Here is a 52,807-nt window from a genome sequence, read left to right on the forward strand (position 1 = left end):
CTCCAGGGTGACGCGGCCCCCGGAGCCAGGAAGCAGCAGCACCCTGGCGAGCGCGCCGCACGGGGGCTCGGGCGGGTGCAGAGGGCCGCGGAGCCCGGGAGCGCGCAGGCCTGCAGCCGCGGCAGGACGGGTCCGGGGCGGCGCCGCCCGGCTCGCAGCACTGCCCGCGGCAGCCAGCGACCGCCCGCTCCCTTTAAGAAGACCAGGCGCCAGGCAAAGTGGGCCCGCCTGTAACCCCAGCGGCTGGGGAGGCTGAGGCAGGAGGATCTCGAGTTCCAGGCCAGCCTCGGCAGCAGGTTCAACCTCTAGTACCGAAGGAAAAAAAAGACACGTGTGCGCAGACACTCCACAGGGATCCTGGAACGCCCGAGCGGGGAGCAGCCCACCGGGCAGCTCCCAGCGTGCACTCCTGTGGGACCTGGGCCCGCGTCCTCGCCGACTGCGCACGCGCGCCATTGCCCTGCCCAGTGCGCGCACTCTGCGGCTCCACCCCGCAGGCTCGGCGAATCGAGCGCCGAACGGTGGATCGCGCGGGGTCCCCAGAGGCTTGGTCCCCAACGGTCGGCCTCCTAGGAGGTTCCGAGGCGTGACCCGGCGTCGGGAGCGCTCTGCCGGGCTCCGAGAAACCCGAGTACGTTTGGGGACGCGAGCCCAGCCGGAACTCGGAGTCCGTCAGTGCGGGGCACTCCGGGCCGGGGCGTCGGGGTCCTGGCGGCGCAGGGGCCGCGCAGCCTCGCGGGGACAGGAGCGCCGGGCCGCGGAGCTGGGAGGAGGCGGCCTGGGGAGAAAGGGGCTCGCAGGGCAGGGAGGGCAGGCCATCGGGTGCACGCAGCTGGCACCGGAGCTGCCAGTCAGGGGAGGGCCCGAGGGCCACCCCAGGCCACGTCCTTGAAGTGGCCCCGCCCCCAGCAGGTGCCTGTGAAGCGGGTGGTTGAAGTGAAATTCCTGAGCGCCCGCCAGGTGTGCCGCCCTTCTGCATCCCAGCAGGTGCCCCGCGGGCCCCCTGGGCCTCCCTGCTCGACCCCGCCGCTCGCGGTTCCTCCTGGTGCCCCAGGAAGCCAGTCTCCAGCCCTTCGCCCTTCGCCCGGCCTCCCGCTGGTTGATGGCGGCTCGTCCCTTCTTTGCCCAGGTGTCCTCCAAGCCTGCTCTCCTGCACCATGTTGGGAGTTCTGAAGCGCCCTATAGTGGTGACGGCTGACGTCAACCTGAATGTGGTGGCTCTGACTGGAATGGGACTTCTGAGCCGACTGTGGCAGCTCTCCTACCCGCGCGCTGTGGTGTAAGCAGACAACTGCGTGGGAGGGGTGTCCAGGAAGAACTGTCATGTACACATGCTGGGGAAGATCTGCCACTTGGCTACACCCCCAGCCCCCGTTAAATGGTTGCAGTAGAGGGAAATGTGCTACCAGCCATAGATTTTCCGTTTTAAAATCGGAGGGTAGAGGATTGATGGATTTGGAAGTGAGTCTTCCTTGTTTAGGGTTCTCAGAGCCTGGCTGTGATCATAATGGGAAGTGGTTGCTTTTGTTGTTGAAGGGCTGCTTATTAACACACATGTTCTTTTTTAACTTTTTGTTATGGAGAACATCAAATATATACAAAGTAGGAAGAACCGTATAATGGTCTCCACCCATATGTTCATTACCCAGCTTCAGCTGTCATCAGCTCATAGGCAGCCCCCGCTCTGCAGTGGATTAGTTTGAATTGAACCCTAGATGTGTTTCATAAATAATTCAGTATATATCTTTAAAACGTGAAGATTCTGGGCTGGGGTTGTGGCTCAGCAGTAGAGCACTAACCTAGCACGTGTGAGGCCCTGAGTTCAATCCTCAGCACCACATAAAAAAATAAATAAATAAAATAAATGTATTGTGTCCAACTACAACTGAAAAATAAAATATTTTTTTTGAGAGAGAGAGAGAGAGGGAATTTATTTAATTATTTATTTAGTTTTTTCGGCAGACACAACATCTTTGTTTGTATGTGGTGCTGAGGATCGAACCCGGGCCGCACCCATGCCAGGCGAGCTCGCTACCGCTTGAGCCACGTCCCCAGCCCAAAAATAAAATATTTTTAAAAAATAAAAAATGAAGATTCTTTTTGGGGAAGGGATAGAAGATGAAAATTCTTTAAAAGTCATGTAACTATGATCATTATCACACTTAAGAAATTGATAGCATTTCCTTGGTATCATCAGCTTTCCCCCAATTGTATGACAAAATTTTATTGCAGTTGGTTCCCAAATGTCTTCCTTTCACTCTGGCAGCTGTTTTGTTGAGTCATCAGGTCTGATTCCAAGTCACAGTCTTAGCAGGTGCTGGCACCAGGAAGAGCTGGAGTGGGATTCCCCTCAGGCCTATGAGGTCTTTCAGTAGGTTGGCCAGCAGTACGCACCTGTGTCGGAAACAGGAGCTAGGATCTGTCTGAGTGCCATCTTATGTTGGTGAATTTTTCCACCCACTTCCCTGTGGATGGATGATGTTGTATATGGCTTAGTATTTGGGGATGGGGTACAGTTGGAGCAGCAGATCTGACTGACACTGCTGATGACTTACCTAGAGTCATTTGGAAGCACAAAGGCATTCATCCACTCTTTTCTTGGTTACAATTCAGATTTCTAGTTGAATGCAATGTTTTGTTTGTTTTCAGTTTTGATGAAGTGTATTATGGGCAATACATCTCTTTTTACATGAAACGGATCTTCTTTTTGGATGACAGTGGACCACCATTTGGCCACATGCTGCTGGCCTTGGGAGGTAAGATTCATTAGTAGCCATTGCCTTTTGGGCTCTCAGTGAAACTTATCAGTGAAATTTCTTGAGGGCAGAAACTGTCTTTTGTTTATTTATTTTGTTTCCTTATTGCCTGCCACAGTACTCCAGGAAATTAATTTTCTATTTTAGGTTACTTAGGAGGATTTGATGGTAACTTTTTGTGGAACCGAATTGGAGCAGGTAAGAAAAAAAAATAGCTTTGATTTTGCTTCTTAATGTGTGCATAATAGGAAGGGGAAATAATGGTTTTCATAGGAATTAACAATTGCCCTTTATTCATCTGAGTTCAGGGTATGATTTTCATATAGGTGAAAAACTTTTGAAAAGTCTGATAAAAGTTTAGTGTTTTGTTACTGTAATTATTTCATTCCTAGTTTTTGGTACATGTATCCTGTGGCATAATTTTGTAGTTTTGGAACTAGATGGGATACATATAAATGAACATTAACTTCAGAATCTTTAGTCTGCATTCTGTGCTTAGTGAGAACTGCTTCCTAGACTGCATAAAGCTCATTTCAGAGCAATTGGGCCTATTGGTGATATCAGTATACCTAGCTACTTGGGAGGCTGAGGCAGGAGGATGATTGAGGACAAGAAGCCAAGGCCAGCTTAGGTAACATAGCAAAACTCTGTCTCTAAACAACAAAACAAAAATTCAAAGCTAGTTTCAAAGTCTTTACCCATAGTCTGCACACTCAGTTATTAATATCATCCCCATTTTATGAACTTACATCTTAGAATCTAACCTGCAGTAGGTGCAGATGGCATGCCCACAGTTCTCAGCTCCTCTCTGTTGTTCCCTTTGCAGAATACACCAGCAATGTGCCTGTGTGGTCCTTGCGCCTGCTGCCGGCACTTGCTGGGGCACTCTCCATCCCCATGGCCTACCAGATAGTGACTGAGCTCCACTTTTCTCACTCTGCTGCCATGGGAGCTGCCCTGTTGATGCTTATGGGTAAGCCCCGGACCCTGCCTGCTCCTGGTGCCACGAAGGGAAGAACGGTGCTGGCTATGCTGACGTTTCAGCAGGCGGTGAGGGGAGCTCACGTGCTTCCTGGCATCCCACACTAAGAAGCACATCCAGCTCATGAGTTTTGATTTTAACACCCGACCCCAGGCTGTCCCTTGGCTGTGGGAGTGCTGGACTGTGTGATTGATCCTTGTCAGTAGTGGAGGTGTGGCTGTATGAAGAGAGGCCTGCCAGACACTGCTCCAAGGCACCTGTGTCTTCACTTGGTTGTTACTGATAATCCTCCTCTACCCGCTCCCAGGCTTTGGCCAGTTAAGATGGACTCATGAGCTAGTTTATCCTCTTTCAGCTTTGTTTATGAACAGATGGAATTAAATCAGCTAGACTGGTTCAGTTAGAAAAGTTAAACTACAGAATAAAAGAGATACCAGTATGGGTGATGACTCTCTCTGAGGTCCTGTGCCTATATAATGTTTTTATGTTCACAGCGCTCTGCAAAGCTGGTATTCTGCAAATAAGAAAAAGGCTCAGAGAAGTTAAGTGACTTGTCTACTCACAAGTTATCGGTAGATGTGATTCAGACTCTTATTCTTACCTGCCTCCATGGCTCTGGGGCATGTCCTCTGCTAGCCACCCCACTTCTGAACTTTCCACCTTCAGATTTTGTGGCACTGTGGCAGGTTGTCTTTGTGTTAGTGAAGTACAGCCAGCATCTGTATCTTAGTGTTCTGCATCTGCAGACTCAACCAACTACGGATCAGAAATTAATAAAAAAAAAAAATTACACCTGTACCAAACATGTGTATTTATTTTTTCTAAACAAGACAGTAGAATGACTATTTCCATATTATTTACATTGTGCCAAGTGTCTTAAGTAATCTACAGATGATTTCCAGGGAGGATGTGTAGGTGTATGCAAGTACTCTGCCTTTCTTGTAAAGGACATGAGCATCTGTACCCAAGGATTCCTTGGGGGCCGTCCTGGAGCCAGTTCCCCTAGGGGGACAGAGTGCGTCCTCTGTCTCCAGTGTGAATGTGCTTGTCTCCGCATTTGCACGTGCCACCTTAATACTCACATAATTTCCTTTCTGTAACAGAGAACGCCCTGATCACTCAGTCCAGGCTTATGCTTTTGGAGTCGTTGTTAATATTTTTTAATCTATTGGCTGTGTTATCCTACTTGAAGTTCTTCAACTCCCAAAAACACAGGTATGGAAAGTGGGGCTGTCTTTCCTAATTTCTCAGAAAAAAGATTCTAGATGGGCTCTAAGACCTTTTATTTTGAATATTTTTCAATCATCTAATGTTTGGGGGGGTTGGCCATTGGCACATGACTTCATAAATATATCCTCATTTTTCTTTAACTTGCTGGAAATTTTTCCTTAGGAAAAAAAAAAGCATTCTGTTGGGACTGTAACTCTGGGAGATAGTGTGTGATAGAACCAGCCAACCCAGAGACTTCTCAGGGAAGTGTGTGCCTTCTCTGGCCTCTGTTCTGTAGTGTGTGACCTGTCCCTGACCTTCTGTTTTTTTATCAGCCCTTTCTCTCTGCAATGGTGGTTCTGGCTGGTGCTAACTGGGGTCGCTTGTGCCTGCGCCATTGGGTGAGTGAGCGCCCCCTGTCTTGGGCAGGGCTCTCCCCTCCTGTGTGGCCACGTCCCATCGTGGCCTTATTCAGTTCTGTCTTTGCAGCATCAAATACATGGGTGTTTTCACCTACTTTCTTGTGCTTGGTGTCGCTGCCGTCCATGCCTGGCACCTGATTGGAGACCAGACCTTGTCAAATGTAAGTATTGACGTCAGTGCTGCATTAGGCCGGCCTGTGGGAATGACAGGTCCCAGGGAGTGTTGGGTGCAAAGACCTCAGTGCTCAAAGCTTCATGTGCAGACAAGCCAGGCAGCCTGGCCTTTTAGCTGTGAGGGCACCTGTGTGTGGGAGGGCGAGTTTCTCCTGCTGACTTTTTCTAAGCCTAGCATCTGGACGTGGACATATCTTGCCGTGGAGTAGGAACTGACTTTTTCTTGCATCTTCTGGCAGGTCTGTGTGTTTTTTCACTTGCTTGCCAGAGTGGTGGCCTTATTGGGCATCCCGGTCATCCTGTACTTACTCTTCTTCTATGTCCACTTGATGCTGGTCTACCGCTCTGGGCCCCATGACCAGATCATGTCTAGTGCCTTCCAAGCCAGCTTGGAGGTAAGGAAGATGTATTAATATTGTCAAGTGAGCATTATAGGAATTCAGTCAAGAATGTATCAGCCACATCAGTAAAGGAATCCTGAATACAGTAATGCTATGGAATAAATGAAGAGGCTGACTCGCTTTAATTCTCTGAATGACTCTGGGCATTTTGAAATGCCTTACAGGATAGACTCGGGTCTGGTGTTCATTTATATTAACTGCAAATACAGTATAAGATGAGTGTCCCTATCCTAAAAATCTTGAAATCCAAAATGCTCCAAAATCCCTAACTTTCCAAGTGCCAGCGTGAATGCTTAACAATTTCAGATTTTAGAACATTTCTGATTCAGATTTTCAGATTAGGGATGATCACCTGTTAAGGTCTGTTCAGATATTCCAAAATGCAAAAAAAATCCAAAGTCTGAAACACTGTTGCTCCAAGCATTTTGCATAAGAGATGCTCAGCCTGTAGGATGGACCAAGTGACATGGGTAGGAGTCAGTCTCTGAGCCCATTGGGCCGTCTCTGAGCCCCACTCTGAGTTTTCTCATCTCTCTCTCTCTGGTGTTACTGAGGAATGAAGGCAGGACCTCGTGCTGCTGGGCAAGTACTGTCACCCTGAGGCCCACTGCAGCCCAAGACATCCCATAAGCTGTGTCTCACAGGAATTTTATGGGAACTAAATGCGGGTACAAGCGGAAAACTTAGCCGAGTGCCTGATCCAGGGGCAGCACTCTCTCCAGGAGCTCTAATTGTAATTCTTAGTGAATAGGACACAACTGCACGAGTTAATTATAACCAACTAGATAACAGCAGTTCCCACTACCCCCGCCAGGGAGGCTGTTTTAGGATCTCGCTCCCACACTCACCTTCCTCCGTTTCCATTTGTCTAGGGAGGGCTGGCCCGCATTACCCAAGGCCAGCCACTGGAGGTGGCCTTCGGTTCCCAGGTCACCCTGAGGAGCGTCTTTGGCAAACCCCTGCCCTGCTGGCTCCACTCTCACCAAAGCACCTACCCCATGATGTAAGGAAAGTGAAGATCATGGACTGTTCTGTCTTCTCACAGCTCTGCCGACGTGGGCGGCTCTCACTCTCCAAGAGCAGAGGCGCTGTGCTCTGGAGCCACCCACAAGTGCTGTGGCATATGTGAAAGCCTAGAGCTGGGGGCATGGTACAGCACACTGGCTCCTCCTGTGTCCTCCAAGGATCTGTCTGACACTAGTGCTGCTCTCTCCGTATCCTCAGCCTCATTTTCCCCCACACCTCACTAGGTGGTATTTGCTGAAGTCTGTTTCCCTCTGTGGAACCTGTGGGAGAACAGCCATGGGTCCTTGGCTGACCACTCTGTTGACTTTCTCACGCAGATATGAGAATGGCCGGGGCAGCTCCCACCAGCAGCAGGTGACCTGTTACCCCTTCAAGGATGTCAACAACTGGTGGATCGTGAAGGATCCTGGGAGGTGAGTACAGGCCCAGCACTCCACAGCAGAACTTAGCAGGCCTGGCTGGACCAGGTCTTTGGGCTCTAACTGGGTCCCCCCACCCAGCACCCTTCATTGAGCCTGGGAGGCTGGAATGCCCATGCAGGGCCTCCTCTTAGAAGTGTCACAGGCATGATCCAAACTCCCCTCTTCCAGTGCCCTTCACCACCACTACCACTCCTCTCAGAAAAATAGAATCTTGCTGGGCATGGCTTCACATGCTATAATCAATCCCAGGACCAGGAGGCGAGGCGGGAGGATTGTAAGTTAAAGGCAGCCTCAGCAACTTAGTGAGGCCCCAAGCCACTTAGCGAGACTCTGTCTCAAAAAAAATGGCTAGAGATGTAGCTCGGTGGTTAAATGCCACTGGGTTCAATCCTCAGTGCCAAAAAAAAAAAAGAAAGATGAAAGCAGCATCACCTTCCTCAGGCCTCTGCTCACTCCCCATGCCTAGGCTCTGGCCTCTGCCTGCAAATTAGATCTCAAACCTTCCAGGTCCTGTTTCCACCACCTGCCTGTCTCCACTGCCTGCCCTGTCTGCTGGTGGCCAGATTCCTATTCCTATGTACCCCAGTGTTTCAGTCAGCTTTCTCCCTGCTGTGACTAAAAGACCAACCACAATAATCATAGAAGAGGAAAAGTTTATTTAGGAGCTCATTGTGTTCATAGATAGCAGGCTCCATTCCTCGGGACTCGAGGTGAGGCAGGACATCATGGTGGGAGAGTGTGGCAGAGGGAAGCAGCTCACATGATGATCAAGGAGCAGAGAGAGACTCCACTTGCCAGATTCAAATATATACCCGGCACCACGCCCCCAGTGCCCACCCCCTCCAGCCACAGCCCACCTGCTTTCAGTCACCACTCAGTTAATCCTGTCAGGTGATTATTTCACTGATTGGGTAAAGGCTCTCATAACCCAGTGTGAGGGAACACCTCACATCCAACCATAACACCCACTCCAGCATCAGCTGCCATGGAGGGGTCCTCATTACCAGGCACTCTTCTGCTCAAAACTCCCCTGAGCTTCTGATGCCCTTAGAATTCATCCCCTGCATGAGGTGCTCTTGTCCCAGCCTCTGGTCTCCAGCCTTGCCTACATGCTCAGCTCTCAGGCACCTCTGTGTCCAGAGCAGGGCACAGAGGTGGCTGAGAGCCCACCTGGCTGGACCTTCTTATTAGGAATGTGAAGGCCGGGTCCTTGGGAGGCTTCCTGGTTACCCTGTACAGCCTCCGCACCCCCCTGCTATCACCATCACCCCTGCCTTCTGTGTCCACTGCATGCAGCTGCTGATGTGATCTGCATGTTCATTTGCTCCTTATCAGTTTTGCTCACTGCAGTGATGTGAGGGCAGCTGGCCACCACCTGGCTTGTCCAGCCACTTGTCAGCATGTGGCCCAGTGTCTGGCATTTAACTGGTTCTTACTTTGGTGGTTATGAACAGAAGATCCTCGCTTTAAAAGGGAGTGTTGGCAGACGTTCAGCATTTGTCACTGTAGCATTTGCAGACAAGCATGACAGTGGCAGACAATCCCACATGGCCATTTGGAAAGTGACCTTAAGCTTTAGAAAGCGGTTAAGTGAAACCATGCCATGGTTCCACACAGCATTGCCTCTGAGGTGTGGGTGGGTGGGCAGCTGCGGACCCCACGGTCTCTGCTGGCAGTCTGGAGCCCTGGCACCTCCTGGAGAGCTGTTGGTTTCGGGGTACCCAACCCAACAGCACCACATCTTCCCCAGGCATCAGCTGGTGGTGAACAGCCCTCTGCGGCCTGTGCGGCACGGGGACGTGGTGCAGCTGGTGCACGGCATGACCACCCGCCTCCTCAACACGTGAGTACCTGCCCCCTCACCATGGCGCACTTGTTGCTTTTGGATGTCCTCTGCTGCCACTGTCCAGCAGGACACAACTGCTGCCCGGCACTTGTATGTGCCTTAGGGGTCAGCAGGGGACCCGGGGACACAGCTGACGAAAGGGCTTTAAAGGAAACACCTGGTGCAGGTAAGGTGGCAGGCCCGGTGCGTACCAGAGTGTGAGGCGCAGTCAGAGCCATACCACAGAGGGTGCTCCGGTGCTTTCCACATAGACGGAGTTCGGGTGCTCCTCTGTAAAGCAGCACACGTTTAAAATGAATTTCAGACAGACCTCCCCATGTCGCCAACCCAGTCAGGACTGAGTCCTCTTGCTGACTTGCCTTCTCTACAGTGGCCACTGCTTCTCCTGCTTGGGAGCCACTCTCCAGCTTCTCCCTCCCACCTCCTCTGGGTCATGCTGCCAGCCGGCTGGTCCTCACCCTCGTGCCCTGTGCACCTTCACGTGCCAGGACCCCACTTCATAGGTTGTCTCACCTTGTCCGGCGTAACTGACCCCCGGTCCGTGCCCTACCTCCAGCCTCCCCAGGAACGCCCACATCCCGCTTGGCTGCACAGGGGGCTCGTGGTACCCGGCTCTGGCTTAGCTGCTCCTACAGAGCCCGGATCCTGTCAGGCGTCACCTTGACTCTTCTCTGTCCACTCCTACTCACCCTACAGAGGGTTGTTTGCTTCTCCCCTGAACCCCGCATCCAAGTCCAGACCTCCTGACTCCCCTGGCCCCCGCCACGCTCAGGCCCAGGCCACACCTTGAGAAGGTGTAGTGCGCTGGCATTGCTCCTCTGTCCACAGCCCTCTGGCGACTTCCCATCACCCTCATTCTGTCCCGGTTGAGGCCCTTCGTGTCCTAACATGCATCACCCCATCGCCTGACCTCCCTCCTAGTCCCAAGTGGCCGAGCATCGCACTTGGGGCTTTTACCGCACCCCCTCTCTGCATTGTGCTTGGACTCAGTCCCCAGGTCCCACCCAGGCTGTTCACCACCAGGTCACCTCATGGGAAGGCGTTTCTGGGAGCGGCCCGGTCTGGTTCCCTCAGGGCAGATCTGGTCCAGCTGGGCCACCTGCACTCCCTGTCCACAGTGTGGGGAGCTATCTTTTAGAGGCCACAGAGGTTCCTGCTGCCCCTGTGTCTGCAGCACCTAGCAGGGCTGGCGCAGGGGTGATGGGTCACAGGTGAGTCAGGAGGACCTGGTGCTCCTGGCCAGTGCAGCTGGTCTCATGGCAGGCTGCCCCCCACCACTGCCCTGCTTGGCCCTGGTCAGCTGGGGGCTGGCCAACAGCTCTGCTGCCAAGCTCTGCATGGCAGTGCTGGGGGCTCTGGCTCTCAGACACGGAACCCCCAGGCCCGTGATGGCCTTGCCTTTCTCTGATTCACGGTTCCCTGGTCCAAAAAGCGGGGTGGAGACACCACCCAGTTATGTCACAGCTACCCTGGGAAGACCATCTGTGTGCTCCCTGAGAAGGGGCAGCCGTGGGGGTCCTATTCAGCATCTCACTGCCAGCTCCAGGGGGCGTGTCCTCAGGCAGTGACCACTAGCAGGGACCCAGGTTGTCCTTTAAGCCAGCTGCCTCTTTCCCTTAAAGAAGAGTAGCTTGTAGGCAGTTTCTGCAGCTGCTCCATCTGCTTGGCTTCCAGGCATGATGTCGCGGCCCCACTGAGCCCCCACGCCCAGGAGGTCTCCTGCTACATCGACTACAACATCTCCATGCCCGCCCAGAATCTCTGGAGGGTGGTGAGTCCACGCAGAGTGCCGTGTGGGGCACTAGACCATCAGGAGCCAGGGTGAACAGGGCGCACTTTCCAGTTCGGAATGCCCCGCTATGATTTCAGGTCATTCTGATGCAACTGCAAAGTGGGGTCTTTGGTTTTATTCACAAAGAAGGTCATGAAGTTTTCGCTGGGAGTAGATTCCTGCTCCTCTGTGGAGAGCCTTCGAGCTCCTGGACCTGGCTGGATGTTTTGGGTCTGTTCCAGGCAGGGCTGCCTGCTCGTACGTCTCCCCAACCTGCCACTGTTCACCCGCACAACCTGGTCCTCACTTGGGACCTGAGCTCCGGCCACCCTGTGACCCAGGGGAAGTGCCTCTCAGCCTGACAGGTCCTGCTTCTCATGCTCCCATAGAACAGCAGCCTGCAGCTGTCTTTCCCCCAGCCACCACTCGGCTCCCCCAGGAAAGGCAGCGTGCAGGAGGAGTGCAGTTGCTGGGCCTCTTGCCCCTGAGTGCAGGGACCCGGATGCTCAGCACAGCGAAGTCCGGTCATCCACCACGAGAGTCAAGCTTGCTCTTCAGCTACCACTGGTGCCCACGGCCTCCTTTGGATCTCAATAGGGTGACCACACACCAGCCTTGGCGCCGCCCCTGGTGGCTCCCTCCATAACGCCAGTGGTCTGCGGAGGCTGGCTGTGTACTTAGCCTGCTTCTGCCCTTCTGCCTTCTCTACTGCGCACACTTGTACCCTGCTACCCCACCTCCTCTGAGTGGGCCTTTGTGATGGGAGGTCTCCCAGCGGAAGTCCCACTCAGGGTTACCTGTTCCTGAGTGCTGTACCTCCCTCTCGGCCATCTTTTTGCCAGAGGCTCCATTGCTGGTCCTGCTCCTCCACCTCCCTTCTGGTGGCACCACATGCCCACATGTCAGCTGGAGTTGACAGGATGAGGAAGGAGGGTGTGCCCCAGGAGCAGCTGCCTGGCCCCAGAGTGACCAGCTGGATGTCTGGGCATTTGCTCCTGTTCAGCCTCGTGGGTTCCCTGGTTCTTGTCAATAAAATGGGGTTCTCATGAGGCCCCACTGCATCAGGCTGTGTCAGGACAAAGTACTCTTCATGTCCCAGAATGAGGAATCCCTCCCTGGGGACCATCTAAGCTTCATATGAACCAACTTCATAGTCACCAGACAGGGACTAAGGAGTGCCTGCCTCTGGCCACCACGCTCTACCCCCAGGTGACCATGCAGGGTAGAGAGGATAGAAAATCTTCAGTCTTTTCAGTCTCTGAGGGATCCTGTCTTGTGTGGCCTTTGGCAGGGACGGTGTGCCTTCCCATGGGCTGGACCAGAGTTGTGTCCGGGGCACTATCCAGGATAAGCCCCTCGCAGCCCCCTTGCTTATGAGCTTCCCCCCTTTGTTCAGAGCCATGTTAATGTCATTGCTTGGTGCATTTAAGGAAATTTGAAAAAGAATGGAACAATTGTCAAGATCCATTTTTGGTGCTGGGTTTGCTTTTTTTTAAAAAAATTTCTTTTTGTAGATGGACATAATACCTTTATTTTCTCTATTTTTATGTGGGGCTGAGGATCGAACCCCGTGTTTCACATGTGCTAGGCAAGCACTGTACCGCTGAGCCATAACCCCAGTCCTGGTGTTGGGTTTTTTGCAGTGCTAGGGATCAAACCCAGACCCTTGTGTACACGCAACAGTACTCTACCTCTGAGCCATGCACCCAGCCTGACAGAGTCTGCTTTTGCAGGACATTGTGAACAGAGAGTCAGATAGAGAAGTCTGGAAGACCATCTTGTCAGAGGTGCGCTTTGTGCACGTGAACACGTCCGCCATATTGAAGGTAGGAAGTGCCACTGGCTGGCTTGGTTATGGAAGCCTTGACTCTCATAGTCTGTTCCCTGAACTCCAGGCCAGAGCCTTCTACAGGAGGAGTACTAAAGTCACTGCCCTGTGTATTTATTGTACATCGAGGAAGGGAGTTTTTATAACTGCTCAGGGCAGAACCCTAGGGGGACGTCCACAGTGGAGCCATCAGGTGGGCGGCCCGGACTGCCTTCAGGCACGCCCTTTATCTTATTTGGTTTTGCCAGCTGAGCGGGGCACACCTCCCCGACTGGGGGTTCCAGCAGCTGGAGGTCGTAGGGGAGAAGCTGTCACGGGGTCACCATGGGAGCATGATGTGGAACGTGGAGGAGCACCGGTATGGCAAAAGTGAGTCCTCCTGCTGTCCCCTATGACTCCCACCATCTCCAACACTCAGCACCTGAGAAGACACTGACAGATGTGGGTTTGGCAGGAGCTGAGCACTCCCCACCTCAGTGGCCATCCCAGCCCTTTGTCCCGCCATGAGGACAACATAGGGCTTTTCCCAAGGGCCACAGGGAGAAGCTAGCGCACCCCCTGCAGGCAGAGAATTCTGAGTGGAGGAAGGCCCTTGTGAATGGGGGTGTGGGGGGTGGGCAAACTCGGGATGGTGCAGCACGATGAGGCGTCAGGTGGGCTGTTGGCAATGCAGGGAGGTGAGTTTTTTGCCAAGCTGGTGGCTTCCGTGTCAGCTCCCTGGCTTTACTCTGCTCCTATCTTTGGTGTCCTATTGTGTTCTGTCAGGCCAGGAGCAAAGGGAGAGGGAGCTGGAACTGCACTCCCCTACTGAGGTCGACATCAGCAGGAACCTCAGCTTTATGGCCAAATTCTCGGAACTGCAGGTGACAGGTGGCGGGAGGGAGCTGGCTTCAGCTGTGTGGGCTGAGCTCTGCAGTTCCCAGCGTTCATCTTGGACCTGGGACCTCAGACTCAGAAGGCGTGTCTCCCCTCCAGTCTGAGTGATGTGCGGAACGCTGGGGCCCTGGGCCCTGGGCCCTTGCAGTCAGGAACAAGGAGGTCCAGACCAAGTGTGAAATTACAGCCTTGCTACAGCATCCTAAGGTCACCCAACAAGTCCAAAGGGGCCACTGTCAACTAGCAGAGGCCTAGAGGAGTAAGTCAGGAACTCAGAGGGCCTGGACCTGAACATGAGCCCAGTGGGCACTGAGTCCAGGCCCCCAGTCACAGAGGATGTGCTGGGTTAGAGTTCAAGGCCCCTGACCAGAAGCACTCATTCTGCCTGCCCTGCTGCTTCTGTTGCACAATCCAAATGAACTTGAGGTTGGATAGTTCACAGGCAAGGGGCACAGTTGACAAACACCTTTGACAAAACCTGTGTGACCTGGAGCACCTGTCATCCTAACAGCTGAGGCCCATGCTTTGTTGCAGTGGAGGATGCTGACGCTGCGCAGCGAGGACTCTGAGCACAGGTACAGCTCCACGCCGCTGCAGTGGGTCGCCCTGGACACCAGCATCGCCTACTGGCTGCACCCCACAACCAGTGTAAGAAGCGCTTGTGACAGCTGGCCGGGGCTTTGTCCCGTCCTTGGGAATTCCCTCTGGCATTAAGAGCAGCCAGCATGTCCTGGGTTTCTGCCAAGCCTGTTCTAGCAGCAGACCAGGACTTGGTTTTCTCGGGACGCTGGGTAGCGTGGGCCAATACTCTATCAGATGCTGAGAGTAAGCCTCACGCTTGCCTGTCTAAGAAAGCCTCAGCTTTGTTGCTGTTGTGGGAGAGTGCTGTCGCCCTTTTCCTGACGGAAGTGGTTTGTAAGATGTCGTCCGCATAGCGCCTGGTAGGCAAGCTCACCAGGGCTCTGTTTATGTGCGTCTTGTCTTCACACCGCAGAGTGGAGGCAGCGTCGGCTGCAGTGGGTGCTCGGAATACTCCCTGAAAGGGCAGGTGGTAAAACACTCCCTTCTCACTCAGTTGGAGGAGAGCAGCCCTTGTGAAAAGAAAGTACCAGGAGCAGGTCCCAGGGCTTACCCAGCATATGTGCAGAAGCGGGGACTACCTACCATTCCATGAACAGCTTTCTCGTTAAAAAATGAATCTTGCCGGGCACCACGGCACACACCTGTAATCCCAGTGATTTGGGGGTCTGAGGCAGCAGAGTCACTAGATTGTGGCCAGTCTCAACAGCTTACTGATATCTTGTCTCAAAAAGAGAAAGAAAATCTTAGGAATGAGGGTAAATCTAGTGTCATGTCATACACAGGCTCTGGGTTCACCCCCCCAGTGTGTCCCCTGCCCAAAAATAGAAAAAAAAAAAAAAACTCATTTACTCCTAGTTTTCAGTTTTAGTTTACAAAATCAAGAACCCTAGCATTTTCCTAGAAGGATTCTCCTTGAGAACAGGTCTCTCCAGGTTAGGGTGAGACTGGAGGATACCAGAATGAACCTGTGTGGTTTTTGTTTGGCTTTTGATACTATGGGTTGAACCCAGGGCCTCAAACATGTTAGGCAAACATTCTACCACCAAGTCACATCCCGCCCTTTATTTTATTTTGAGATGGGGTGGGGGGGTGGTCTCCAGAACATGCTACACTGGCCTTGAACTTGCAACCTTCCGACTTCAGCCTCCCGATTAGCCAGGATTCTAGGTGTATGCCCTGCACTTGGCTGCCTCTGCTTTTTCGCCCTTCACTGTAGTAGAGTAGGCGTGTGGTTTTCTTTAACCCGGCAGTTTCCCTCTGCACAGAGGGCAGGTGCCTGAGAGTGACTCCCATATGCTTTCAGGCTCAGATCCACCTGCTTGGAAACATTGTGATCTGGGCCTCTGCCAGCCTCGCCACAGCGGCCTACACCGTGCTCTTCTTCTGGTACCTGCTCAGACGGCGAAGGAGTATCTGTGACCTCCCTGAGGGTTGGTGCAGCTCCCCAGCTCCTTTTACTGCCTCTCCTTTTCACTGTGATGAGATTTCTCTCGCTTAAGTGACAGCCCAACTGTACTGGGAACCTACGCCCTAAAGCGTAGGTAGGCAAATTTCCCTCAGATAGGGAAATACTTTATTTTCGACTCCCTAGCTGGTGGCAGTTAGGTTTCCTGGTGTTGTTTCTGGCTTCTCCAGCAGGAAGGGTCATGGCCAGTAGTGCTCTCTGGCCTTCGCTTAAGTTGGCTGCATGTACTATGCTGGGAAAAGAGCAGCCGACAGGCGCACCTAGGGCTGATGATTGTCTGCAGCTAACAGAAATGCACTTGAGACCATCTTGAAACAGAGAAGCGAAAACTACCAGTGTGGGGTGGGTGTCTCCAGGGCCTGGCCCAGGTCCAAAAACTACTGGAGCTGCATAGCACCTTTGCCCCACTCTATCTCTGCTCATCTTTCAGTGCGTGACCCTTCTCTCTGTTGACTTTCCATGTAACTCTGGGCTGGTGGACAAGTGCAGCCCCACCTCCATAAATCCCAGAAGAAATGCCCAGATGAGAGCAGGTGGCCCAGCTGGACCACATCTGCCCTGTGCGGCCAGCCCAGGCTTCAGGGGCCCAGTGATTAACACACAGCAAGGCCTGCCCTCCCACGGGGCTGGGCCATCACAAGACAGTGGTGGTTATGTCCAGGCAGGAGGCTACAAATTCTCATGACTCTCCTGTCCACTCTTCCTCCTGAGAGTGGGAAGGTTGGGAGCGAGAGGTCAGGCACCAAGGTTGTAAGCCTGGGATTTAAGGGTGAGCCCAGGGACACGACCCCTGTGGCAGTGCTGCTCTGACATGTGCCCTCCTGCAGATGCCTGGCGGCAGTGGGCTTTAACCGGGGCCCTGTGTGTTGGCGGCTGGGCACTGAACTACCTGCCCTTCTTCCTGATGGAGAAGACACTCTTCCTCTACCACTACCTGCCTGCACTCACCTTCCAGATCCTTCTGCTCCCAGTTGTCCTGCAGCACGTCAGTGATCACCTGTGCAGGTTGGCAGCAGGGCTGAGGGTCATGCAGGCTGCTTTCGGTGCAACGTGGGCTGGGAGAGGCACAGCCAGCCAGGTGCAGTGGCCACGTCTGTAGTTATAGCTACTGAGGAGGGGGAGGCAGGAGGATGGCAAGTCCCAGGCCCTCTCTCAAAAAGTAAAATGGTTGGATGTAGCTCAGTGGTAGAGTACCAAGGATCAGGGGGAAAAAAGTCCACAGGCCTTGGCAGGTGACCATGTAGACTATGGATTCCAAGAGAATGGCTAAGCAGGGTCACTGTGGAGCAACAATCAGGCGTCCTCACAGTGCTTTGCACTGCTGCCCACAGGTCCCAGGTGCAGAGAAGCCTTTTCAGTGCCCTGGTCATAGCCTGGTATTCCACTGCATGCCACGTGTCAAACATGCTGCGCCCACTGACCTACGGGGACAGGTCACTCTCACCCAGTGAACTCCAGGCCCTTCGCTGGAAAGATAGCTGGGACATCCTGATCCGAAAACACTAGCAGAACAAGCACAGCAAGAATCGTCTGGGCTGGGGTAGGACAGGGTCTCTTCTAACCATTTTTATCTTTGACAAGCAGAGGGCTGTCAGCCTGCAGCCTGGTGGGCTCACAAAGTCGCCCTGGAACTTAATTGCTTAATTGTGGTTTCATTCTTAAAGCAGTCCTCTGAAGAGCACATTATTTGGAGGTTTTATTTTTCTGAATAGTGAAGAACATGCTCCCTCCACGCCCTCCCACCCATGAGGCCCCTTAAGCTCAGACATGTGAGTTTCAGTGGCCAACACAGGAGCGACATGTGAAGGCAGGCCAGTGACCTGCGAGCCAGGACCTGCCCAAGAGGCCCTCACGGTGTGGGCTTGGTGTTTGATTTGATGGACTCACTCAACTGAGCAGGCTGTCCCTGTCCTCAGCAAGGCCCTGCAGGCCACCCTGGACAGCCGTCTGGTGGTGTGGACATCTTTTTGAGGCCTACAGCAAATGCTGTTTAAAGACTGACTCCTCAGGTTGCTTTTTAAAAACCCCTTCTGAGATTTTAGTCGAGGTTGGGCCACCTGTACATTTCTCTGCCCTCCCTTTGCCTTCTTTTCTAGTGGAAATAAAAGAGACGAACTGACATTTGTATCTGATATTATTTATTGAGTCTCCCTCTAAAGGAACACAAGCTTTAACACAACTGTTAAGACTCAACAGAAGGCCCTGGCGCTGCACGCAGCTCAGGAACGTCGTGGCTGGTAACTACGAGTTGTGCTCAACAGGAAGAAAGGGAAAGAACCTGTGCCTAGCTTGTGGCAATGGCAAAGGACACTTTTTTCCAGAAAGGGTGGTCACATGGGAGGGAAGACAAACTTGGGACAACGGACAGGACCATTTGTGAGGCCCTGAGTCTAGCCTTGCGTGAGGGAGCCACCTGAACACCTGCAGGCCAGCACATGCTGTGGCTGGAGGCTGCTGCCCTGGACACAGCTGAGCTACACCAGGGACAGCCATCCAGACAGCCCCGGTAAGGTGGAAGCACCTGGCCCTGTGGGACTGTGTGCAGACTCTGTTCCAGCCAGAGCAGACCCAACAGCCCACTGCCTGCTGCCCCAGGATGCAGGAGCCATGCAGGCACCTGGGGTCTGGACCCCTTGCCCTCTGTGGTGCTGGTTAGAGAGATGGTGGCTGATGCCAAGGTTCCTGCCTCTTCTCTGTCACTGAGGCACAGGCAAGAGGGAAGGAAATGCCTCGGAGGAGGCACCTTAGACCAGCACTCACCACATTGGACCACAGCCCAGTGGTGGGTCAGGAAAGGTTTCGAGGGCACCACGAGCCTTGGGGTATGGAACAGAATGAGGGAGAGGAAGCAATGGGCCCTGCTGGACAGTCCACCGGGGTGAATAGCGCCTCTTAAAGCCTGTTTCAGTGATGCTCGAGTAAACCAAGCCCTACTGGGAAATTCTCACCGGTCAGACACACCAGGCCCACAGTGCCCAGGCTGCTTCCTCAGGTTTCCCAACGCAGACTGGCATTCCTCCTGGGGACAAGCACAGGCTAACCATGAGCCAGGGCACTTCAGTGACCCCCAGAGAAGTTAAAACCTCCCTAAACGAGAGGAAGCCCTGTCTTTACCTACCAAAGTGAGCTTCCCCCCAAGAGCACAGGAGCCTTGGCCCTGACACCACCTTAGGACAAGCCAGGGAGAAGCACTGCTGCCTTTTAAGGGCAAGAGGTGCCCCATGCCCGTCCCGAAACTCGGGTCTGTGGGGATCCCTGCTGGCAGACTGGGGGACAGCATGTAATGGCCCTCAGTGGGGTCTGCTGCTGGACTCCAGGTGCGACCGTCTGCCAGAGGCCAGCACCCTGGGGTGGTCTCCTGGCTCAGAGAAGGTCCTCTTGTAGCTCCGCCCGTTGGCTCCCCCTCGGTGCCGCTTACAGAGGTCGCCATTCAAGATGTCCTGGATGTGCTGCACAATCAGGTTGATGGCAACTGCAGACAGACAGTGGGTGCTCAGCTGTCCTCCCTGCTGCGCCATAGGACTCCTGCTGGTGTGGGGCCTCCCCCTCCCCAGGGGCCACACTCAGCCTGGAAGGAAGGCCACTAGCCAGGTCCTCACAAGCCACCACACATTTTAGGAGACAGAAACCACAAGACAGGATGTGAGACAGTAAAACTCAGCAGCTCAGTTTGCTGCGGGAGCCTAGGCTGCTTGGGAGCCTGGTTAAAGCCCTGCCCTGTCTGTGCTGAACTCGCGCCGCAGATAGACACTGGTGGGCCTTGTGCACTTGGGAATCCTCAACAGCAGAGGCATGAGACAGCAGTCCTGTGTGGTGGCTCTGGGAGGACCTGGCCGGGCAGTTTCTTACCCATATTGTCAACCCCTCGAGGGATGATGACGTCAGCATACTTCTTTGTCTGCGAGACACAAAGGGGTTCTCATAAGATTTCTCCTCCCCAGGACTGTGTAAGAGTGGGGGACCAAGGTGGGGTGCCCTAGGATGCTGGTGTTATCAGCAGGTGGGGAACAGGGCACAAGTGTGAGAGAAATGGGTTTTCAGACAGATGAAAGGCGGTACCGGAAGGCAGAACTCCTCGAAGGCGGGCTTGACGAAGGTGGTGTACTGGGTCAGGATCTGCTCTAGGTCCCTCCCGCGGTGCACATCCCGGAGAACTGCGGTGACAGGAAGGAGGCACCACGGTCAGCCCTCCCTCAGGACTCACAGCCACCGCAGCCAGGGCTCAGAATCCCCAGATGCACTACCTCTCCGAGAGAGCCTGACGTCAGAGTCCGTGTCCACGAAGAGGCGCAGGTGGAACATGTCCCGAATCTCCTGGCTATAGAACACCAAGATGCCTTCGAACAGAACCACGTCTGCAGGATAGACCACAGTGGTTTCCGGCAACCTACCAGGCACAGAGGAAGCAATGGGCCCTGCTGGACAGTCCACCATAACACCAAGGAGAATGACTCTGGGGAGAGGACAGATGTAGGCAGTGATTCACAGAAATGTGGCAGGTCCTGCCACGGGGCAGTCTTTGTAGGAACCCAAAGGGGACTCCCTAACCAGCTCTCTTTTTGGACCTCCTGGAAGCCACCTGCTTACCTTGAGTGGGTCACAAAATCGTAGGTTGGGACTTCAACAGTTTTGCCCTCCACAATGTTTTTCAGAGTCCTGTGCATCAAATCATTATCAAAAGCATCTGCAGAGATGAAGCAAAGGGCAAGACAACCCAGCTGCCCTTGTGCCACGGACAGGAGGGCACCAGGGATACTGAGGACCCTACAGGACATTCAGACTAGAAGCTGCCCCTGCAGTTTCTATTTGTTAGTGACAGAGTCCACTGCAGTTTTACAGACCACACAGGACAAAGTTGCCCAGACTGCCTTCAGGCAGTGCACGGCCCAAGCTGTCCCACGAGGAAGCTGCAGCACACTGGCCAGCAATGGAAACCAGGGAGTCGGGCCTCCCTCCTCTCTCTTGCTGGGAATAATCAGTGGGAATGCTGCTTTGCAGGCCTTCTTCCTCCATATCGCTGGGCACACTCTGTCCCAGAGATAGCAAGCACCTTCCAGATCGGGGAAGGGCTGCAGGGCCCTGGGCCCTAGATCACCCACTGCTTCCCACAGCTGGCTTCCCTGAGGACTTTGCCCCTGGGCAGGTGGGTAAGGGAAAGGCCACTCTAGACAATGGGGTGTGCAAAAGACCTTATCAGCAGCAAGCTGGAGGAGGGAAGGCAAGGGGATTTCAAATGGACTGAGCAGTGGTCTCCAAGGCCCCTCCTGCCCAGGTTTCCTGACTGGCTCCAACCAAACTCCTGCAGGGCACCCAGGCCCAGAGAGCTGGTCCAATCCTCCTGACTTGACTTGCAGGAACCCAGAGGGGAGGCCCTCTGCAGGACATGTGGATAACTTCCCTGACCCCACTGGGGCTGATCCCTGCACAACCCAGGCCCTGGCAGCCTGCCTGGGCAAGCTCTCTGGGTGTACCTGGGTGGTCGAAATTGTACTGTCCCTTCAAGGCCTTAGCCTTCTGCTCCGCGGTCAGGACCTTATAGAACCGGTCCTGGCTCAGGATGACCAGCTTGCGCTGCCGGTGGTCCACCTCGTTCTGTCCCAGTAGCTCCATGATCTTCTCACACACCGTGGACTGGGGACACATAAACAGCATCCCCCGCTGGCACGGCGGGCGACTCCGCCCGCAGGGGGCTTCCGCCCACCAGCAACAGGTGGCGCGGGGTGAAGGCGGCAGGGACCTGCGGCCCGGGCGGAGAGGGAGCCCGGGGTCGCCGCCCCCGCCCCGCCCCGCCCCGCCCGCCGGCCGCCCGCTCACCTTCCCGCTCGCCGTGCCGCCGCTCACGCCGATCAGGAAGGGCCGCGGCTGCGGGCGGTCAGCCTCGGGCCCGGCGGCCCCGCAGTCGCCACCTCCCGCCGAAGCCATGTCGGCCCCGCTGCGCCACAGCGCCCGCCGCTTCCGGGGCCCGCGGCGCATGTGCGCGGGGGCGTGGCCGCGCTCGGGGCGGAGCCTCGGCGCGCTCCGTGGGGGCCTCGCGCCCCGCCCGCGCCGCCTGCCGCACGTGCGCGTCCTGCGCGGCCTCCGCGGCGTCGCGGGCAGGTGTCCTCGAGCGCGCAGACCCGCGCTGGGCCGGCAGCGCGAAGGGCGGCGGAGGCTCGCGGGTGGGCTCCCCCGCGCCCGGCTTCTCCCTCCCGAGGGAGGCGAGGCGGCGACGGGCGGGCGGGCGGCCCCAGGCGCCTGGCGCACCTCGGATGCAGGGGCTGGAGAAACCCGCGGACGCCGGGGCCACTGCCGCGTCACGTCGGGGTGATCGCCAGCTCAGGAGCGCTGTGGGCCCTCCGGCGGCCAGCGCGAGGGAACTCTTGACCTCTGCAAGCCTGCGGAGGACGACGTGGGGCCTCGGGCCCGGCCGGGTCCCGCTGGCCTCTGGCGGGCGCCCGGGATGGCGCGGGGAGGTTCCGCCAGGAAAACGGACGGGGACACCCGCCCCCGGCACCTCCTGCGCCCGTGTGTGCGGTTCTGGACGGCCTGTTGGGGACCCCGCCGGCACAGGCCGGTTACACTGACCGCATTTTATGTATTTTATTTCCTATGTTTTTTTTCCTTAGTATTTTTATTGCAACGTCATGTGACTTAGAGGACTGTTTACAAATGCAGTGCTCGGCCTTTGAGACAATTAAAAAACTTTTAAGAACTAGAATTTTAGGGCTGGGCTGGGGCTGGGGCTGGGGCTGGGGCTCAGCGGTAGAACGCTCACCTAGCATGTGGGAGGCTCCGGATTGATCCTCAGCACCACCTAAAAATAAATAAAATAAAGGTATTGTGTTCAGCTACGACTAAAAAATATTTTTAAAAAAGAACTAGAATTTACATAGTGGTTTGTTTGACTTGTTACTATAGTGAAAACTGAGGGAAGAAATTTTGAAGCAGAAATACAATGATTTTCACACAAAGAGAGACTTATATTCCTCCCTTACATCATACAAAGGGAGGTAAAGGGGCTGGGGTTGTGGCTCAGTGGTAGAGTGCTTACCTAGCACATGTGAAGCACTGGATTTGATCCTCTGCTCCACATAAAAATAAATATAATGAAAGGGAAGAAGAAAGAAAAGAAAAGGAAAAAGAGGAAAAACGACAGAGGATAAAAAATGTGGCATAGGGCTGGGGATGTGGCTCAAGCGGTAGCGCGCTCGCCTGGCATGCGTGCGGCCCCGGTTCGATCCTCAGCACCACATACCAACAAAGATGTTGTGTCCGCCGAACACTAAGAAATAAAATGTTAAAAATTCTCTCTCTCTCTCTCTCTCTCTCTCTCTCTCTCTCTCTCTCTCTCTCCTCTCTCACTCTCTCTTTAAAAAAAAAATGTGGCATATACACAATGGAATATTACTCAGCAATAAAAGAATAAAATCATGGCATTTGCAGGTAAATGGATAGAGTTAGAGAAGATAATGCTGAGTGAAGTTAACCAATCCCTCAAAACCAAATGGCTAATGTTTTCTTTGATCTAAGGAGGCTGGCTCATAGTGGGGTAGGGAGGGGGAGCATGGGAGGAATAGATGAATTCTAGATAGGGCAGAGGGGTGGGAGGGGAAGGGAGGGGGCCGGCGGTTATTAGTGATAGTGGTATATGATGATCATTATTATCCAAAGTACATGTATGAAGGCATTAATTGGTGTGAATATACTTTGTATACAAAAATGCATTACGATTCCTTTTACACATATAGAGCACAATTTTTCATATAATGCTGTTAGCCAATCCCAGAAAAACAAATGGCGAAAATTGATATGAAAAATTGTGCTCTATATGTGTAATAGGAATTGTAATGCATTTTGCTGTCATATATATATATATATATATATATATATATATTCATAATATATTCATATATATATGTGTGTGTGTGTGTGTAAGGAAAAATCTTTTTTTTCCCTTGTTTGCAGAAAGGAGGGAAGCTCTAGGTCTCAGCAAATATGGAACCAACCAGGTCAGTTAAGGGCTCAGCATCTTCTCTTCAGATGTTTGAATCCTGTCTTGCCTTTCCCTTTCCTTGTTGCCAGCAGCACCCCAGGGAAATGGCCTCATGGTTGGCTGAAGTCCTGCCACCCACATGACAAAGAACTAACTCTTGGATCATCATTTGGGCCCCTGTTGGTTCAATTTTGGTGTCTGTGATGGGCTCCCATTCTTGGACTCGTCACCACCTTGGAGAAGTCCTTTGACACTTCCCATCTATTCTTACCCCCTGTGCAATCTTGATAATTCGGGTCAAAGCTCCTTGAGCATCTCTCTTCTCCTCCTGTCTTCTGATTCCTCTTGGTTGCTCACTGGAAACCTTGGCGCCATTGGCACCGTCTGGTTTGGGCCCAGCATACTGTCTGTTACTGTCATTAATTGCTTCAGCCTTGCCCTTGACTCCTGTTCATTTCCTTTACTCATAAAATATGTTTCAAAATCAGGGATCATTCCCAAAATCCGACTCAACTGGCCCATTTTCATGGCATATGTCTTGCAATGAAACTGACTGTATTTCAGCTTCTCTAGAAGTGCTTCAGAATCATCCAGCTTCAGCTTGTTAACGTCACTGTCACCCACACCCAGAAGTTTGCTGAGGAAAGGCTGTTTTGAAAGGTTCCAATCCATCTCCATGTTCCCCTACGTTGATGAAAATCACTGGATTTTTTTTGTGGCAGCAACTGCTGAGTCCCCCACCTCCTTTTGCATGACCACCAAGTTTTGTCACTGTTACCGAGGCCACTTTATCTTTAAAAGCCTTAGCCTGGGTTTCAGACGCCTGCCCAGTGTAGGTGTCTGTCACCTGAACAGTGTCATCAGGTTCTACAGCGTGAGCAGCTTGAAACCTTTCTTCAGAGAGTCCTCTTGCTTGTGGTGGCCACTTATATCAACAATAATAATCTCAAATTTTTCATTTTTAAAATATTTATTTATTTTAATTTTTTTAGTTGCAGATAGACACAATACCTTCATTTATTTATTTTTATGTGGTGCTGAGGATTGAACCCAGTGACTTCCACATGCGAGGTGAGCCCTCTACCACTGAGCTACAACCCCAGCCCTTTAAATATTTATTTTTTAGTTGTAGGTGGACTCAATATCTTTATTTCATTGTTATGTGGTGCTGAGGTTTGAACCCAGTGCCTCGCATGTGCTAGGTGAGCGCTCTGCTACTGAGCCATAGCCCCGCCCCTCAGATTTCTCATTTTTGGATTTCTCCACTCTTTCAGGAGCAATGGAGCAGTTCTGTGTAGCTTCCCAGAGTGGAACTCTCACCTGGGTGGCATCAGGCTTTGCCTGGGCAGAAGCCCGTTGGGACATGCGGTCGTTCCAGCCTCCCTGGCAATCCGGCAAGCATGGTCACATTCCGTTTTTCCTTTGATGGGTGTCCTTCTTAAACTCCAGGGTCTGCAGCTCCCAGGGTCTTTAAAGCCAGCATGCTGACTCGCCTTTTCTTAAGACCAGAGCAGTAGCAGACGCGGTGTGTTCTCTAGTCCTCCTCCAGTGTGACATTGGCATCCCCTTCCAGAAATGCCGCCTGTGCTTCTTTTGGCACAGCTTTTAATACTTCCTCCTTGATAAGGGTGGCGCTGCTCAGCGAACGTACCACTGATGCTGGTATTCCAAGATCCGCTAGAACCATCCGGAAGGGTCTAAGCGGTGCCTATAAGGAGTTCTGCTGCAGTGTGAAGGACTGGAGAGAACACGGGCTTCGGGGTCCGAGGTTACATACTGGCTGTGTTACTTTGGGCAAATTACTTAATCTCTCTGAGCCTCTCTTTCCTCACCTTCCATTCAGCTGATGAGATGAGGAGACGGCATCACTCCGTGTAGTCCAACCTTTCTGGAAGAGGATGCACTTCTGCTTCCCGGCTCGGGGCTGCTTTTCTTCAGCTCACCTCCCATAAGGATTCCTGGGGTGTTTTGGTGTTTTGTTGTTTTTTTTGGCTTTAGTCTTCTACCTTTGAATAACTGCAGCAGCAAAGTTAGTGGCAAACTAGGTCCTCTCGGGGCACAGTCAAGGGAAGAGAGTCAGATCTCAAAGTCTGGCATTTGGGGACCTACACCCCAGGGAGGACTCCCTCCCAGCTCTGGCAGCTCCCTAGAGACAGCAGGGGTTTGGGGTGGGGGTACATTCTTTATGCACCAATCAGCCAAACCAAGCCTCCTTCAAAGGCTCTCACACCCCTAGTCAGGATTTCTCCTGCACTAAATCACCCCAGGCTCAGGTGCCAGGCAGCTAGAGACAGCCCAGAGCCCTCTGGGACCACTCAACTGGGAAGCCTAGCCTGTTGCCCCTGCCTGCCTCCTTCCCCCCCAAAGCCTCAAGGAAGGCTCTGACCCAGCCTCTCTCCGCCTTGCTGCCCTGCCTCCTGACCCAGCCTGGGCTCCTCGGGTGGCCCTGTGTGGCCCCAGAGGTCGCTTCCCTAGGAGATGGAGTAAATCTTCCAGGGGCTTTGTCCTCCCCCTGGGGCTGCTCAGCCACACCTCTGCACGTGAAGTCCAGGCACAGAGCAGCCCCCGGAACACAGTGCGTCCTCGCCATTGGTGGGCAGAGGTGCCCAGGAGCGGCTGGTGCCCCAAATCAGCCAGTTGTTTGTATGGAGGAACGAGGTTTCCTCCCCGTTCTTCCCTGACAAACCGCTGAGGCAAGGGCGGGAAGCAGAGGGCAGAGCGTGAGCAGGGCCGTCTGTGATGGAGCAGCAACTCCTTCCTTAGATGTTTCTGTTTCCGCTTTATCTCGGGTCCTAGCTGCAACCTGCTAGTTTCTGCTTCTGTAATCTCGCTTGCTCAGCAGCTGGGGCAGGAACCAGAGCTGCCTGGGAAGAGGAAAAGGTGTTACCGCTGTTGGCCAGTGACAAGTCCTTGCTTCCCCGATGTTGAAGAATAACACCAGAAAAGCACGCGCCGAGGCAAGGCCAGAGTAGAGATTAGAAGTTTATTAAAGGACAGCAGAAAAGACTTCTCCCGGAGGAAGAAGGGGACTCAAGAGGTGGAATCCAGTTGGCGGGCAAATGTGTTCCCCTTTTTATAGGTTTGGTGATGGAATGTAGGTTGGAGGGCCCGAGGGGTGGGACACAGGTGGGCCAAAAGGGCAGGAAGGACTTTGGGGATGGGCTTATCACTTCTCTGGGATGGGCTATCTCCAAATCTGTTGGGGGCTGTTCATTAACACTTCTTTGAGGTGGACTTTGGCCTAGGGCCTTTTCGGGACTTCATTAACATTCCATGAGTCCTCCTGTGTTTTCCCTGAGTCATTCTCAGCATGGCCTCCATTTTAGATTTCACTCCATGTTAGACCCGATTTACCTAACTACACTGTCTACCTAACTTTAAATCTGGCCTCAAAGGGATCAAGGCCACTTGCTTGAGAAAGTCCTACAACCCAGAAGCCTGTGCCGGTAGAGGGTGGGGCTCAGCTGTTGGAGGAGCCCCCAGAGCCCCCACCCTTACCCTACTGAGTAAGCCCTTGCTCTTTTGCACCTCCCAGGACCCCTTGTCTCTTTCCTTTGTCATAATTTTTTCATATTTTCCTGTATTTTCGGTAACAGTGACACTGCTGGCGTCTGTCCCATGTGCCTCCTTGAGCCTCCCAGGGGACTGGCAGACCCTGTAAGAGCCAGCCAGGCTGCTGGCTAGTTGTCCTCCCAGGGTGAAGAGACACTGAGGTGTGGTGAGCCCCTGGGGCAGGCCCAGTGCCAAGAAGCCATCAAGTCCTGGGTCCACCTGCTCAGGCCTCTGGACTGCAGTGGCCACCACCACGCAGATACCCAGCCCCTGCTCTCTAGCCCGTCTGGGCACCCCCCACCCCCACATCTTGTGAAGCACAAGGTTCAGGAGGAAATCCTGGTTCGCTCCATTATTTGTCCCACATTTATGAACTTGTACTGTGGTCTGCCTCTTCCCCCACCCAACCCCAAAGCACCTCTGGACCAGCAGCTGGACAGGCCCTTGGAATGAAGAAAGGCCTGGCAGGGGGTTTGCAGCAGGGGCCCACATTTAAGCTTTCCAGAATGGCCTCCTGCACTTGGTAATATGCATTCAAGGTTCTTTACCGCTGAGCCCCAGCCCCAGCCCCTAGAGGGTTTTTTTTTTTTTTAATCTTTTAAATTCTTATCTATTTATTTATTTTTGAGACAGGGTCTTTCTAAGTTGCCCAGACAGGCCATAAACTCATACTCCTGCCTCAGTCTCTTAAGTAGCTGGGATGACAGGTGGGTGCCATTACTGAAGCAAAAATTTTATTTTTAAGAAAGACGTGGCTGGGCGTGGCACTCTGGGCTGACAGTGGTTCCTTCCGTCCTTCACCCTGAGCCCTCACTCACTGCTGCCTGGCTGGCCTCGGGCGAGGTGGCCCCACCCACTTGCAGCAGGGATGTGGGATGCGCAGGGCGGGTCTTCTGGGCTGTGTGCCTGCCCGGATCTGTGCAACTTGGAGGCTGATGTTAATTCTGGCGGGTTCTCTGGGGTTGCCCCTCTGGGCCCCCCCTGCAGCCTTCATCTCTGGGCAGTATTTCTAAGCCTTCTCTCCTGTAGCCTGGGCCCAGGCTTCCTCCCTCTTTCTTTCTTCCTCGTTGGGGTGATGCTTCCTGAGAAAGGCAACGGGAGGTGGAACTTTTGAGATCCTGAATATTCTACCTTTATTTTGTGCTCTGTTGATCTTTTTGCTTGGCTATGGAATTCCAGTGGGTTTTCTGATTCTCTGTTGTTACAAAACAAAGCACTCCAATACTTAATGGCTTAAGATGCCACTTGTTCTCTCTCGTGGTTCTGGCATTGATTGGCATGGCTGTGGCTCTCTGGGGGCCGCTCCATTGGTGGCAGCCAGATGGATGTGGGCCTGGGGTGACCTGTGGCTCCCCTGCACTGGCATGCCCGTGCTGGCTCATTTGCATGGCTGGCTCGTGATGTCTCTTATGAATTCAGCTGGGGCTGTCACCAGGCTACCCACAGTGGCCATCACCCCAAACGCTCACAGTGTCCTCTCCTACAACTTGGGCTCCTCGCAGCCTGGCAGCTCAGGTCCAAAGGGCATGTCAGGTCTTCCACCGCCCTTTCCCCGAAGAGGGCCTAGGGCTCTCTAACCCTCTGCACTACTAGACGCTGAGCCACCCCCAGCTGTGATGGCACAGGGAGGCCCAAGCACAGCTCCTGCTAGCTGCCCCTGCACCAGCCACCAGCTGTGCTGGCAGATGCCAGGCACACCCTTACTGGGGGCTTCAGTGGAGGAAGTCACGCTGAGCCCCAAGGTCTGGCGTCACCACCAGGAACCTCAGGGAACCCAGCTTGTCTACCAGCCCCAGTGGCTATTTGTCCTTCACTGCCCCCCACCAGGGTGACCAGCAAAATCTGAAACACTGCAGATTTGCACATGGATCTGACCAACCCAGGAGTGCAAATGGAGCCAATGGAAAATGAGCCATCAAGGTCAAGTCCATTCCACATAAACACTTAACCAACAGTGAAAGTATAAATATGAAACCACCAGTCCAGCCTGGCTGCTGCCCTGAGCGGCTTCCTGACTTGAGAATCACAGTAGAAGTGTCCTGTCTAGAATGTCTTCCAGGGTGTGGGGTTTGGGATTGGGCAGTGTTTGGGTAGCATCCTTAAACCAACTGCTATGGCGCTGTTATGAACTAATTAGAATATGGTTGGAGAAAGAGGGGACTCCCTAGAGTGAGAGTACACGGCTTTTAAAAACATTTGTTTTAATTGTAGATGGGCACAATACCTTAATTTTATTTATTTTCATCTGGGGCTGAGGATGGAACCCAGGGCCTCATGCGAGGTAAGCGCTCTGCCACTGAGCCCCAGCCCAGCCTGAGCCCATTGCATCTATACTGGACCACAGAAGTCATCTGGGGTCATTTCTGCCATATTCAAAAGGAACTGGCCACTGCAATTAGAAATTCATTCTCCTCAGAATTTTGAAGCATTCGTCTGTTGTTCTTTTATTTTCAAAGTTCCTATTGAGAAATTCAGTGTCATTCTGATTCTTTCTTGATCCAGTGTATGAAACTCACTTTTTTTAACATTTATTTTTTAGTTGTAGGTGGACACAATACCTTTTTATTTTATTTTTTTAAGTGGTGCTGAGGATCAAACCCAGTGCCTCAAGCATGCTAGACAAGAGCTCTACCCCAAGCCACAACCCCAGCACTTGAAACTTACTTTTTTAAAAATATTTTTTAGTTGTTAATGGACCTTTATTTTATTTATGTGTATGTGGTGCTGAGAATTAAACCCAGTCACAACTCCAGTGCCTGAAACTTACTTTTTTCCAATGAAAATTTATAAAAATTTTCTTTGTTCCTTATATTCTAGAATTTCACAATCATATCCCTTTGGAGTGGCCAATTTCCTGTGTGCTGGACCCTTAGTGAGCTCTGTCCATCTGAAGATTCAGTCCTGGAAAATTTTCTTGGACTCTTCATTTGATGTTTTCTTCCCCTTTGTGATTCCTTATTCTTTGTGGAACTCATATTTCTCGGAGATGAGTTGTCCTGGGCTGTCTCTGGAATGTTTCCCCTTACTTTTATATTTTTCCTCTGGCAGACTTTCTCTATCTCTACCTCCCAACTTTCTATTGAGTTTTGTGTTTCATTTTTGCTGTGAAATTCTTAATTCTCAAGAACTTTTTGTTTTATGAATTTTTTTTACAGCATTCTATTCTTGTTTCATGAGTGCCTTCTCTAATCTCTGGATCTTTTTTTCTTGGCAGCACTAGGGACTGAACCAGGAGTGCTTTACTCCTGAGTTACATTCCATTCCCCCTACATCTTGCTCAGTGGTCTGAGTTAGCCTTGAACTTAGGATCTTCTTCAGTCTCCCAAGTAGCCACAGCATGTGCCACCTACTTGGCTTTTTCTTGGGATATTTAACAGTCCTTTTTTAAAATATTATTTTCCCTGACTCTTCTTTATTTTTTATTCCCTCTAAGCTTCTCTTCCCCCATTTGTTTGTGTCTCCTCCAGGTGAGCTGCTTCTTCAGATCTGTGGTAAGTGGTCCCTGATGTTCCAGGACTAGAAAGGTGGTGGGGCTTCTGCGAGCAGGTGGGAGGTTATTTGGCTGGGGATTTTCACTGAGGAAACACCGATAGGTAGTTTTACATCTTGCTCTTCTCCCCTGGGGGATGTTCGTGGGAGAGGACTCTCCTAGTCTGCCAGGAATGTGGAAGCCTGTCCACAGGATTTCTGGGAGCTGCAGTAACCACAGGAATCATTCAGAACAAGATTCTTTTCAGGGTGGAGAATTTTGCCACTGGCATTATTTAGAATTATTGTCACATAGTTAAGACCAGAGCCACTTTTAGTCATCTACTCTTGTCTTTGAATTCTTTTCCAAGGTTGCCCACTTGTTGCCAGCCCCTAGGGTGGACCTCACCCACCTTGTGCCCTGAGTGTATTGCTCTGTCACATCAACTTTGTCTTCATGCTAAATCTCCTCTGATTAACTTTGCCTCTTCTGTTGTCTGTAAAGCCAGCTCCCTACAGTGAATAACTTTGTGTTAAACACTCCACGTGGGTTCTGTTTTTCCTGGTCAGATCCTGACTCACCCAGAGTTGAATCTTGCAGTGCTGATCTGTTGTCTCTCCCTCATGGTGGGCTGTTCCCTGTGGGTTCTGCCATTGGGGACTGTGAACTCACCTCTGAGTGCTTTTCCCATGGGAAATCTCCCCAGCTTCAATGGGGCTGTGTCCTGCTTGAGGAGTTTTGCATTTGCTTTGAGTAAGTCCCACAGCTCTTTCCTGGATTCCCACCTTCAGGCCTTTTTTATTTTGTGATGCTGGAGATGGAACTCTGGGCCCTGCCTGTGCTGAGCAAGGGCTCTATCCTGATCTACACCCCTGGGCCTGCTTTTTAACAATGTTTTTTCATCTAGAAGTTTCTAGGCTGCCTGAGGGCAGGCTGAGTGTGAACACAGTGCACGGGTGCAACCCCGGACATTTTATGTCTTCATCCAGACCCAGCTTCCCTGTCACCTCTCTTGGTCCTATCGCTCAGTCTCACTGACCCGGAGTTCCATCTCCAGTCCACTCCTGGGGTAAGCCGCAAGCCCTGGACCTCTGAGACCGCTGAGACACGCAATGGCTTCCGGGCCCATCTTTGCTGACTCTGCATTCTCGGCTCCTGGGGAATCTTCCTCGATACCTACACATTCAGCTATGGATGCAAAAAACTGGCGCGAGAGTTGTTTATTTGTGTTTCCAGATGATTGGACTGGGATCTGCTTCAGGTGCCCAGTCGGTTACATTTCGAGGGGAAGTCTCCTGCACGATGTTCTAAGTCTCCAATTTCACATGAAAATCCACCTTTCTACCTTCTTCTGGCTGGCTGGGTGGGCTGGGGAGCCCCGACGTCCCTCTCCTGGGGGCCTCCCCCAGTCCTCAAGGGGGCAATCGCCTGGGCCGCTGGCCTCCCCAGCACCCCCGCCCCCCACTCCGAAAAGCGCTGCGCAGTCCCGGCGCAGACAGGTCCGCTGCGGCGGGCCTCGAGGCAGGTTGGGGCCGAGCGCCGGGTGCGGGGTGCAAGGAGCCAAGTGTTGACACAGCCGTCGGCAAACAAAGGCGGTCAATTATTAACCGGCCGCGCTGCCGGCACCAGGAAACCCGAGCCGGCGCCGCAAGCCGAGCCGGCCCGACGGGAGGCGCCGGGCGGGGAGCAGCGCATCCCGCGCGCACCGGACGCGGCTCGCGCCATGGACGCAGGTGAGGGCCGCGGCGGGCGCGGGGCGCCCGGTGGGTGCGGGAGGGCGCAGGAGGGGGCTCACGGAACCCCTGCCCAGGGCCTGGCGGGGGGCACCAGGATGCTCCGTGGAAAGTTCGGGAACTCTGGCCTGGCCTCCCCCCCCCCCGCACGTCGGGCGCGTTCCCCACCCGCCCCAGCGTCCCCTGTTCGTCCTGCATCTGGGGACCCTGTTCACGCCTCTGGCCAGGCTGAAGTCCTGGAGCAGGGGAATGGGACCCCGAAAAGGGGGACAGAGAGAGAGGGAGGAAGATGGGGGTGAAGAGCCCGCGGGCGAGTTGCTGCAGAGACCGAGAGAGGCGGGAGGCGGGATGGGAGGCCCGGAGAAGACGGGCAGAGGAAGGTGGCACACTCGCAGGGCTCCGCCTCGGCCAGCACAGAAGGGGCCCAGCCGGGAAACAAGACCCCTGCCCTCGGTGGTGGCGGGACGGTGCGGAGCCCTGATGCCCTCCACTGCCACCTCCGGCCCCGCTGACCTGCAGAAGCTGGGATGACCGCACCCAGATCCTATCTGCCACCTGAGCCAGGGGATGCTGCCGGGAGGGTGGCAGCGAAGGCTGGCGGTCTCTCCAAGACCCTAACTTCATCCCCGTTTTGCAGCCCAGGCTGTAGCCCAGGCCTCCCTTCCTGGCTGGGATGTCCCAGGCTCAGGTGTCCAAAACCTGAGAACCCCAGACCAGGCCCAGCCGCCTGCAGATTTATTTACTTTGCGGCCCTATCTCGGTGCCATCGGGCCAGGTATTTGCCCTGGCGGGATCCAAGGAAACTGTGGTTTCTGTTATGATAACTGGGGCAGGGTCTCGACATTCCTGTGACAACACCCCAGAAGGGATCTTGCTGGCTGAGGCTCTTGCTAGGAGCCTGAGCTCCCCGCTGTGAAATGCCATCATAAAAACAGAAGCGCTCACAGGTGAGGACAGCGGAGAGGAGCTCTGGGAGCAGCCTGGTCTGTGTTTGCTGTTATTTTGGTTGTCTTGGTGCTGGGGATGGAGCCCAGGGCCTCACACATGCGGGGCCACCCTCTACCACTGAGCCCCCGCCCCAGCCCCACTGATAGTATTTAAAATTACTATTAATGTTATCCTTACTTTACAGATGGGGACACGAGGGCTCAGAGCATTTCACTCCTGTGCCACACCTGCTTGTCAGGGCTAGCTCACCTGGGCAGGTGGTCTGGGGATGGCCAGGGGATCCTCTGAGGTATCTCATCCTTACAGCTGATCCTCGGGGTACCTTATCCTCCCTGGCCCCGCTGGAAGGCTGCTGTGGTGCAGATTCCCAGCAACACAAGATGTCAAGCCCCAGTGTGCAAGCATTTTGTTTTTATTTTTATTTTGTGGTTTTGAGGATGAAATCCAGGGCTTCATACACACTAGGCAAGTGCCCTATTACTGAGCCACATCCCCAGAACCCATCTTTTAACAATATTTTTTTAGTTGTCAATGGATCTTTATTTTATTTATTTGTATGCAGTGCTAAGGATCAAACCCAAGACCTCACACATGCCAGGGAAATGCTCTACCACTGAGCCACAACCCAGCCCTTCCCAGACTTCTTTATTTTTATTTTGAGACAGGATTTCACTAAGTTGCTGAGGCTGGCCTCAAATTTGCCATCCTCCTGCCTCAGTCTCCTGAGTAGTTGGGACTACAGGCTTGCAGGTCTGTGCCCGTGGCTGGATTCACTACTTGACATAATGATTTGGAGATAGACCCACGTTGTGTCAAGGGTTCATTTCCATTTGATTGCTAAGAAGTTGTATCAGTAAGCTGTTGTTGCATAACAAGTTACTCCCAAATTTGAAGCTTAAAACAATAAGCAGTGTTTACTGGAGAGTTTCTACAGGTGAGGATCTGGCTACAGTTGAGCTAGCTACCTGGCCTCTGAGTTCCTCACCAGCTACTGGTGCTCATCTGAAGACTCAGGAGGAGCTGAAAGCTTTGCTTCCAAACTCCTTCATCTGAGTGTTGGCAGGTTTGGTTCCTCCTGAGCTGTGGAGTAAGGGCCCATGCAAAATGGGCCTCTGCGTGGGGCTTCTCACAGAGCCTTGCTTCCTCTTGGAGTTACCAGAAACAGAAAGAGAGGGAACACCAAGCAGGAGCGGAGAGCAAGTGAGGAGAAGCCACAGGCTTTTAAAATCCTACTGGTAGATGGGTGCAGTGGTGCAGGCCTGTAATCTCAGTGGCTCAGGAGTCTGAGGCAGGAGGATGGAGAGTTCAAAGCCAGCCTCAGCAAAAGCAAGGTGCTAAGCAACTCAGTGAGACCCTGTCTCTAAATAATATGCAAAACAGGATTGGGGATGTGGCTCAGTGGTCGAGTGCCCCTGAGTTCAATCCCTAGTACCAAAAACAAAAACAAAACAAAACAAAGACCCCTACCCTTAGCAGGGATATCCTGTGTCTCAGCTGTGTCCTCTTCATGAGCAAGTCATGCGTGCAGCCCCTATTCCAGGGGAGGATTCCCCAAGAGCACCAGTTCCATGAAACAGGAATCACTGGGGTCCATTTCAGATGTATGAAGACAGCACAAATGACTTACCCATGCATTTTTATGTGTGTTGGATATGTGTGTTGTTTCCAGTTTGGAGACACTACCAAGAGAGGTGATACAAACATTCATGAGCAAATCTGTGTGGTCATATGTTTTTCTTGGATAAATATCTTGAGTGGAATAGCTGGATCATATGGTAGAGGTATGTTTAACATTTGAAGGAAGTGTCAAGTTTTTTCCAAAGTGGTGATACTGTTTCACTTACCCACCAGCAGTTGTGTATGAGCTCCAGTTATCTTACTCCCTTCCCAACATACGCTAAGGTCAGTTTTGTTGTGTTAAAAATTTAACTGGGGGCTGGAGATGTGGCTCAGTGGTAGCACGCTCGCCTGGCATGCGTGCGGCCCGGGTTCGATCCCCAGCACCACATACCAACAAAGATGTTGTGTCCGCCGAGAACTGAAAAATAAATATTAAAAAAAAAAATTCTCTCTCTCTCTCTCTCTCTCTCTCTCCCCTCTCTCACTCTCTCTTTAAAAAAAAAAAATTTAACTGGGATTGGGCATGGGAGTGAAAGCCTGTATTTCCAGCTACTTGGAGGCTGAGACAGGAGGATCAGTTGATCCCAGGCGTTCAAGGCCAGCCTGGGCAACAAAGACCCCATATAATGTCTCTATTCTAAAGGGCATGTGGTGATGTCTTCTTATAGTATTTCCTTAATGACAATGACATCTTTTTATATGCTTATTGACCATTCAAATATCTTCTTTGGTGAAGGGTTTACATGTATTTCACCTACTTTCTTATTGAGATCTTTGAATCATAGAGTGGTAAGACTTCTTTATACATTTTTTTTCTTGCTTTCTTGCTATGGTCAAGACACCAGAATAAGTTAAATAGAAGTCAGAAAATGGTGATCCTTACCTTGTTTCTGATCTTGGGGAGGATGGAGGAACTCAGTCTTTTACCTTTAATGGTTTTCTTTCATGGATGCCCCTTATCAATTTGAGTATGTTCTTACTATTCTTATTGCTAAAAATTCATGTGAGTATCTTTGCTAATGGGCATTGGATTTTGCCAAATGCTTTTTTTCTCATCCATTGAAATGATTCTATATTTTTTCTCTTTATTCTTCTAATATACTGACTGATTTTCAAATGTCAAACCTATTTTGCATGGTCCTGTTTGTTTGTGATTTTGGGAGGGAGTTGATGGTGGGGATCACACCCAGGGCCTCACACATGCCAGCCAAACACCTGGCTACAGAGCCACATTCTCAGCCCATGTATTCCTTTTAATATTTGACATGCAACTATTTAATTAAGGATTTTTTTCTTTTTATTCATGAAGGATATTGGTCTGTGTTTTTGTTTGTTTGATGGTACCAGGGCCTTGTGCATGCTAGGCAAGTGCTCTGCCACCAAGCTACACCTCAAGCCCTTTTTACTTTTGAGGCAGGGTCTCACAAAGTTGCCCAGTCTGGCCTTGAATCTGCTATCCTCCCATCTCAGCCTCCCTAGCAGCTGGGGTTACAAGCGTCCACCACCACACCTGGCTCTTTCTTTTATGGCAAGTCTCTTAGTTTTCTTTCATCTGAGAATGGTCTTTGTTTTACTTGCAGTAGGCAGGATTCCAAAGATGATCCCCCAAGATTCCCACCCCCTGGTTAAATAAAACACTAATCTCATATCAGTATTGTTTAACTACTATTTTTGTGGTGATGTATTTATTATGCAACAGAAAGCTCAAGCATTCCTTTTCCTGGAGAGTGTTAAATCAAACACTAATCTCAGTATCTACAAAGGGATTTGACAGATGTTATGGGAGGCTCAAGTCAGTTAACCTTAAAACAGATTTTTCTGGGTGCTCCTGACCCACTGAATTGGAGAAGGGATGGGTACACAGCTCAGTGGTAGGGTACTTGCCTCGTGTGCGCAAGGCCCTCTGTTTGATCCCAGCTACACAAAGAAGAACAGAAGGGGGAAAAAAAAACAGAGACATGTTTCCAACTGGTAGCAGAAGGGGAAGACAGAATTTCAAAGTATGAAAAGGATTTATGTGCCCTTCCTGGCTTTGAAGAGATGGAGGGAGTCATGGGAGAAGAACGAGAGTATCCCCTGGTTACAGAATGAGCCCCGGATGATAGCCAGGAGGGACACAGGAGCCTCACGCACACAGAACTGGATTTTTGCTAACAACCCAAATGAACTTGGAAATGGATTCTTTCCTAGACTGACCGATAAGAGCCTAGTCTGCCTTATATCATAATCTTGGCCTTGTGACACTCCAAGTTGAGGGGGCCTGACGGACAGAACGGTGGGCATTATAATAAGTATCGTTTATTTGTGGTGATGTATTTATTATGCAACAGAAAGCTCAAGCGTTCCTTTTCCTGGAGAGTGTTTTCTTTCTTTTGGTACTGGAGATTGAACTCAGGGGCACTCAACCACCAACCCCTGAGCCACACCCCAGCCCTGTTTTGTATTTTATTTAGAGACAGGGTCTCACTGAGTTGCTTAGGACCTCACTTTTGCTGAGGCTGGCTTTGAACTTGCGATCCTCCTGCGTCAGCCTCCTGTGCTGCTGGAATTGCAGGCGTGTGCCACCGCGCCCAGTTTTTCTTTAGCTATCAGGTTCTGTGTTGGCGGCTCTTTCCTTTCAGCACAGGTTGACCCACTGTCTTCTGACCCCTGTGGTCTCCTGGAGATGTGTGCAGGGCTCTCCCGTTCTTCCTCTGCCTTCGATCTGGCATCCTCTGCCTTTTTTCATAGCTTTGTTATTATCGTTAATTCTGAGAAATTTAATGATGATGGAGCTAACATAATTTCCCCATGGAGTCCCTTTTTGGATTTCCTGAATCTTTATATTTATCTATCACCAAATTTGGGGATTTTGCAGCCATTATTTCTTCAAAAATATTTACCCTAAAATGTCTTCTGGAACTTTTCCCCAGGCACACCAGCCCTGGTGGGTATTACCACACAGTCCCCAAGTCTTTGTTAATTCTTTTTTCAGTTTTCCCCCCCATTCTTCTGATTGGTCTGTCTTGAAGTTCATTGACTCCGTTTGTTTCTTCAGGGCTTCTATTGATGTCCAGTCATTGCACTTTTTTTAAAAAAAAATATTTATTTAGGTGTAGGTGGACGCAGTATCTTTATTTATTCATTTTTTATGTGGTGTTGAGGATGGAACCCAGGGCCTCACACGTACAAGGCAGGTGCTCTACCACGGAGCTACAGCCCCAGCCCTAGTCAATGCATTTTTAATTTCAGAAATTATGAATTTTAGTTCAAAATTTCCATTTAGTTCTTTAAACAACAACAACAACACAGAACTCGAATTTTCTGCTGAGAACTTATCCCAGATGGATATATATTGGACACTAGGTCCTGGTGTCCAATCTCTGGTCATCTCAGAATTGGCGTCTATTGACGATCTTTGCCTTGAGGATCAGTCATATTTTCCTAATTCTATTTTATATGGAAATAACCGTGGATCTGCCCTGGATGTGGTGAATATTACACTGGCAGGTTCTTGGTGCCTTTAGAATGCTCTGGAAATGATGGCTTCTTGGTTGCCACGGTCACCTGGTTGGCTCACTCCACAGCCTGTTTTGCTCCTGGGTTTCTAGTCATTATGTAGATCTGGGTTCCTCCCCTGCACCGGAGCCAGGGTGAGCCCAGGTTGGGGAGCTTCCTTCTGGAGTGACGAGGATCCCACTTTGCCCAGAATCAGGAGTTCCCAGGTAAATCTAAGAAAGTCCTGAGCAAAAAGGTTGGTTGCCCAGCTCCACACAGGAGTAGGAGATGCCCTTTTCTGGCTCTTTCCATCTGCAAGGGCCCTCCCTGTCTCCTCTGGCTGGAATGACAGGTCATCTGTTGAAGTTTCAGTCACCCCTTCTGCTGCATGTCCCATCCTGTGACTCTGGGGCTGGAGCTCAGAGCTTGGAAGGAAAGAGTTGGAAAACTGAAACTCTGCTCTTGAAGCTGCTTCTGAGCGTGGACTCCACAATCTGCCTGTAGTTGTTCACTTTCCAGTGCCCTCAGGTGGTGGTTTTGTATTTTGTGTGGAGCTTTTCTTTGTAGCCAGCTGGAGAGATTTACCACCTTCCCCATTTCTAAATGCACAGAGAGGGCCCGTAAGCACATTCCCGATGTTGCGCGGCCATCCCACCCCTCCCCAGGTTTTCATCCTCCTGGATGCTCCACTACCAAGGTCCCATGCCTCCCCATCCCTCCCTTGGTCGTCTGGAGATGCGGTTTACAGGTCCTGATTGCAAGCTGTCAATGTCCCATTGCCCGCAGACGCCACGTGGCCAAGCCCAGACTCCAGAGGTGGTGCGCAGGGGGGTGTGGGTGTCTTGGAGCCGAGGCCCTGGCTGATCCTGGCAGCTGGGACAGGGCTCAGGGGCTCCTTGCCCTTGGAGTAAAGAACTTGCCGGCGAGAACCGGGCGCTTGGCACATCCACGGTGGGGCAGGGTCTGCTTCGTCCCGCCGGAGGGACTGCGTTTTGGGGGCGTGAGGGGCAGAGTCCCAAGTGGCCCGGTGGCCTCTTGGGGCTCACAGCCTCCTTTCTTTCCAGGTCCCGATGTGAAAGGGGGCGATAGCCCCGCAGACCCGGAGGACCCGCGGGGCCCCGCGCCCCCAGCCCCGGAGGAGCCCCGGAGCCCGGCGCCCCCTGAGCGCCCTGCGCTCCCGCAGCTCCCGCGCCGCCCGCAGCTGCTGGCCGAGGACGGCGGGCCCGGCGAGGGCGCGGCGGCGGCGGGGAGCGGGCCGGGCCCCGGGGATGCCCAGGTCGCGCCCGCAGCCCCCGCGCAGCCCGAGCGCCCTGCCGGCCCGGGACCCACGGCGGCCGGCGGCGGGGCACCCATCGGCTTCGAGGCCGAGCCCCCGCCCTACGCGCCGCCCGAGCCCAAGGCCGCGCCACCGCTCTACCCGCCCTTCCCGCAGGTGCCCCTGCTGCTCCAGCCCGCGCCCGCCGCGCTCTACCCGCCGCCCGCCGCCGCCTACCCCTTCCCCGTGGTGAGCCGCCCGCGCCGCCCGCGCTCAGCCCCCCGCGGCCCCTCCACCCGGGCGCCGGGCCAGGGTGAGGCCCCCGCGCCAGGGAGCCCCCGCGCTGGGCTCTGAGGGGTGCATAGGAGTCTCCGGGAGGAAGGGCCAGGTGCAGGCCCACGCTGGCGCGACCCGTGGGGGCCGCTTGGCTCCGAGGGCCGGGAAGGGAAGAAAGCGGCGCCCGCAGTGAGCGCCCAGGGGCTCGGCTCAGGGGCCCACCCGGGAGGTTCCCCTAAAGAAAAGCCCAGCCACAGCTGCCAGTGAGAGAGCTGGGGCTGCCGTGGGGGCATGTGGCCGCGGCCCCAGCCTGGACCAGGAGTGTGTGAAGGGGAGCCCAGAGGACTCCCTGGGGCTGAGCGGCCAGGGTGCAGGAAGGAGAGGCACCCCTCAGGGACCCGTCCTCGGTGGAGGGGAGGCTGGGACCATGTCTGGGGCTTGGTGGCCTCCCTTACCACTGTGGCCCTGCTTCCACAGTACCACAGCCCTCTGGCTGCTGTGCCAGCACCCCCCTCAGTGGAGCACAGGCCTCTGCCCAAGGACTACATGATGGAGTCGGTGCTGGTGACCCTCTTCTGCTGCTTTCTCACTGGGCTGATCGCTGTCGTGTACTCCCACGAGGTAGGTGGGTGGGCCCAGCCCTTCCCTGCATGCAGCCTGCAGTCAGTGCCCTTGGAGGTCTGCAGGCCCCTCTCCCAGCAACAGGGCCTCTGGTGTATCTCTCAGGAGGGGTGGGAATTGGGAATCTCTGTGTGGGGACCTCCTCCCCTGTCCTGTCTGTGCCCCCCACTGCTCAAGATCTACTCTGGAAAATTCTGCTAAAACAATTCAAAAGCCAGGCATGGTGGCACATGCCTATAATCCCAACAGCTTCCGAGGCTGAGGGAGGAGGATCACAAATTTGAAGCCAGTTTCAGCAACTTGACGAGACCCTGTCTTGAAACAAAGAATAAAAATCGCAACGGAGGTGTGAATGACTGATAAGGCCCAAGGTGTTCCCCCAGTGGTGGCTTGTGTTTTAACAGGTGGTGAAGTCCACTCTTCTGTCCATCCACCTCCATCTATCCTTCTATCGGGCTGCCCAGTTTACCCACCATGACCTGCTAACACCCATCCATCCACCCATCCATCCATCCGTCAGTCCATCCACACACCCTCTGCACCCACCAGCCCCATTTCTCCCCCCACCACCACCTTTCCTCTGGGCTGCGGTCCATCACCTTGCCCCTCCGCCCTCCATCTCCCTGTCTTCCCTCCTTCCTGGTGACATTGCTGACCATATGTCCTGCAAAGAGGCCCTGGGGAGTCAGTGATGCCAACGCTGGGACATTCCAATACAGACAAGCCCCTGGGGGCCAGTGCTCCAGGCTGACCTGGTCACAGCCCTGGCCTTGCTCTGCTGTCTGGCCCCAGGCATCAGCGAGCCAGGACTGCAGGGAGGGCACAGCTGTCAGGACAGCTTGGAGGCGGAACCCCGAGGCACTGGCCTGCCCGATTCTGGCTCCACCCCAGCAGTGAAGGCCCTGTGCGTCACTTTGCCACCCAGAGCCTTTCCTCATGCGCAGGGTGGCGGCATGAGGACCCCACCTGGGTGGCTGGGAGGTGGCTGGAGATGAAGCTGAGGGCTGCTGAGTGGCAGGGACCGGGCTATCTCTGCAGGCTTGTGGTCCCTGAGCTCCCTGGGGTGTCTGTTTTCAGTCTGTGGAACAGGCCTGTCCCCAGGGGTGCGGGAAGGCCTGGGGCTCCGGCTCGCTCACCCCGCGCTGGTCCTGTCTTGCAGACCCGTGCAGCCCTGGGCAGGGGCGATCTCGTCCAGGCTGCGGAGGCCTCGCGGAAGGCCCGCTCGCTCGTGCTCTTCAGCTTGCTGTTTGGGGTCTTCGTGTCCACCAGCTGGGTCATCTATGTTGTGGTGGCCCTCTACCTCCCCTGAGGCTGCAGCTCCTGCGGGGACACCAGGAGTCCCAAGGATAAGGGGCCCGGCTGCCCTGCTTCTGTGGACACTGCTCCTTGCCTGTGGCCAGCTGTCGCCCACAGAGGACAAAGAAGAGGTGGGCTCTGCAGCCCTCCAGACTGTGGCTGGGCCTCAGCCCTCATCAGTGCCCACTGAGGCTCAGGCAGTGTCCTAACCTAAGGTGGCCTCAGAGCCCAGACCTACCCTGGGACAGGACCTGCCAGAGCCTGTCTCCCTGTGTCTCCTCCTGGGGCCTCCTGGCACTCTTGTCTCACCCCTGTCCCTAGGAGACCATCAAAGGGACCAATGTTGTCTTCAGAGCCATCTGGAAGGATGCTGCACCTCCAGCCACCCCTACCTCCATCCAGCTGGGTGATGGAGCTGCCAGTGTGGACTCCCCGGGGAGAGTGGGGAGAGCCAGTGTGGACTCCCCGGCTGGCTGGGCCCTCCTCCCTGCACCGTGCCAGGAGACAGGGCCTGCCACGCCGAGCCCATGCCCAGAAATTTAAGCTACTAGTTTCAGTCAACAAAAATGATGCCCTGTTCGGAGCTTCACACTGCCCTGGCCCCTCCAGGGCAAGCAGTAACATCTGCCCCCCGCTGGGCTCTGGCGCCCTGCCCTGCCCTGCCCCTCTCTGGGACTCTGTTGGCACACAGCTCTAGCAGTGGCCTGCGCAGCTCCGGGGAGCTAGGTCACGGCTCCCCTCCTCCCTGCGGGCCTTGCAGCTTCTGCTGCACCCAGCTTTCTGCTTGCTCTCCTGTCTCCACCTGTGTTGCCCCGTGTTTGGGGCTTGGCTGGGTCTCCACTTGGGGAGGGCTGCCCTGATCAGGCCACCCTGCCACCCCCGGACAGCTGTAGAGCTGCACACAGGTGCTCTTGTATCGGGTGCCTGGATCCCGTTAGCTGTGGTCTTGAGAATGACCCCGTTTTTTCCAAGATTAAAATCCATCCACAGACAGAGGAGTCTGGGTGTCCAGGCTGAACCCTAAGAGAATGGCAGCTCGGATTAAGTCAGAGGTTTTCTTGGCAGCCACTGTGTGCCCTGCCACCAGGAGCTGAGGCACAAGGCCAGCCCAGTGCAGCCTGGCCTCCCGACACCCTGGAGAGACAGGAATGAGGAAGCGAGAAAGAGCAGCTTGGAGATTATGGGGTGGCCTCGTGTCCTGGGACACAGGGCTGGTGCAGAGGTGGAAAGTTGAGCCCCAAAATGCATGATAGCTACAAAAAGGAGGAGGAAACCTTTTTTTAGAGGGCTGCTGAAAAAGTACTTGATAGAATCCGACAGCCCCAGCCGACTTCAGAACTCCCCAGTTGGAATGGAAACCTTCTAGACCACTGCTTCTTGGTCCAAAGTGCTTACAGACCTCTGGGGGATCTAGTTAAAGTGCGGAATCTGATTCAGCAGGCACAACCGGAATCCTGCCTTTCTGATGCGCTTCCTGGCTGGGCTAGGGGAGCTGGCACCGGGCTTGAGAGCCAGGGCCGCGGCGCCCTCTAGGGCCAGGGACGCCCTCTAGCGGCTCTGCGAGGCAACCACCCTCCAGCTAATGGGAAAGTGAAAGAGCAAGAATAACTGGTGTGAAGCTCAGCGAAGTGATTGGATACAGAGTAACGCTTTAAAAGTCAATCGTGGCCCATCTGCTCGGGAGGCTGAGGCAGGAGGATTTCGAGTTCAAAGCCAGCCTCGGCAAAAGTGAGGCACTAAGCAACTCAGTGAGACCCTGTCTCTAAATAAAACCAAAATAGGGCTGGGGATGTGGCTCAGTGGTGGAGTGCCCCTGAGTTCAATCTCCGGTACTCCCACAAAAATAAATAAAAATAACAAAATAAAGTCAATAATAACAACCAGTTAGACGTGGACATTTAAAATTCCAGTCATGCTTGGTGCAGCTGCTGTAATCCCAGGCTCCCATGGCTCTGGAGGCTGAGGCAGGAGGATTGTAAATGCAAGTCCAGCCTCAGCAATTTAGAGGGGTCCTAAACAACTTAGCGCAATCCCTGGTACTAATAAATAAATTAATAAAATAAAGATCCACTCATGATAATGATAAAAGCAGCAAAATTTAGGAATAAATTTAACAAAAAAGGTCTGGGATCTGATAATTAAAATTGCCAAAAGACAAAAAAAAAAAGGCTAGGATAGGAAGGTGTAATATCATAAAAACGTTTAATTAAGTAGAGTTAATGCCATTCTGACAAGAAAGCCATGCTTTAAATATGTGACAGAGACTGGCTGGCTCAGTGGGAGAGGGCGGCCGCTCTCGCGAGGCCCTGGGATAGATCCCCAGCACCACAAAGCAGAATAACCCAAGAAATTCACTAAAAAGACAAAAATGAACATGGGAGACAAAGGCTGGGCCGGGGCTCCACGGTGGCCTGCCTGTGGGAGCCTGGCTTTGATTCTCGGCACCGCTTATTAATACATAAAATGAAGGTCTATCAACAACTAAAGAAAAACTTAAAAAGTCATCCAAGAAAAACATGCAAAACTTGCTCGTAATTTTTTAAAAGTTTCAGAGGAATTTCTTCACCAGGTATTAACACTTCCATAAAGCTACAGTAATCCAACAGCAAAGCACTAAGCAAGAGGCCCAGTCTCCAAATAAAACACAAAATAGGTCTGGGGATGTGGCTCAGTGGTCGTGGGCCCTTGAGTGCAATCCAGGTACCTGCCTCCCCTCCAAAAAAGAGTGAGCTTAGGAAAGCCTTGTCTCCTGGAGGGTGCTGGACAGCGTGGAGAGGGAGGGCTTCTTGAGGTCTGTGAAACCACAGAGAGAAGGACCGAAGGCTGGAGTCCTGGGGTGGGAAGTGCAGTTGCAAACCAGGAGGGTGATTGTGGTGCATTAGGCTGGGCACAGACAAGAGGCGGAATACACCCAGAGTCGGAGGGGACTGCTGACCTTACTCTGTTACTGGCAGGTGTGTTCTGCCATAAGCTTTATGGAAAACAGACTCATGGTATCTGTTAATAACATACATTTACACATGGGATGTGAGTGGGATTTGAAATTTTTTTCCCTGTGTGTGTGTATGTGTGTGTGTGTGTGTGTGTGTGTGTGTGTTGCTGAAGAGGAACTCAGTGCCTTGCATATGCGTGGTAAGAGCTCTACCACTGAGCTGCATCCCCAGCCCTTTCTTAAAATTTGAGACAGGGTCCCCAAGAGTTGTTAGGCTGACCTTGAATTTTTTTTTTTTTAAGAGAGAGTGAGAGAGAGAGGTGGACAGAGAGAGACACAGAGAGAGAATTTTTATTTATTTTTTCTTAGTTCTCGGCGGACACAACATCTTCATTTGTATGTGGTGCTGAGGATTGAACCGCAGGCTAGGCGAGCGCGCTACGGCTTGAGCCACATCCCCAGCCCCCTGACCTTGAATTTGCTGTCCTCCTGCTTCAGCAAAAGTTTTATGCTTTTAACTAATTATGACCATTGGTTTTGTGTGTGTTTGTGTGTGTTTGTGTGTGTAACTTATGCATGCACGAATGCATATAAGTGCAAGAACAGGGTCTGAAGGATGTAATTCTAAACTGCTGATCCTGGCTGCTCTTGTGGAGGGAACGCCTAGGAGGGCTTGTGCAAGATATTGCTGAGTTTTAAAACAGGATGTATTCATTCGTACATTGTGTAATTCAAAAATAACAGGAAAAGTATGCATGGCTTTTGGACCCAGGAATTTAAGTTTTGGGATTCACAGTAGTGAAGAAGTGGCCTTGAAGTGTTTACTTGAAGCCTGCAGTCCAATGTGGGGGACACGTTTTTATCAGTAGCATAGTTATGAGCCACACAAGAGTGCCACAGGGGAGAGGCAGCTAGGGAAAATCTGAAAGGTTGAGGGCAACTCTGAAAAAACTGTGCCTGAGTTGGTTGCCTCCTGATTCCAGGCATGGAAACTTGTGTGTCCTAGAATCCCCCTAATGTGACCCAGAGGGGCTTGGGCCTGGAGTGGTTAAAAAAACAACAACAAAAAAAAGGCTTTTCTGAGCTTAGTTGTGAACATCTTAACATCCAGACCCAGGGGACGCTGCTGAGCTGTGTTCCAAGTCTGCATCATCGGCATCTGAGCTGAGGATGGGAGTTCCAGGGTCTCCGGGCTCCCCTCCTGCTGGGATCTGGCCGTTGCCTACCTCTGGCACTCCTGGAGGGTCCTGGCCTTTCAGTGGGTTTCCTTAGCCTCTCTGATGACTAAACCAGCGGAGCCTCTTCTCTGTGTTCACCCACCATTCGGACACCTTCTCTACGGTGCGCCTGTTCAAGTCTTGTGCGCACAGGCGTCTCCGTCAGTGTGGAGTTCTCGGTGTGTTCTGGATGCAGGACTGCAAGTCCCTTTCTCACTTGGTAGCTCCCTTTCACTCTTTATTTATTTATTGGTACCAGGGATTGAACCCAGAGGTGCTTAACCACTGAGCCACATCCCCAGCCCTTTTTATTTTTTAATTTCGAGACAGGTCTTGCTGAGTTGCTTAGGGTCTCGCTAAGTTGCTGAGGCTGGTTTTGAATTTACAATCCCCCTGCCTCAGCCTCCTGAGCCACTGGGATCACGGGTGTGCACCACGTTGCCCAGCGAAAATTCTGTTTTAAAGGTAGTCAAGCTTGTCTTTTCCTTTATGCTTAGAGTTTTTGTGGCTTAACAAAAATGTCTACACTCATAGGTCATGAAGATACTCTTCTATGGTCTTCTTTTTTTTTTTTTTATAAGAGAGAGTGAGAGAGGGAGAGAGAGAGAGAATTTTAATATTTATTTTTTAGTTCTCGGCGGACACAACATCTTTGTTGGTATGTGGTGCTGAGAATCGAACCTGGGCCGCATGCACACCAGGCGAGCGCGCTACCGCTTGAGCCACATCCCCAGCCCCAAAGATTTTTTTTCCCCTTTGTATTTGGTTTTCAGCCATTTGAATGATTCGTAAGTATTTGTCCTATGTAAGGTTTTCTTAGGTTTTTCTTTTAATATTTTTTTTGGTTGATCAATGGACCTTTATCTTTTTATTTACTTATATGTGGTGCTGAGGATCGAACCCAGTGCCTCACACATTCCAGGCAAGTGTGTTACCGCTAAGCCACAGCCTTAGCCCTTCTATGGTCTTCGAGATCAGCAGCTTTGCTGGCTGATTTTCACATTCAGATCTGTCTCTCCTCTGGATAGATTCCAGGCGTCTGCTGTCTTTCCTTGAGTCCTTATCATCCTTCATTATGGGACTTGATAGTAAGTCCTGATGTTGGGAGGTCAAGTCCCCTCCCACTCTTTTTATCTTGGCCATTTTTTTTTTTATTTGGGTGGTTGCTTTGTTCGGGATGGAGTCTCACTATGTTGCAGCTTCATCTCCAGCTCCTGGGCGTAAGTGATCCTCCTGCCTCAGCCTTTGCAGTGGCTGGGACTGTAGGCATGTGCCTCCGTGTCTGGGTTGGCTATTTTAAATCATCTGAATTTTAACGAGGTTCCTCTGTCCCCTCCTCTTTTTTTTTTTTTTTTTAATAGTGTGGGGATGTAACCCAGGGCCTTAGAGTCAAGTGCTCTACCACTGAGCTAAATCCCTAGGTCCTAGAACACCTTCTAGATTTGTCAGTTTCCTTTTCTCTTACAGAGTTGGGATTTGGGCTGTGATTGCTTTACATCTGTGGATTTAATTGGGGATAACTGACATCTTTACAATGCTGTTTTCTAATACAAATGTTGAGTTCTTTTATTTAGATCTTTAAAAGTATTTCTCTCCAAATAGTTTTTTAGTTTTTGGTGTGGAAATATAGAATGTTTCATAGGTATCCCCAGGTATTTGACTTTTGATGCTGTTATGAATATAATACTTTCTTCTTTCCTCCCTCTCTCCCTTCATTTCTTTTACTTTGCTTGCTACTCTACAGAAATAAATTTGATTTTTTTTGTGTTGACAGACCTTTATTTTATTCACTTATTTATATGCGGTGCTGAGAATTGAACCTGGTGCTTCTTCACACATGTGAGGCAAGCACTCAACCACTGAGCCACAACCCCAGTCCCTAAATTTTTTTTTTTTAGAATTTTAATATTTATTTTTTAGTTTTCGGTGGACACAACATCTTTGTTGGTATGTGGTGCTGAGGATCGAACCCGGGTCGCACGCATGCCAGGCGAGCGCGATACCGCTTGAGCCACATCCCCAGCTCCCTAAATTTTATTAAAAAATTTTTTTTTAGATGTAGTTGGAGACAATATTTATTTTTATGTGTTGCTGAGGATCGAACCCAGTGCCTCACATGTACGAGGTGGGTGCTCCACCACTGAGCTACAACCCCAGCCCAAATTTGATTTTTTTATAGTTATAGATAGAAAGAATGCCTTTATTTTATTTTTTATTTGTATGTGGTGCTGAGAATCAAACCCAGTGCCTCACAAATGCTAGGCAAGGGGCTGGGGATGTGGCTCAAGCGGTAGCGTGCTCGCCTGGTATGCGTGCGACCCAGGTTCGATCCTCAGCACCACATACCAACAAAGATGTTGTGTCCGCCGAGAACTAAAAAATAAATATTAAAAATTCTTTCTAAAAAAAAAAAAAAAAAAAAAAAAAAAAAAAAAAACAAATGCTAGGCAAGTGCTCTGCCACTGAGCTACAGCCCCAGCCCCAATTTGACTTTTTTAAAATAATTTTTTTAGTTGTAGAGGCACAGTACCTTTATTTTATTATTTATTTTTTCTGTGGCTTTGAAGATTGAACCCAGTATATCACACATGCTAGGCAAATGCTCTACCACTGAGCTACAACTCCAGCCCTATAAATTTGATTTTTGACTATTGACTTAGTATCCAGCAACCTTTTCAAGTTTATTTCTTAATTTGGATAAGTTATCTATAAATTCCTTTGTGTTTTCTGCTTATACAATATTATCAACTATATAATGAGTTTTTTGTCTTCCTTTCAAATTCTTGCACCTTCTGTTTATTTTTCTTGCCTTATTGCACTGGCGAGGAAACCGAATACAATGCAAAACAGGGGTGCTGACTGTGAGCAACCTAGTCTTCCTCCCAGTCTCAAAAGGAAGGGTTTCAACATTAACCTTTGTAAGAAGGTTTTTTTTTTTTTTTTTTTTTTTTTTTAGATTAAGGAAGTGCACTTCTATTCCTAGTTTTCCAAGAGTGTTTTTTTTTTTTTTTAATCATACATGGACATTGAATTTTATTAAATAATTTTCATGTATCTTTTGAGAACATGAGCAGGTCTATCCTGCTAGTGTGGTGACTCATGCCGATTTTCATGTGTTAGAATGACTTTCCTTTGGAGGGATAAACTTGTTTTGCTCGTGATGTGGCACCTTCTTCCTGGAACACTCCGTCCAGTTAGCTCCTGGTGTTTGGGATTCTGGCTGTTGTGTGGGAGAGAGAAACTGGCCTGTGATTTTCCTTGTGATTTTGGTATCAGGGTTATGTTGGTCTCATCACAAGAAGTGAGACTTTCCTCCTTTCCTTTCCTTCTTTAGAGGGAAGCGTTGTGCAAGATCAGATTTCATCAATGTTTGTAGGAGCCATGTGTTGAGACTTCCTGCTGGTTCACAGATTCATCCATGCTCCTTGTGATCTGTTAGTTTCTGCTGCGGATATTCCAGGCCTCATACTTAAGTAAATACTAAAAATTGAGGCATTGTTTTTTTTTTTTTTTTTTTTTTTTAAAGAGAGAGGAGGAGAGAGAGAGAGAGAGAGACTGAGAGAGAGAGAGTTTTTTTAATATTTATTTCTTTCAGTTTTTGGCGGACACAACATCTTTGTTTGTATATGGTGCTAAGGATCGAACCCAGCTCGCAAGCATGCCCGGTGAGCGCGCTACCGCTTGAGCCACATCCCCAGCCCCTTGAGGCATTGTTAATTAACCCTGTGGAGGGTAGTTTCAGAGTATCCCTTTGTAACTTTAGTGATGTTTTTACCTTAAAGTCAACTTCTTCTGATATTAATATAGCTATGCTAACCATTTTTTTGTGTGGGGGGGTGCAGAATACATCTTTTTCTGTAACTTTCAATCTTTCTGTACCTTTAATTGTAGACAGACACATTTTGTTAATGGCATGTAGGATTTTAAAAATACAGTTTGACAGCCTATCTTTCAAATGGATAATTTATTTAATAGTGATTTTTGCTTTCTCCCACCTCTTTTGCTTGCCTTTCTTGCCCTCTATTTGATTAGTTTTTATTACTCCACTTCTTTTAAAAAATTTTTTATTTAAAAAGTCTTTTTTTTTTTTTTAAATGTATTTTTTGGTGTAGATGGACACAACACAATGCCTTTATTTTTATGTGGTGCTGAGGATCGAACCGGGTCCCACCTGTGCTGGGCGAGCACTCTACCGCTGAGCCACTATCCCAGCCCCTAAAAAGTTTTTTATTTTTATTTTTTTATTTATTTTTTTAAGTTGTAGATGGACACAATACCTTTCTTTTCTTTCTTTATTTTTTATATGGTGCTGAGAATCAAGCCCAGTGCCTCACACATGCTAGATTGGTGCTCTGCCTACCTTGAGGCCCGGCCCAGCCCCATTACCACATTTCTTATCCTTTATAGCTGGCAATTATACACTTTTTTTTTTTTTTTTTTGTACTGGGGATTGAAGCCAGGGGTGCTTAACACTAACTCTCATCCCCAGCCCCTTTTATTTTTTGAGACAGGATCTCATTAAATTGCTTAGGGTCTTGCTTAGTTGCTGAGGCTGGCCTCAAATTTGTGATTCTCCTGCCTCAGCCTCCTGAGTCCTGAAATTACAGGCTTGGACTGTGCCTGACTCTAGTTTAACATATGTTTTTGTTTAGAACTTCCACTCGTCCTGTTTATGTCTCTGTTATTTGCCATGATTCTCAATCTTACCCCTGGAACACAGTAAGCACTGTGCCTTCTTATCTGCAGGTGATAGCTCCAAAGCCTTCTGATTCTACCAGTTGTTTCTGAGGTCTTTAGGACCTTGCTTCTTATGTCTCCCCCATCCCCCAGTGCCTAGTTGTTTTTACTGTATGTGGAAAATTAAATACCTTGAGGCCTAGGATGATGTCATTCTCCTCCAGTGGGTGCCTGGGGCTAGTTATCCAGACTCTAAGAAGGCTCCAGATGACTGGGAGCCAGCTTGCATCGGAGAAGGCCACAGTGGTTCCTCAAGATCTCAGACCCAAACAAGGTGAGCTCTAAACTCCCCCCCCCCTTTTTTTTTGGTACCAGGGATTGAATCCAGGGTGCTTAATCACTGAGCCACATCCCCAGTCCTTTTTGTTTTTTAAAACTTTGAGACAGGATCTTGGGATCTCTGAGTTACTTAGGGCCTTGCTAAATTGCTGATGTAGGCTTTGATCCTCCTGCCTCAGCCTCCAGAGTGGCTGGGATTGCCGGCCTGCACCACGGTGCCCACCAGGCCTTATTTTCCTTATAAAGGTCTCACATGTCTTTTGTTGGGTTAATTCCTAGGAATTTCAGACTTGTGGTGCTAACATAAATGAGGTCTTTTAGGGATGGCGTTTCTGTTTGTTGTTGTACACAGGAATGTGCTGCGTTTTGTCTGGGTGTACAGCAAAGCACCTTTAGGAGCTTGTTAGTCTCTTGGCTATTTTTCCTTTCTATGTTGGCTGCAAAGCGTTTCCTGCCCAACAGCAGGCAAGGTGACAGTGGGATGCCCCATCGGGTTTGATTTGAAAGGAAACACTTTGAACATTTTACCATTAAGTATAATGCTTGCAAAGGATTTTGGAAGGTAGCCTTTATCAGATTTAAGATATTAAATTTCTAGATAGATAAGGGTTTTTAAAAAAAATATGAATGGAAGTTGCTTTTTTTTTTTTTTTAAAACCCAGGGCCTCGTGCAGCTAGGCCAGCACTCTGCCACTGAGCTCCATTTCAGCCCTGGGTGTCACATTTTAGTGTCCTCTGCAGAGGTGATCAGTCTCTGTTCTGTGGGAGACTGCTCCAGGACCCTAGAGGACACTGCAGCCTCAGAGGCTCAAGTCCCTTATACAAGGTGGCATAGTGTTTGCAACCTTCCCATGGACTTCGAATAATCTTTAGATGACTTAGGGTGCCTAATGAAATGCAAATACTGGGTAAATTGCTATGCCGCATTATTTGGGGGAAAGGTATTGTGTATGTGCTCAGTACGGGGCATGGTTCTCTCCAGAGTGGTTCTGTGGCTGGCTGGCTGCTCACACAGCAGTGTGGCTGTGTGCGGTTTTGTCCTTTGTTGAGCTCTGTGGTAAATTGGGCGGGGGCCATACTCTGAAACCATCAACCCTGCACCCAGTGCTCAGAGGCTCCCGTCCACTCTTCATCCTTGTAAAGTGCAGCTGGGCTTAAGCCAGGGCTGGTCTCATCCAGTCTCCTCCCCTTGGGATTCTGCCACTTCTGCGTCTGGGTTACAGAGCAGGGAAGTGTGGAAGTAGTCCGTAAGCACCCAGCCCAGGGCGGCACATGCCTATGACCCTGAGATCACTGGCAAGGGGCCTGGTGTGCCTGGAAAGCAGAGGTGGGGAAGACACCTGTCGGGTCCGGGACCACCTCTGCTCCCCGGCTTGGGAGGAAGTGGCAGGAGTGGCTGCCTGGGGCTGCAGCAGTGCTCCTGTGCCTGTCCCCGTTTTCCAGTCTCAAGCCTGGGAGGTACTGGGAGGTGCTGAGAGTGACTGAGAAGTCACCTGAGGCGGTTCTGGAGGAGATGCCCTCCTCTTCCCTGACTGGACCCCACCGGCCTCAGCATCCCAGGCAGAGGGACAGATCCCTGGGACTTAGGCCACCATGGGCTCAAAGCCGAGACAGGCCCTGGGTCAGTGCCAGAGGGCTCCCGCGGGCTCCCGCCATCCTGCGA

At 51.7% G+C, this 52,807-nt stretch overlaps 3 protein-coding genes and 1 pseudogene across 4 annotated transcripts; 2 read left to right on the forward strand and 2 right to left on the reverse strand.

Annotated features, from left to right (window-relative positions):
* Positions 1 to 524: 524 nt before the first annotated feature.
* On the forward strand, positions 525 to 17,879 carry Pomt1 (protein O-mannosyltransferase 1). 2 transcript variants are annotated; one of them, XM_026386557.2, is made up of 20 exons: positions 526 to 631; positions 1,130 to 1,279; positions 2,650 to 2,756; positions 2,904 to 2,954; positions 3,583 to 3,729; positions 4,842 to 4,953; positions 5,283 to 5,348; positions 5,437 to 5,530; positions 5,783 to 5,938; positions 6,817 to 6,947; positions 7,288 to 7,383; positions 9,143 to 9,235; positions 10,913 to 11,009; positions 12,743 to 12,835; positions 13,086 to 13,206; positions 13,603 to 13,700; positions 14,248 to 14,361; positions 15,599 to 15,725; positions 16,588 to 16,765; positions 17,092 to 17,879. In XM_026386557.2, exons 2-20 carry the CDS (start codon positions 1,158 to 1,160, stop codon positions 17,264 to 17,266), a joined length of 2,178 nt encoding a protein of 725 aa, XP_026242342.2. In that variant the 5' UTR covers positions 526 to 631; positions 1,130 to 1,157; the 3' UTR covers positions 17,267 to 17,879. The 2 variants fall into 2 exon arrangements, with proteins under 2 accessions (XP_026242343.2, XP_026242342.2); XM_026386558.2 differs by lacking the exon at positions 13,603 to 13,700 and having other exon boundaries at positions 525 to 631; positions 14,225 to 14,361.
* A 13-nt stretch (positions 17,880 to 17,892) lies between these two features.
* On the reverse strand, positions 17,893 to 21,716 carry Uck1 (uridine-cytidine kinase 1). Its single transcript, XM_026386560.1, has 7 exons — positions 21,575 to 21,716; positions 21,232 to 21,391; positions 20,348 to 20,444; positions 20,005 to 20,147; positions 19,820 to 19,914; positions 19,610 to 19,658; positions 17,893 to 19,232 (listed from the first exon to the last, which is right to left on the reverse strand). Exons 1-7 carry the CDS (start codon positions 21,680 to 21,682, stop codon positions 19,051 to 19,053), a joined length of 834 nt encoding a protein of 277 aa, XP_026242345.1. The 5' UTR covers positions 21,683 to 21,716; the 3' UTR covers positions 17,893 to 19,050.
* A 2,181-nt stretch (positions 21,717 to 23,897) lies between these two features.
* Positions 23,898 to 24,749, reverse strand: LOC113181096 (signal recognition particle subunit SRP54 pseudogene; annotated as a pseudogene).
* A 7,116-nt stretch (positions 24,750 to 31,865) lies between these two features.
* On the forward strand, positions 31,866 to 41,992 carry Prrt1b (proline rich transmembrane protein 1B). Its single transcript, XM_077797365.1, has 5 exons — positions 31,866 to 32,014; positions 32,203 to 32,486; positions 39,596 to 40,035; positions 40,540 to 40,683; positions 41,843 to 41,992. The coding sequence occupies exons 1-5, from the start codon at positions 31,866 to 31,868 to the stop codon at positions 41,990 to 41,992; spliced, it is 1,167 nt and encodes a 388-aa protein (XP_077653491.1).
* Positions 41,993 to 52,807: the final 10,815 nt, after the last annotated feature.

This window comes from Urocitellus parryii, chromosome 4, assembly GCF_045843805.1.
Source record: "Urocitellus parryii isolate mUroPar1 chromosome 4, mUroPar1.hap1, whole genome shotgun sequence".
Taxonomy (NCBI): domain Eukaryota; kingdom Metazoa; phylum Chordata; class Mammalia; order Rodentia; family Sciuridae; genus Urocitellus; species Urocitellus parryii.

Excerpts from the sequence above, each read along its gene's own strand:
- Pomt1 (XM_026386557.2), top strand. The coding sequence starts at position 1,158 with ATGTTGGGAGTTCTGAAGCGCCCTATAGTGGTGACGGCTGACGTCAAC. Across the intron at positions 5,939-6,816 it reads CCTTCCAAGCCAGCTTGGAG|GGAGGGCTGGCCCGCATTAC; the intron begins GTAAGGAAGATG and ends CCATTTGTCTAG. Across the intron at positions 13,701-14,247 it reads CCAAATTCTCGGAACTGCAG|TGGAGGATGCTGACGCTGCG; the intron begins GTGACAGGTGGC and ends GCTTTGTTGCAG.
- Uck1 (XM_026386560.1), bottom strand. The coding sequence starts at position 21,682 with ATGGCTTCGGCGGGAGGTGGCGACTGCGGGGCCGCCGGGCCCGAGGCT. Across the intron at positions 21,392-21,574 it reads GCGGCACGGCGAGCGGGAAG|TCCACGGTGTGTGAGAAGAT; the intron begins GTGAGCGGGCGG and ends ATGTGTCCCCAG. Across the intron at positions 19,659-19,819 it reads TCGAGGAGTTCTGCCTTCCG|ACAAAGAAGTATGCTGACGT; the intron begins GTACCGCCTTTC and ends TGTGTCTCGCAG.
- Prrt1b (XM_077797365.1), top strand. The coding sequence starts at position 31,866 with ATGGCTTCCGGGCCCATCTTTGCTGACTCTGCATTCTCGGCTCCTGGG. Across the intron at positions 32,015-32,202 it reads TGGACTGGGATCTGCTTCAG|CACCCCCGCCCCCCACTCCG; the intron begins GTGCCCAGTCGG and ends TGGCCTCCCCAG. Across the intron at positions 32,487-39,595 it reads GGCTCGCGCCATGGACGCAG|GTCCCGATGTGAAAGGGGGC; the intron begins GTGAGGGCCGCG and ends CTTTCTTTCCAG.